The sequence below is a fragment of the Phasianus colchicus genome, chromosome 3 (assembly GCF_987193195.1).
Source record: "Phasianus colchicus chromosome 3, bPhaCol1.hap1.1, whole genome shotgun sequence".
Classification (NCBI taxonomy): domain Eukaryota; kingdom Metazoa; phylum Chordata; class Aves; order Galliformes; family Phasianidae; genus Phasianus; species Phasianus colchicus.
This window is the reverse complement of record NC_143438.1, coordinates 64,389,584-64,461,672: the sequence shown is the minus strand read 5'-3', so window position 1 is coordinate 64,461,672 and position 72,089 is coordinate 64,389,584. Positions and strand designations below refer to the sequence as shown.

Sequence of the window (72,089 nt, the reverse complement as noted above, 5' to 3'; positions counted from 1 at the left end):
GTGCTCTAGCTTTTGAACTCTTCATGCTCACTGCATCTATCAGAAGAATCACCTGAGATCTCACAGAGGGCCATCAGGCAAATTGTTAAAAAACACTGACAGGAAAGAGCCAGCTGGAGTCCTAAGGTTCTGTCACAGCTCTTTAGTATTCTGCCATATTAATACAATTCCTAGGTTTTATTTGAGAGTCATTCTCCTTACAGACATTCCACTTACAGGTTTCGTACAAACTGTTCTTTTATAGGATTTTGTAATATCTGATTATAAGAGATATTAATAAACAATGAGAGGAAATATACACTGGTGAAAATTGTAGGTTACACAACTAGAATGACAAAACTGGAAGAAATACAATCATTATCACTCCAGGAGCAGCATAAAATGAGCTACATTGCACAGCCCCAGTACTTTATGCTGTTAGTCCAACACAAATATTACACAATTAAACAGCAATAAAAACATATATATTTTGGCTAATACAGCTTCTGAAAAAAAGATTCTTATATTGTCTGACTTGCTGTGATGACAGCTGCAGTACTGTATCTCATGAATTTACACATAGTTCTCTAGGACACATTGTTTAAAGGAAGAATAGTGGGTGGTGAAATTATCTTTGGTGAGTCATGTTGGTTTTCACGTGATCTTCAAGATATTTACTTATTTGTACCTCACTACGTAGACTGACAACAAGAAGGTTCATTATATAGTGAAACCATAGTTCAGGCCCTTTGTAGAGTTTTTTCTTCTCATTTCAACATTTTCAACTCATATGAATGTAATATGCTCCCTCTGCTAAAAGCTCCCACAGTTGGACTGATATTAGCATGAGACCATGAGACCACAGATGGAACAAAGTCAGCACAAACCTTTCAAATCAAAGCCATTTAATAATGAAGTCATTTGTTTAGAAGCAGCATATGTAGAAAATAAGATGTTATCCTGAGCTACACAGACTTTAATTACACTTGTTTCAAATGTGTTCATTTGAAATGTGATAGCTCTTTTTTTTGTCATCACTATAATTCCCCAAAACATTGAATCTTGTGTTTCTAATAATTGACTGAATTCAGATTTCAGTTCTTTACAGAGATAAACTCTTCCCTTTCTAAATGCAATTCCTTCTGTCTATATGAAATTCACCATATTATTTTCATTGTGTTTTCACAGGAATATAGACAGTGGAGGGAAGTTTATACATGGCAGATTGTAGCTGGATGTTACTCTAGCACCAATGGCAACACAATCAAATTCTTCTCTCTGTTTTAAAGAGTGTTCCTCAGTAGGGTAAAAATACAAAAACTTAAGCTTGACCCATATTTTGCTTTTCGAAATAAGCATTGATTGAATTAGTGGCAGAGTGAATTAATTAATCATCCCCTTAAGTCAATCTCCATGAGCAGCAATGCTGTGATTCGTAACCAGTAATGAACACAATCTGGAAGTTATTCCTGTCTGCCATTCACGTTTTCTGAACACTAAATATAATGGGGCTCTTTCTCCCACTGAGGCCAATGGGACAAAGCCCCTTCCAGGCTGATTGCCAGCCCCTGAGACTTTGTTAAGTCAATGAGTATCCTTACCAGAAACAGGTGATGACTCCACATTCTGCAGTAGGGTAGTGAGAAGATGAGGAAGCAGAGAGGCAGAAAAACTATCTAGATCCATTTTTTTTTCTCTCCTACGGGTATGGAAACTGGAACCCTCAACAAAAGGAAAGGAGCAGAGTTCAGTGGTATAAAACTGATGTGAGAATGGAAACCAGCTGGTCAACCTAGCATGTCTCTAACTAAAACAAAATCCTTAAATGAGAATGCTAAAATTCTCCAAAATGCATTTTAACAGGAACTAGCTTTAGGGGATGGAAGAAAGCCAACTGCTCAGGAAAGAGGTGAGATGTCTTAAATATGAAATAAGGCAGCAGTGCCTGTGATACATCATGGACACTGAAGGAAGAAGAAATCAAGCCTTAGCCTTTGAACCTTTTAAGGAGGTGTTTATATCAGTGTAGCTCTGGTTTCATTTGTACCCTTATTTTTTCTTAACTTGCTCAGTCAGAATTGCTATCAGAAAAGATCCATTAGATCATTAAGCTGTCTCCCTACCAAGGCAGGAATGATCTCACCAATGTATCACTTATTTCTAGTTCAGTGCTGTCTTGTGCTTCTTATGGCTAACTTATCTTGTACCCTCACTGCATTTAGAAAAAAATGATGTGTATTGGAACTACTCCACTGCACTCTTCTTCTATAAACTTTGGCTTCTAAGACCATTTTCTTTTAAAACAGGGATAAAATAAATCTTCTGGCCCCTGATTAGAGGGCTGAATGTTTTTCAAAATGAAAAGTTGAAATAACAGTGCTAATGATAGAGTGATACTGAATGTGGGAGAAAGGTTATTTTGGTATGTAGAAGGGGCTGTAGAATTATAAGTTACGGGGATTAAAAATGATTTTACCAAAAATGGATTATCATTGCCAGCAGATAATCTGAACTAGAGAATTCTTTTAACTTTCACTTCAGTTAAACCTAATAGGCATGTTTCTATCAACTTTATTCTGCCTTCCACCTTTTATGCAATTCCTTTTCCTCTCACTTTCTCTGATTTCTGCCTTCTCTTTGCTTCTAGGCTCTATGCCTGCTTTGATCTTGTCCTGCTTTGTTGAGCAAATCCTGCAGCTGTATCTTAACTTCTTGTTCCTCCTTATTCTTACTGATCTACCAGATTCATTTTTTATGAAATATCTTTAAGCAAGTGTATCTACATGCAAACAATTCCTAAATTGATGATTTAGTTCTTCCACAATCAACTGATGTTGAGTTCTTCCACAAATTCTAATCTCTAGATCCAGTTATATTTTTGTATTTCCTTTGTGTTTAACATCATCTTCTGATTCAGGCAGCAAGTGATAGAAATCTCAGGAAATAAATAAATAAATACAGTAGGATAGCACTTCCTACTTTTTAGGATGTAAAGATTTTAGATGCACAGTTCGGATGTATGCATGTTTTAACTTTCAAAACGTAAGGAGAAGCTACTTCTTGAAGGAAGTGGCAGACGTATTTTTAATCACCTGAGCGTGTGCAATCTGAGAACAAATTCAAGAAAGTATGTTCCTTTCAATAACTGAACTGATTTCTCATCTCAAAAAGACACTTCTATTAAGCTGAAGGAGAATGAAACTATTCAGGAAAATGTGGACTCGTAGGCTATTTGGTATAGATCTGTCTATTTATTTTCAGTGGACCTTGTCAAGTATGAGGCTGGCCAGATGCTAAGATGTGTAATCTCTTTTCATTTATGTATGCTATTTATCCAGCTGTATTTAAGCAATTATTTTCTTTATGAACATGCAGCTTGTCTAAGTGTTTGAGTTGCTAATATTGCCATTACGCTTTTGACTACACTTGCAGTCATCTTACCTCCTAAGTCAAAGTGAAATGACAGATGCAGATTTGACTTTTTAGTGGAACAAATTTACCATCCAATGGCTAAGTCTAGAATTAACAGAGGGACGGAACATACGGCAGACAAGTTTGGAGCCCATTTCTTGCAGCACATCTCAGCCTCCATGGCACAGAGAACGACTGTTTCTTTCTTCAATACCTCCTTTAACAAAACTGGTTCCTCAGGGTTTAGACTCTGATTTCTTGTAGCTGTGGCTTCTCTTGTTGCAGGTACAGTACAGTTTTAAAAAGATAGAAGAGCTCGGTACCAGAAGCAAAAGAGAATCATGATTTTTATGCTGGACCTTAAGACATAAGAAGCACAAATGCTGTTTTGTGAGGCTCCTGTTCTACCACATTTTCAACTAAAGAGTTGTGTAGTAGATTCAAAGTGTTAGAGGGATATTGTGGAAAAGCTACCACGTAGATACACAGTAGAAGAATTGTAGGCATGCTCTGGATCTCCTCATATTTTAGAATGCTTCTTTAAAGTTGTGATTTTATCCGTTTGTGTTCACCCTTCTGATCAGCTCTCCACACCTAGCCATGGTGTGGGATGGCAGGAAAGAGAGCAATATGCAGTGATTCTTCCGGAATATACATGGCTGGGCAGAGCTGAACCACCTCCCATCACAGTCACTGGCAGACTTTGCTGTCTGGGCTGGTGCCAAATCAGATCAATGGAGTTGTGCCTCACTGAAAGCTCATTAATTTAAGGGATAGGATGGAACAAGAAATAACGTCTCTGGTTATAATAACAACTGCATGAAGAAGATAAAGCTTATATAAGTCACAAGGAATGAAAATTCATCTTTAAACTGCAGAAAAACTAAGGCTATCTTGTTGTACTAGTGGCTTTAGCAACAACAGTTACAACATTTAAACTTAGATTTTATGGCAGGTTTTTATATGATGACAGTTTTTTTCTCCCCTCTGAGCTCTCTTCATAGGCTTGCAGCTACCCTGGTTTCATAGGTGCCAGCAGTTGCAGTGGAAAGAATATTAGTTCCTTCACTGTATAGGTTATACTTAGGTACACATAAACTGAAAAAAATGGAGTTTTTTTTCAGACCTTGCATCCATGTGGCATCACTTACAGAAACAGTTCTTCAAATGTAGCTTGCAAGAGTACTCACTGGTGATCCATGAAGAGGCAGTCAGCTAAAATTGCATTGAGTGCTTTCTTAATGCTCCTTCAAGCAAATCACAGAATCACACAGAATCACAGGGGATGGAAGGGACCTCAAGAGATATCGAGTCCAACCCCCCTGCTAAAGCAGGTACTCCACAATAGGTTTCAGAGGTGGACATCCAGACAAGGCTTGAATATCTCCATGAAAGGAGACACCACAACCTCTCTGGGCAACCTGCAGAAATGTTACAAATTTCTGAATGCAGTAGTAAAAAAAAATCTCTCTGGCATCTCCTGAAAGCTAGCAGCTGTCCCTCCTTAACTATGTGGAAAGCATGGGGTGCACAGCAATAAGAAATTTTAATTTTTGTATTCTTTTTTTAAAACATGACAAGGAGTCAATACAAAAACAAATCACAGTAATGCACAATTATTCCAACCCTGGTTTGTGCACAGTCAGCATGCTGAGATATTCCAAGCCAAGAGAATTTTTTCCTTGCATTTAAAGAAAGATTTATTCATAAGGGTGAAGAGGGCAAATTCCCAACATTTCAGCCCTCAGCTGGCTTTTGTCAAAGGTTTCTAATGCACACACATGGTGAGGCTTGGCTAAGGCACAGGGGAAAAAAGTTACGATGTAAATTCTATGAATTGATATATGCTCTCTGTAGTAATGTTAAGATTTGCCAAACTTTTCATGGATAAGGAATGTGAAAGCTTAGGAATATGTGCTGATCTGCATATACTTTTACACGCACAGATAAATAGCACAGTCTGTGTTTTGCCACCATAACTTTACCACTGTATTATCTTACTCTGCCCTTAATTCCATTGAATTCAGCCAGTAACCCTTTCAACTACACAACTGAAGTAAAAGTGACAAAATCTAGTCTTTGGTAGAGAACTCACTTCACTCCTTCCCCCACCTATCTAGAATAAGACCCATGCTTCTCTGATGACGCATTTCTTCATTTTAAATTTCAAAACACCCAAGAGAACTTACATTTTAGTTTAACATGCTTAGGTTTATTTCCACTTCTGTTTTTGAAGCTGTCTATATGAACAAGTAAGGTAAAAACGGGTTTCAGAGGAAGCTTCTGCTTTCCTCTTTAGCCTCTAGCTAAGTGTCCAAAAACCACACAGGGAGACTGCATTTGTTTTCCTTCGGTCCTCTTGCACAAATCTTGCATACCTGACTGCTCAGCAGTAGTTTCTCATTACTTGCCTACCTGTCTTTTAAACAAAGCTGTTCTGCTCATGTCAACTACATTATCTGGAAGTTTACTGAAAGTGCTAGAGAGGGACTTAATCTTCTAGTTAAGAAAGAAACTGACTCTAAGACAACTGCTTCCTGTATCAATTGACTAACAAATAAACAATATACAAAAGAACTAATTATCTACTCATGCAGCGTTAGTTGCTACCATTTTAGCCTCCATTCTTCTTCCCTGGCAGCAGAAGCAACTAGCAGAGTCTTCTGAACCATCTATTATTTTCATGGGAAGAAGGCTCCAGCCCTTCATGCTTGGGATGGCAAAATTCAGTTTTATTTTCACCTTTGAAAAGAGATGAACAGGATGTGCTTATGCAGTAACAGCATCATTCTCAGGAAGACAGAATTGTTTACTACTTTGTTACACTTAGAAATTTAAATTTCATATAAACAGACCTTCAAGTAATGAAGTGACTTTTGGGGTTCTTTCCTTTTTTACCTAGATGCTTTTCCACATGGTGCATGGACAGTTATTTTAAAATTGTCTCTCTTTGTAAAGATGAATAATGTTTTCATTAACAAATTCGCAAAGGATCTTGAAAATACATGGAAATAACACTTGGAACTACTGGTTAACACATACTGATTTTAAAAAAAAGAATATTTACACAATAAAAGTAAAACATGTAATAGTTTTATATACCAATGTTTTCTGATTGAGAACGGCTAAAAAAAATTGCTTTAAAATTGACAGGATTACCATAAGAAGAGCTGATGTGGAGGAAAATGTTTTACAATAATGATAAGAAATAAGATTAGAAAAGAATATTAGGAACAAATAAAATAAATGCATACATTTATGATTGGAAAGTAATTTCTGATAACACCAATCAGAAGTAAGAAGTTTTCAGTATACAAGCAGTATTATTTATTTTTAGAAAATAAGTGCTCTCTGTGGAATCAATTATTCAACTAGATCAATTATTTCACTTATTTCTCTTGGCTCCATTTGTTTGGTAAATTCAGATGTTTTCAACAGAAATCTGTACATTTGAAGCAAACTTCATTGTACAAAAACTTGAATAAACAGCAGGTGCTAAAGGATAAATTTCCAAAGACTCAAAGTTAAAATTGTGTTTTCCATTTGCCTAGTTTGATTCAGCTGGCACTTTGCTCCTTCTGATGAATTCTTCTCTTATTGTAATCACTCTCTCACTCTTACATGCTCATATGCCTTTTGGAGAACTGGACAGAGATTGCAGCCTCAAAGTTCCTTTTCTCTGACTGAGATGAAGTAATACTTCTTAGAAAGGTTTGGAAAAGCAGAAGTCCTCAGCTGAGTAAAGTAGAAATTCCAGCAAACGAAAGAAAATTTTCATTGATTTTTAAAGGGTTGCTGTTTGATTTCATAGCTATAGGTCTGTATACTAGAAAACACACCTAAATAGCAGTGTTTTCCAGGAAAGTGGAAACGACTATATGGTTATATATTACCACTATATGGTAGAGGCTTTGAAGTTATTAACATACTATGAAAACAATGGTACCAAATGGAAGAAAAAAAAAATAATCTCTTGAAAGCAGCAAGAATCAAAGAATCACAAAATGGTTGTGGTCAAAAAGGACCTCTAGAAGTCATTTGCTTCAAACCCCTTTTTCAAACAGAGCCAACAGATATCAAAAGATATTTCATTGGCATCAGCATCCATGGAACATCAGTAATAAGTTCTAACAGTGATAGAAAATAGAGATAATATCTGAGGGCAAATAGGCAACTTTGTTGGAAAAGAGGGGAATTACCTCCATCAAAAGCTATTCTAACCACCATAAAACTCTCAGAAGGGCCTGAAGAAGAGTGTCTAAGATAAAAAGAAAATACCTTTTAAGGAGGAATAAAAACCTGAAAAGAACCAACAAAAGTGAAAATCTATGTATAAATCAAGGTTACAGATTGCAGCTAAAACAAGTTTTGACAAGGCAAGGCAATAATAACTGGATACAAATAGAAGGAAAGAAAGTCAAAAATGTTATCTTTAATTTTTCCTGAAGCATTCCTCTGAAAATTGCCAGAGAAACAATGGGTAGTTGAAGATAAGTGAATAAAATTCAGCATAAGATTATTTCTATGAAAGAATACACAAATTACACGCAAGGGTAAATAAATAATGCAAATGATAGAAACTTTAATAGAACATCAGTAAGGAACATCTATGTTTGTATTAGAAGCATGTCAGTCCATTGGTCTTAAGAAGACAGTTTTTGGAAAAAGGGAAGCAAAATAGATATGGAATTTTACTCTGTTTTCAAAGCACAGAGGACCTTTAATGCTGTGCATCATCCAGACAGGTTATGTCACATTTGGATATCTTAACAAGTGCCTTCATCTTGAGCTGAGTTTACAAAGGTATCTCTTAGGATTACAGCAATGGGAAAGATTTGTCCTGCCTATGGGTCTTGAGTTGTAATGCAGCTTGAAAGGTGTTACATTCAGGACTTTTTCTGGAGCTTTATCATACCACTGTCAAGGCTATATTGCTGTGAAAGTTTCATGATATAGTTATGGAAGCAAGTGAATCACAGAATCACAGAATTGTAGGGGTTGGAAGGGACCTCCAGAGATCGAGTCCAACCTCCCTGCCAAAGCAGGTTCCCTACACCAGGTCACACAAATAGGTGTCCAGGCAGGTCTTGTATATCTCCAGAGAAGGAGACTCCACAACGTCCCTGGGCAGCCTGTTCCAGTGCTCCATCACCCTCACCATAAAGAAGTTCTTGCGCACATTTGTGTGGAACTTCCTATGCTGCAGTTTCTGTCCGTTTCCCCTTGTCCTGTCTCCACACACTGCTGAAAACAGTCTGGCCTCACCACTCTGCCCCCCACACCTTAGATATTTATAGACCTGGATCAGGTCCCCTCTCAGTCTTCTTTTCTCAAGACTAAACAGACCCAGTTTACTTATCCTTTCCTCATAGGAGAGGTGCTCCAGACCCTTCACCATCTTTGTGGCCCTCCGCTGGACTCTTTCCAAGAGATCCCTGTCTTTTTTGTACTGCGGAGCCCAGAACTGGACACAGTACTCCAGATGAGGCCTTACCAGGGCAGAGTAGAGGGGGAGGATCACCTCCCTCGACCTGCTGGCCACGCTCTTTTTAATGCACCCCAGAATGCCATTGGCCTTTTTGGTCACAAGGCACACTGCTGGCTCATGGCCAACCTGTCGTCCACCAGGACACCCAGGTCCCTCTCCGCGGTGCTCCTCTTCAGTAGGTCATCCCCCAACCTGTGCTGATGCATGCAATTATTCCTCCCCAGATGCAAGACTCTACGCTTGCTTTTATTAGACCTCATCTTGTTTCTTACTGCCCAGCTCTCCAGCCTGTCCAGGTCTTGCTGAATGGCAGCACAGCCTTCAGGTGTGTCAGCCAATCCTCCCAACTTCGTATCATCAGCAAACTTACTGAGGGTGGCCACTATCCCCTCATCAAGATCATTGATGAAGATGTTGAACAAGACTGGACCCAGCACTGACCCCTGAGGAACACCGCTGGTTACAGGTTTCCAACCAGGCTCTGCATCACCAACGACGACCCTCTGTGCTCTGCCAGTCAGCCAGTTCTCAACCCACCTCACTGTCCACTCATCTATCCCGCACTTCCTCAGCTTTGTTGTAAGGATGTCGTGGGAAACAGTATCAAACGCCTTGCTGAAATCAAGGTAATCCACCACTCTCTCAAGGTGAAATCCACTCCTCTCCCCCCGTCCACCCAGCCAGTGACAACATTGTAGAAGGCTACCATGCTGGTCAAGCAAAACCTCCCCCTTGTGAACCCATGCTGACTACTCCTGATAACCTCCTTTTCTTCCAGTTGTCTGGAGATGGCATCCAGCACAAGCTGTTCCATCACCTTTCCAGGGACAGAGGTGAGGCTGACTGGCCAGGTAATTACCTGGATATTCCTTCTTGCCCTTTTTGAAGACCAGAGTGATATTGGCTGATCTCCAGTCTTCAGGCACTTCCCTCATTCTCCAAGACGTCTCAAAAATGAGAGAGAGGTTCAGCAATCACCTCCGCCAGTTCCCTTAGCACCCGTGAATGCATCCCATCTGGTCCCATGGATTTATGAACATTGGTGTTGCCTAGGCGCTCTCGGATCACCTCTTCCCTGACTAAAGGGAAGTCTTCCATTCCCCAGATCCTCTCACTAACCTCCAGGGTCTGGGATTCCCGTGGGAGAGCTTTTTCACTGAAGACAGAAGCAAAGAAGGCATTCAGTATCTCCGCCTTCTCCGCATCCCCCATTACCAGAACACCCCCTCACTTAGTAGGGGAGCCACATTCTCCCTAGTCTTCCTTTTACTGTTAACATACTTTAAAAAGCCTTTTTTTATTATCCTTTATCACCTTTGCCAGATTCAATTCCAGGTGGGCTTTAGCCTTCCTCGTCGCATCCCTGCAGGACTTGACAACATTTCTATAGTCTTCCTAAGTGGTCAGACCCTTTTTCCACATTTCATGGACCTTCTTCTTTCCTTTGAGTTTGTGCACGAGCTCCTTGCTCATGCACACAGGTCTCCTGCCACCCTTTCCTGATTTCTTGCTCACAGGGGCGAACTGATCCTGAGCTTGGAAGAAGAGCTGTTTAAATGCCGACCAGCTCTCACAGGCCCCCTTACCTTCTAACATCCTAGCCCATGGGATAGCACCACGTAGGTCCTGGAAGAGATCAAAGTTGTCTCTCCTAAAGTCCAGGGTAGCAATCCTACTTTTTGCTTTTCTTCTTCCACTCAAGATGTTGAACTCCACCATCTCGTGGTCACAGATGAAACAGATACCAAAGATGTAGAGATTGCTATGTCATCGCAAGGTCCAGCTGCAAGGCCCATTTGGTCTTGTCCAGCAAGGAAGTACTCTGTGGTTTCCAAAGACATTTGCTTTTGAGCCACTCTTGGAGCATCCCATCCTTACAGCTCACTGAGCTAAATGCTGTACCTACATTTTGGTAAACAGCTCTCGTTGACTGCAAGGATGTTAGAGAATAGATAAGAGAGACACTCTGGTCATTGTAGAAAACAATGTGCTTACTTTTGCTTTTGATCATTTCTAAAATAATCAAATGGATATGTGAAAGAGGAATATTTTCCACTACCTGCCAGAGGAAAAATCCTTCAGGAGTTTGCTAATGCCAAATATTTTTCCATGTCTGATATATCAGTAAGATTCTGGCATCGCCCATAGGAAAATAGATGACATGTCTGTGCACAATCAACACGCCCTTAAGGAGACCATTTCTTTGTAGACTTCCATCTCAGTTATGTTTGGCACATATGATTTTTCTCACTGGAAAATGGAAAATTTCATTTGTATACAGCGTAAGAATCAGAATTCGCGCTTTCTATTGGGAAGGAGTGAAGAGGGTATCTGGAAGTGTATGCAACTATGGAAAGAACTGGAGATTTTGAGAAAAGGTAAAAACAAACAAACAAACAAAAAACAGTTCCTTGTGATAAAAACAGTAAACGTGAGATAATTTTATATGGCAAGATCATCAGTTAGATCCTATGAAGAAGTATGAAGAGTTTATCAACATATCTGATCCAAAAAACAAAGAAAAAATACAGAGACTCCTTGGAGAATGCTGCAGAAAAAAATATGCCAAACTTAAATCCAACCAAAAGCATCAAGCCAAGAGTTCTACAGTGACTGCATGACCACAAGGATATTAAAAGTTTAGAGTAGAAAGAACGGTACTTAAAAAACGTAAATACATTTACTCCTACTTGGATATTAACCCATCCCTCTCTACTCTGTTCAGCATATTTGTAAAATGATGCAATAGATCTCTAAATTCATCCACTATCGTGTCTAATAAAGACAAATTTCAATACATTCAGTTATATAGGAGACTCTGAATGCGATCTACATTGGGAAAATCTCCTGTCACTGCACAAGGTCCATATTGGTTGAAACTACTGTCACTCACTGTTGCCAAAGTCTATAGAATACTGCAAAACAGCACCCTAGGACCAAAAGTGTATGGACTGCAAAATGAGCAAGAAGTTAGAGAGTTTTGGACCTACAGAGGTACATTCATGTTTTTTTGGACAAAAAAAAAGTGCTGTGGAGCAAGTGTAGTGCTAGATTTTACAGGCAAAATCAAATAATTCTGTCTTGCCTCAGATGAAAAGAGGGTTCAAAATCATGGAGCTAGAGCTCAAGATGGAATCCTACTGAAAGCAAAAAATGATGTAAGCACTGCCAAACTGAGGAAATATATTCTCATTATTCATGATGGATAAATATTCATGTTATTTTGCATTACCTGTTTTCATGAGGTTACTGTAAAGATCTGCTTATATGTAAAGACTGCAACTAAGATATAAATCTGCCAGTCAAATAAAAGGGACTATGTTAAAGACACAGGGAAAAAAAAAAAAAAAATCAGTTGTGTTGCTAAAATGAAAGAAAATGAACTTAACATCAACAAAAAATTCAAAAAAAAAAATATAAAATGAACATCTGTGTGCTTTTATAAGGAAGCTGCCTCTCTCTCTTCAATGTTTGTATCAATTCATGTACCTAGGATGCCACATGAATTTCCTGTGTATATATGGAGTTGCCACTTTATAGATACATATTGTCTTGGCATGGCAAACATTTTCTCCAGAAAAAAATAAACAAAGCTGAATCCACTAATTTACACGAGTAGATCTTAGACTGACAATAACCGCTGCACAATAAATGACATAAAGTCAACTCAAGCTCAGGGCAATTACAACATGTGGAACTGCTACCTTCTGACTAAAGTGATGCCCATTCCTCCTGTTAAAGTAAAAGTTTAGAGCACCTGGTCTTGTATATGAACTGTGGACTCTGCAACTGATTTTAAATTCCCACATCTGAGATTGCACATCCCAGCTACAATCAGCTTCCATAATATGGGGGAGTCAAATACACATTTGCTCCTCCACATCCTGGTTCCAGTAGGTGGAAAATGAAGGTGTGAAATTGATGGAATCCACGATTAGAAAACTAGGAGTCCCAGACTTAAGACCTGTAGGATCTTCAGTAGGTAATTCTGTTTCAGTCTCAGATACAGACAAAAGGACAACTAGAGAAAATGAAAAGAATGAAATAGATAGATTTGCCTTATTATTGTCTTTCCAAAAGCTTCAGAACAATTCATAGTTCAAGAGAAAGATACAGACCTATCAGTCTCACCTCAGTGCCTGGAAAGGTTATGGAACGGATAATCTCAGGCGCATCATGGACCAATTAAAAGTCAACCAGGGGATCAGGCCCAGTCAGCATGGATTTATGAATGGTAGATCCTGTCTGACAAACCTGATTTCATTCTGTGACAAGGTAACCCACTCAGCGGATGAAAGTAAGGCTGTCAGTGTGGTCTACCTGGACTTCAGTAAAGCCTTTGACACTGTCCCCCACAAGATTCTTGTGGAGAAACTGGCTGCCCACGGTTTGGATGGGCTTGAGCTCCTCTGGGTGAAACATTGGCTGGATGGCTGGACCCAAAGAGTTGTGGTCATTGGAATTAAATCCAGTTGTCAGCTGGTCATGAGCAGTGTACACCAGGGCTCAGTCATGGGGCCATTTCTATTGAACATCTTTATTAATGATCCTGATGAGGGGATTGAGTGCACCCTCAGTTAGTATGCAGACGATACCAAGTTGGGAGGGAGTGTTGATCTGCCTGAGGGGAGAAGAGTAGTACAGAGGGACCTGGATAGACTGGATCAATGGGCCAAGGCAAACTGCATGAGTTTCAATAGAGCTAAGTGTTGGGTCCTGCATTTTGGTCACAACAACCCCAGGCAACCCTACAGGCTTGGGGAGGAGTGGCTGGAAAGCTGCCTGATGGAAAGGGACCTTGGTGTACTGATGGACAGTCGGCTGAATATGAGCCAGCAGTGTGCCCAATGGCATCCTGGCTTATATCAGGAATGGTGTGGTGAGCAGGACTAGGGAAGTCATCCTGCCCCTGTACTCGGCACTGGTGAGGCCTCACCTCGAGTACTGTGTTCAGTTTTGGGCACCTCAGTACAGAAAGGACATTGAGGTGCTGGATCAGGTCCAAAGAAGGGCAGCAAGGCTTGTGAAGGGCTTGGAGAATATGCCCTATGAAGAGAGACTGAAGGAACTGGGGCTGCTTAGTCTGGGAAAAAGGAAGCTGAGGGGAGACCTTATTGCACTCTTCCAATATATGAAATGTGCTTACAGAGAGAGAGCTGTTGGTCTCTTCTCACTGGTGACAGGTGACAGGATGAGGGGAAATGGCCTCAAGTTGCACCAGAGTAAGTTTAGGTTGGATATCAGAAAAACACTTCTTTACAGAAAGGGTTGTTAAGCACTGGAATAGGCCCTGCAGGGAGGTGGTTGAGTCACCATCCCTGTATGTGTTTAAAATCTTCTTGGATGTAGTGCTCAGGAACACGATTTAGCGAAGGGTTGTTAGTTGGGGTAGTATGGTTAGGTTGTGGTTGGACTCAACAATATTTAAGGTCTTTTCCAACCTGAGTGATTCCATGATTCTATGATTCTAAGATGAAAGAGAAGCAAGATAGGAGGAGAGGACAAGAGATCAAATCAAGTCTATCCAAAAGTAAGCAGCTCTGCAAAAGCACCATTTTTTTTTTTTTTTTTTTTTTTTTTTGTAGTTCAAATAGGACTGGGGTCAGATGAGGAAGAGATGAGCAACAACAGTGAATATTGTTGGCAATCTACTTACATTTGACATAATCCCATTACAATTGACTAGAGAGTTAAAGCAAAAGCTGTGTGTACGAGTAAAGCAAAATCAGGATTTCATTTATTGTATCCCCTGGGCAGGCAGATGTTCAGCCACTCCTAGGTAATCAGGGCTCATCACACCTAGTAGTTTCTTGGGAAGACAAATGTCATCACTCTGAACATTCTCCCACTTCTCCCTCTTTACTCCAGCTTTTATTGCTGAGCATGATACCATACAGTATGGAATATCCGTTTCACCAGTTTGGGCCAACAGCTCTGGTTCTGTCCCTCTCAGCTCCTCATGCACCCCCAGCTCTTTGCTGGCAGGGCAATTACCAGAAATAGAAAAGTCCTTGAGTCTGTGCGAGCACCGTTCTGCAACAACTAAATCATCAGTATGCTATCCTCATCATAAATCCAAAATACTTTGCCATGCCATCTATTATGAAGAAAATTAACTGTATCCAAACCAAAACTTGGACGCTGTCTTTGAACTGGGTTCTGATTTGTCACCTTAGCCAGAAGCACATAAGAAATCACCCCCTGACCACTCTAGTGGATAGTTCAGACTTTCAGTGCTGCCTATTAAATGTCAACATTTTGGAGACTAAAAGACAGATTTAAAGTATGTGTCAGAGCTCAAGCGTATGTGTGCATACACACATATAGATGTACTCAAACTGAATTTAAACACAGTTCAGATGCATCTTTTACTAGCTCCCTGAAAACTTACCTTCTCCAGGGAGGAAATCAACAAAAGAAACAACAAAAGATGTCTCCAAAGAACATTAAGTGTAAATACTGATCATTTTACTTATTTATTTAAATGAATAGATGTTACAAAATAGAACAAAATGATGTACATTTCTTTATAGTTCCATAGCATCAAAAATTGAAACAGGGATACAAATTTATATCTCAGATATAACATGTATATAGCATCTTATGACAGTATGAAAAAAATATTATATTGATACATTCACTCTAAGATGTGTAACAAAACAAGCTTTCTTCTCTGAAAAACCAGATGCAATCCCACCCACTCAATAATAATAATAAAAAAATCTAAACAAGAAATGATGACAATATATAATTAGAGGGAGAAAAGGACATTTTACTGTATAAATACTTAACATGTTTTTGGCTTGGGTTCACATAGAGAGCATAGAAATGTCATCATTTTCAAATCCTCAGCATTTCCAGTCCTCAGAAAAATCTTCCGTCCTTATTGCAGATAGAAGTAGAAAAGCAACTGTAAATGGTTTGTTTGTTAAATGAACCCTGCCTTTAAGCACCATTTTGATTTCTTAAGAGCACCCTATATGAAACAAGATGTTTAACTCCTCAGAGTCATTAAATTCCAATATTACCATTCACTCTTAAGGAACAGGTTTTTTACTGTCATCTCAGATGATTCCTGACTTACATGATGACATACTGAAGCTATGATGAGTTTGCAGCATGATAAACAGCTGAGTCTTTCGAAGGATTGCTGCTGTGTGCTAAACATATAACCATAATAAGAGATATTCCCTCTCTTCTCCTGCTGGCCAAATATCCCAAGAATAATTATATGGATTGTCATTACAAGGGATTTTAAAAGAATTTTCTGCCTGATGGTCAAATGATAAGATTACAAACAATTAAAGTATAGTAAAATCTATTTCACTCCGAATTTTCTCTCTTGGCAGCAGAAGATAATAGTTAACCGCTGCAAAATCTCAGTCTGGTATTCTCACACTTCACAATCAGGTGAGCGCAGCAGAATGGGGTAACTATTAAATTTTATGCCTAATTTTAAAATGTATTCCCTTGTAATATGAACAAAAGCTCCTTCTCTAACAAAAAATAAGTATATCTGAGAGAAACTCAGTAACTGAATGTCACACAGCAAGAAAATCTTGGAATTACAATTAGTAATGATTCTTTTCTTTTGTCTTGAATTAAATAGATGGGCTGTTCTTATGTTTTCTTGCTTCTTGCTTTATTTTCCAGTGAAACAAAGCAGTTTCAGAAGTCTGTGGTTATTTCAGATCACTACTGACAGAGATTTAATGTTCCCCTTATTAATCCAAATGAGAAAGTTTGTGTTCGTTGTGCCCATCAAACCAACTGTGGTCTAACAGAAAGAACACAAGAATTCTCTATTTTGCATCATTCTAAAAAGCACATTAGAATACTGTGTGTTCAAATTCTATGAGATCATTTCATTCTTGAAGAAAAAATCAAGTGGGTTTTTTTTTTTTCTTGAAAATTTATCAACAAAGGAAAAATGTCAACTATAATTTGGAACTTTTAAGGATCACTAGAATTTAGTATCTGAGTAAGGCTGCTTCCCACCCTCTACATTTTCTGAACTGTGTCTGAAGTAGTGCAGCTAAAAATTTGTCAGACATTTGAATAGCTCTATCTTACCTCAAACTCTTAGAACATTGTATGGTAGGGAAGCAAAAGCCAATGCAATTTTGATTCCCCACTGTATTTACAAATGACATAAAGATGAGGACTGGAGGATTTATATGATGGACCTCTTTTTTCAAAGCAAATGGACAAAGTCACACATCTTTAGAATCAAGGTCATAAACTTAAACAGGAAACCAACAATCAAACAAAATGTATATGATTGTTTTTTTAAAAAGACTAAATCTTTTTGGAGTAAGACTAAATCAAATATATATTAGCATTCTAAACCACAAGAGGGCATTCATGCTTGTAACTGGATCCCTGAAGGTAATATATAAATACATACATTTACCTATCTATCCCTCTATCTACACATTTGGTATAAATATATTTATGATTTCTGTTAGATCCTAATTGTGGTATAGAGCACTTTTTCTCTGGGGAAGTTTCCTCTTTCATATTGCTGCGGTTTATCCCAGTGTTTGTAAGGGATAGCTCTTGTAGTCTCATTTTGCTATTTGCAGATGGAATTGGATTTTCTCACTCTTGCAAAAGTTATATCAAGCATCCCATAGTCTTCACTGAGACCTGATCCAGCTCATCTCAAATTCAGAGGGGAACAAACTGATCTGAGAGAAGAGGAACACACAGCTTCTCAAGACTAAGTGTGCAAGGTCAGGCTTGAATTTTCTGAAGTCATTAATTACCCCAGAGAGAGCAGTTGGGATCACTCAAATCTGCTCAGCATCATTCTGAAATCATGGCTGTCAAGGTCTTACTCTCTCCATATTTTTTCCCTCAGGCACCTCATTGTGATGAGAAGAGGATGCTGTTTGTTTTGGTTTTGAACAGGAATACATTTCCCTCTCTGATGCTTATAAAATCCTCATTAGAACCTGAAACAACCATAGAAAGGAATTTTGAAAGCAAATCCATCCCAGTGGTTAATTATATGCTCAGTGGGAAAAGATTTCAAAAACACTGGAGTGTGTATGGTAATATTAGAAGTAAATCTGCTCTTTCACAAAAATAATGTATTACTTCAGCACCAGAATATATAGGTTAGCACCAAAAGGTATCAATTGCTCCCCATCATCTCAGATGTTTAAATGAGGCAAAAAACATCACAAGGAATATCATCATATAAAAAGCTGCACTCAGTAGTTCATGATATCCACTACCCCATTTTTACTCTTCTACCTCTCACAGTATTTTGAGAACAAATATTTTAACCTTATTCTAGTTTGTGTATACTTTCATAATTTTGTATTTAGAACAGAATAAAAGTCTGAGCTAATTTCTCCAACAGCCAGACTGTTTTTAAAGGCACACTACTCTGCTTGGAAGAAGTGCAAATATGCTGTGAGAATAGCAAATGGGGTTAGTTTGCCTCAGTGTAACCTTGAACTCATCTAGAGCTTTCCTCAATTCATATCATAGCAGATGCATTGCTGAAGATATCTGAAGTCATAGCACATTTCAGTACTTTTTTTTCCGACTCCACTTTGTGCCAGGTAATCAGTCAGGCAACCCTGATGCTGGCAATCAAACTAGATCTTTCCTGACATTGTCATTATCCAACACAAGACAAAGATATGATAGAAGTTGGGGAGGTTCAGCTAGGCAGTACAGAAAGGCTTTCTGTAAACTACTTAGGAAATAAAGTGGAAGGACAAATTTTGCATCATAATCAAACGCCTGATTCATCTCCATTCAAAATATTCAGCTAATGCTTGAGTGCTAGTGGCTGGTTTTATCAGGAGCTGCTTGTATGAAATAGCTTATACCCAGGTCATTTTTTGCTGCTGACAATTACAGTGTGAGTAGTTAATTCCTAGCACCATTATGGGATGTTGTGGAAAACCTGCATACCTGTTTGTTAAAAGCAAAGTTTTCTATATCCACAAAAAACAAAATATTTCACAAAATTAAGGTATTTGTAGCAACTTAAAAAGTAACAGATACAATAACATATATACCCGTTATAATAATTTCAGCTGAATTACAGAATTATAAATTAATTTACAATGTCTAGTCCTGTTTGGAAAGTGTACCATATAACATACAAGTTGCAAGTTCCAAAGTGCATAGTCATTTGTCGATAGACCTTCTGCTAAAGGTTCCATGGAGTAACCTGAACTTTTGCTTATGATCTGCTTCCTGTCTTGTATTTTTTACATGAAAATGTCCAAGTGCACTGTTTTAGCTGTCTTTACTTCTTGAGAAGAATTCTCATTTGGAACAAAAATGTATCTGCCCCATGCATCTTTGTCAAATACTGTGCTAGCTGAGGGCTGGTGACCCACCTAGTAGTTTTGTCTCATAAAGTTCTTTCTGTATGTACATAAGTATAAGTAAGTATGCATAAGGACACATGTACATGGTTATATTTCACTTCTAAAACAGAATTTTACTCAAAATATTTGACTGATCTCGCACTTCTGAACCCAGGATCCCTTGAAACCAGAAGGAAAACCATATATATTGTAATTGTGTGGATAAAGGTAGAATATTACATGTTTTGTTCCTTCAAAACATGGACACCTTTTAAGACAGTGTACTTCTCTAGTTATTTTCTGGTCACATGGAGGAGCATCATTAACCAGAAATATCTGAACCATCACAGATCAGTTGCTAATATTCTCTGAAGAATCAGACTAAGGACAAATGAAGAGGGGCTGATATATTTAGCAAGCTGTACAGTTCAGTCCCTCCACATGTGTCTTGATGCAGAAAAAGAATAGCTAATTTAGCCAACTTTTTTATATAGCACCACCATGGTACTTCATTGGATGACAGACTGTCTCAGACAAACACCCTCACAAGGATTGTAATATAAAGACAAAATTTCTTTCTTTCTATAATCTGGTTTTGAAGAAAAATAATTGTGCAATATCCTAGCTCGAAATGTACTCTCTGATTATATACTATGCATTCAGTTCAGATTTTGATAGAAAAGACATGAATAATTTGTCTTTTAATAATTCATACAGATTCTTTCAGGAAATACTGAAATATATTTGAAAGGACATTGTCAATTCCTTTAGAAATTTGGAATCTACGCTGCTAATCTGTATGAAGAAATAAAGTGTCAAAGTTACCTGATGAATTTTTAATATTTTACTTGGAAATCCTCTTACCTACTTTTAGGTCTGACCTGTTCTTGAAAATTTCAAGTGGATGAGATTCAGTCAGGGGAACAGCAGATATACTGGTAAATAATAGTTTGAAAGATGTCATATGTATATCATGTACTGATATGCACTGCTTTGTAGCAATTAATTTCTTTACTTCCAGAACAGGAAAAACTATACTGTGACAAAGCACATTTATATCTCCATGACTGTGCTCAGAAACACAGTAATACGAAGTTTGGCTGTGTTGATTACACCAGTATATATACAAAATCATGTAGCTTTCTATCTACATCAGGTTTTAGGCACATGATTGACAGCCACTGCATCTTGGCACACATGGTTTCTTATTCTCATTTTTCTGTCTGCACACAGGCATCATTGATGATAGCAGCAGCCGTGTGCTGAATTCTTGAAAGACCATAAATGAATTCCTGTTGTGCATGAGGTAGGTAATATCCTGCAGTTTCTCTTGCAGATACATTTTCCTCTGCACAGTTCCACTGATGCTGCAGATGAAAGCACAGGTATAAATGGGGGGAACCATTGGCAGTGTGAGGAAGAATTATTGCTTTACATGTCTCCATTTTTAAAGCACAGTATTAAACAATGATCCTTCTCTTTCAAAACGTCTAAGGACAGCATATTTTAGGTATAAGTTGACAGTATCTTTTCATGTGCTTTTAATAGAACCTTATGTTCAGGAAGCTACACTTGCTAAAATGAAAATGAGTTTGCTCTTCTTTACAGAATATTAATCTAAAAGGGCTAATGTCAGTCATAAATCCCAAAGAGTTAACAACTAATTACACTATACTTTGGAAACTAATTATACAAAAGCATACAAAAAGAAAACATTGGAGTATTATTACAATATCTCTCTATATAAAATATGTGCAAAATTCAATATACAAGCTTCTTGTTACTCATCCAAGATTTTTAAAAATAGTGTAAACATTAACTTATTTAAACCAATATAAGTAGTTTGATGTTACTCCTGGGAAACAAAGATTGTCGGTACAAGAACCTCCATAGCTTGGAGGGCAAGCAGAACATGGGACTCCTACTTTGTATGGTGCCTCTCCAATCCAGTTCCCCCTGAAAAATAAAATTCAAAAATGAAAACAGAGTACTTAGCATTTTGAGAATGGAGGAAAAAATATTCATTAATGGTATCTTCTGAGTGATTAAGTGAATGTTTTTAGTGATATCCCATAAATTTACCATTACTGAAAACATGTATTAATATATTTCTGGAGGTTACTGGCAAACATCAATCTACTGATTTAAAAAAGACAACAGGAGTATGACAATATTGTCCCAGACCAGTGGTCCATCTCATATCCTTTATATGTCTGCAGTGAATACATGACAAACAAGTGACTTTTGAATCTCCAGGACTGGGATATTCCAGCTATTCAACCTGAAGACTTTGAGGGAAATAAACAACATAAGCACAGATGGCAACGTTTTCCTTGAGAATATTTTGTCTGGCAGTTATCTTAAAAGCTTATTGTTCACAGGTGGAAAGATGAACTGAGTGAATCAGTATCAGGTTTCACTGCCCTGGATCCGCATTGATCTGAGGTTGAATTCACAGTTGGAGACAAAGAGAAGATGAAAAGTATTAACTACCGCAGCGTAATAGAAATAACTTTATGTGGGCATTTTTAGTGGGAAGTTAAGGGCTCCCATTTGGTGAGTAGAAATGTACTGTTCGTGAGAGAGCCATAGGGAAGAAAGTGTAAAAATGGTAACAGAAAAATCTAGGTATGTCTGAAAAAGCTATCCAGACTTTTAGGTGCTTATATAAATCTCTAGACTTATAGAGATATGTGCAATGATTGTGACGTCAGCAGAAAGTTAGAATTAGGTTTCTGTTTAACTGTTACATCTCACTCAACAGAGATCTTTCCTAGTTTGCATGGGATGTGTTATAGCACTGAGTAATGAAATTATTTATAAAACATTTTCTCATTCTCCACCTCCCAGCCAAAAGCACTGGATCAAAAGCCCTGGTCTGGTTTGTACGTTGGAAGAAAGCAGGAATCTCTCAAATAATTTGCTCATTCCTACTTCTGTTCCAAATGGGTACAGCAGACTGAGTGCTCAGGAAATACATTTAGTTTGATAACAGATATGGAAATCCAGAAAGAGGTTTTCTGAAAACTGGTTTCTAATTCATTTTCTGTACAATGCACACCTGATTTTTATGAGTTCATATTAGTTAACTAGGTGCAGGGCCTTTGTAAACTGTGTAATTATCCTCGTAAACCTTTTTCCTTCTAATTTCAGAAGCATATATATTTTTTAGCATTATGACTGTGTATTAGAGAAAATTATTGGAATTCCAAATCCTAAATCTTTGCCAGATTCCAATTCTAGTAACTTAGGAGGCTGTAATTCAGCCTCTTCTGCTTTAGAGGAGCTTCTGATGTATTCAGAGGGACACAGCCTTAACTGACTGACAGAGACTTCTGCAGGTGTTCCCAAGGACATTAAGTCCACTGTCCTTAAACTAATATTTATTAATTCTTAAGAATATAACCTTAAATTAGACAAATTTATTCAGTATCCTTTGTTTTCAACTGTGCAAAAAGTAGGTATGAAAATCCTGATCCTACTACATAAGAAACAAAGATCTACTAAAAATCTCTGCCAGAGAAAAAGCTTGAAACTCCAGGCTTTTGTTTGCCTTTTGAGAAATATATTGGGATTTTTAGGCTGAGAAGATATAAATAGTAGTTGGCTTTCTTTTATAAACTCTGATTTCATTTTTTCCAGGTTATGGAGCTAAATGTCAGGTTCAGTTTTTTTCTGCCTGATACCCCTCACATTTACTAGTAGATATTAAAGATAAAAGTATGAAGAAATATTAATTTCCAAAATAAAAAGGTGTTGGGTTGTTGTTTTTTTTTGTCATTTTTTTTTACTAAATCTTAGCTTCTTTCAAGTTGAGAAATCTTTAAAATCTTAAAAGAAATATTTTACACATGTAACAGCTACAATGGCAACATACTTATGCATAAACTTTACCACGAATGGACCTGTGTCTGAACCAAAATTTTGTAGAAAATGTGCTCAATTAATTATACTTGGTTTTCTATATGGAACTATGGCTCTACCTAATATTATACAGTCAGAGAAACCAGCCATTTACAGTTTTTGAAGAACTGGTCCAAACCAGAGCTCAAGTCAAAGCTCTCCCAGATTCACAATTTATTGGTTCATTTTGCACCTAGACATGAATTTAAGTTGTTTCCTGGGGGAACACCGGGTGAAAAAATATTTTTATATTTCAGTTTTACATAGGTCACTGCACAGGTGTCTGATATAAGGTGTCTATGATGCATACTCTAATGGACTCAAATTTGGAAGGCAAGATGATATCTGCAGACTGAACTTTGGTAAAATGACTACACTGAGCTTAGGTAAAAGGATTTTATAAGAAATCTATGCTAGGACTGCCCTTAAGCAGCACGGTGATAAGAAAAGGTAATCTGTGGGCAACTGTGTCGGTTCAGTCTTACCTACAGTGTAGTAGCTTACCTGAGGAAGTCTAGTTCACCATGAGTATACATAACAGACTGAAGAAATAAGGAGCTAAAACTAAAGCAGATCCAACACATAGGAGGAGGATAAAAAAATAACAATAGAAAATATCTTTTTCTTTTGTTCCAAACACATCAAGGGATTTCTTTTTTCTTCTGTATACTAAAGTCAAGCATGTGCAATATATTCAGATATGATGCTAGCATGAATAAGCTGCATGCAGAAAAAGCACAAATAAAGGTCAAGATGCAGAAAAGGGTGTAAGCATAAGAGAGGATCCAAACATGCAAGCAGTATAAAAATAAACAACATTAAAAGAAAGTAACTCACTTTGGGGCATAGTTGCATACCAAGTAAACAGCTCGTCGCCAAACAGATCCCCAGACGTTCATATTGTGGCATGTGTGGATTGCACAGCCTATACGATTGGAAGTGGCCCAAACCATCTGAATAAATATTCATTATTGGTGAAGTCCAAATTAAAAAGAAATATATTTATATATACACATTTGTATGAAAAATAGCTATAAATAAATCACAGAAAAGCCCAATTTTGGACAGTAGATTTAGAATAGAAGAATGCAATGTATATAACCTGTGTGTAATGGGTGCACATGGGTCCATAGCATCGCATGGGGCACCTAGGGTTGCAGTCCTGAGGATAAGGAAAAGCATAATCCTTCACTTCATCGTACCATGGCTTTACCAACTGGAGAATAGATCGATACCTATGTTTGTTTAAAGACAGAAGGGAATATATCATTTCAGATATTTTGGAATTTTCTGCTCGTAATTGCTGTGATGCAAGTCACCTAAAAATACATTTCTCAGTACATCACTATGGGCATAGCGTTAAGGTTGGATATTGGGAAAAACTTCTCCAAAAGAGTGGTAAGGCACTGGAATGAGATGGGCTGAGTCACCAACCCTGGAGGTGTTTAAGAAACATGTAGATGTGATACTAAGGGGCGTGGTTTAGTGGGCAATGTTGGTGGTAGGTGGATGGTTGGACTAGATGATCTTAGAGCTCTTTTCCAACCTTAATGATTCTATGATTTTATCATTCTATTATAAGAAACTACTCAGGCCAAACAAAAACCTTTGTAAACAATAGATGGATATCAGTTATTGCTAGAACAATAAATGTTTCTTGCATCAACCTAAGACTTGAATCTCAAAGGCTGTACAAAGACTGACAAAATAACTCTTCTGGAGGATATCCTCCTACCTTCCAGTTCTCACAGACAGGTTCTGGCCCAAGAATCTCAGTAAGTAGGAAGGTCCATGGTCCCAAATGCACGTAGCAGCCCAAGCTTCTGCAGATTTGGCAAGAGTTTCATCCCAAACCTGATGAAGTAAAGCACCATTAACGGGTGGGGGAGGGAAGGGGGGAAGAAAAAGAAGAAGAAGAAAAAAAAAAAGCAATCATTACAAGAATGTGAGAATATCTTAAGTCACAGATATACATAAGAGATTTAAGATTTATTTCCAAGGCAAAGACCTCTCAAATACAGACAATCATAGACGAGCAATCAGCACATACAGGCAACAGCACCTTCCCCAAATCCGGGCAGAATCCCTGCCCACATCATCAAAGGACAGCCTATATTCTTCTCCCTTCTTTGTATCTGGAAAAGCCCTTGAACAGGCATTTTCCTACCATTTTCCCTTCTATGTTAATGAGATCCATGTGTGGAGAGGAATGAAACACTGGATGGGGCTCAAATGGAAGGCTGAAGCAAAGGAAAAAAGTTCACCACAGGTATTACATACCTCGCAGGACCCCGATATTTTTGAAATAAGATGTCAGGAGTAGCCAGAGAGTGTGTGTGTGGCAGGTTTTCCTATCTGAGATCACAAAAGGGATTCCACAAAAACAAAGAAATGAATAGTTTCCAGGTGTAGAATCAGTTTCACCACCATCTTCTACATAGGAGCTGACACTGCTAACTGGGTTAAAAAGATCAGAGGTTTGTAAGAGCTGATTCAGTTTCTCAAGTTCTACTCCAATGAGAAGAACATGATGAGTGAACTTTAACACTCTCTCTTCTATACACTGATGCTTTCTCACTCACATGCTTAGCTGTAACTTAATGCACTGCTGGAGCTACTGATGAAGAGAATAATTACACAATTACACAAATAGTTACACAAATCCTAGGCTCTGTGTGTTTAAGTGATATCCAAGTAGGCCTTAGATCCTAAAATTAGATATGAACTTTGAAAACGGCATATGAACTGTTTTGGTGTGTGACAGTTTTAGTGAATTGCATATAGAAAGAAAGGAACAAAATGTAGCAAAACTTCTTAACCCATTGCATCTTTTTAAACACAAAGCTAAACTTGTAAATCTTAAGCAGCTACAAAATAAAGACTATGCTCTGTAAGGTATGAAATAAGAAGAAAAGTCAGCAATGAACTTATCAAAGGATCAGGTGTCCCACAATACAAATATTTTCTGTACTATGAGCTAATACAGATTTCCAAAACAATGAACTCATAGTTTTAAGTTCCCAAGACTCCAGAGTGAAAGGACTAATCACGGACTAGGACATGGACTAAGACAGAAATTCATGCTCCTGACTGCTCATAATTTGTGAAATTTCTCCAAGCAAACAGTAATAAACCTTTCCCAACATAGAGTGGTTGAGGTATTTCCTGGATTAAAGCTGAAGAAGCACAACAGATATAAATATAAACCCTTAATGCAAATGATCTTCCATTCAAGTTGAATCACTTTAGTGAAAGTAAGATAGATAGTGTTTAAAGCAGAGAAGGTTAACTATACACCTGTTCATCAAAGGTGCCAGAATGAAGTCAAAGCAAGAACAGACAAAATAGAGGAGAATCAGGAAGAAGCATACTGACAAGGAACAGTCTTAAGCCAGACAGTCCTTTGACTTCACCTCTGAAAAATGAAGGGAGTTTCTTGGAGGAGTTAGAGATAAGCCTATAACTCAAGAAAAGAAAGCTAAGCTGGAGCGCTAGCATACATGAGGAGGGACCTGGAGTTGCTTTGGCACTGTCAAAAACCTAAAAAATGCTCCAGGATCCAAGAAGAAGAAAACTGTGTACAGACATTTGTTCTGATTTCTATCCCTGTTATTAAGCCAATTATCTGAATGCATCCAGTACACTAATAACCCTTTAGAATCTCTGCAGTTTATCAGTGGTATCAAAAAGAGGGCTGAAAGAGGAGGCAACAGCAGGACCATCGTAAAACTGTGCATGGGAAGCATGCCTGAGAGGCCAGGGCCACAGACAGTGCTTGGAGCCTGCCAGGCCTGGGGGGATGGAGAAGCACATGAACCCAGTGTGTGGGTCCAAACACAGCTGCCTGGTGTGCATCCATAAGGGGCAGCTCAGCCAGTATTGTGACACCCCATAAACACCCTCCTTTGCTGGGATTAATCATGCTTCTGGCATGAGTGCTCTCTGCCAGGAGGCTGAACATGAGGTTTGCGTACTTGCTCCTAAGTGACCTGGCTGCAGTCCCACAATAATTCAAATGTGTACTGTATTTGCACAAATAGCATCGAGCTCCTGATTTTCACTCAGCATATTTTTGCATACTAAATTGCCTTGCAAAGTAGTATGTTACTTGTTACAAAGAACTGTGAAGACTGGATTGAGTTTTCACCATTAATGCCCTTTCTAAACTGAGCATGTTTCCTTCCTGGACAGTGAGAACATTGCTAGTCCACATTCTTTAGCTTCGTTTTCTGTTTCTCAGGAATCATTAGCAGCATTAGATTGGGAAAGTTGTAGGGGATTGCTTCAAACTCAGTTAAAAAGTGTGAGGTTGGCAGGTAAACATTACTAGGTATATACTTCACTCTGCTTGCCATTATCTACTCACTCTTGACCACTCTCTGGACATATGAAATTTTTGGCAAAGGAGAGAGAGAGAGAGAGAGAGAACAAGAGGAACTTCCTCTGAACAAGAGGAAGAGCAAGCATCTGCAGTATCTTTTAATTCCTTTCACTACTTCATTAACAGGTTGGTGAAATACCTCTGTACAGAGTCCTCTCCTGCCAGGTAATCATTTGTATTTCACGAGAGAGGGAAGTGCACTTCACCATGATCTTTTTTTTTCTAGAAGTAAAGTGATGGTCTCAGTCCATCTAGGATTAATTCTTATTCCTCTTCACAAGAGAAGGAAAACAATTAATTTTAGGCTGAAGCAGAAAAAATGATTATCTCAGAATGACCTTAAATGTTCTAAACTGCAAGACGCTGTACTGTCTCTGCAGTTGCCTTTCCAAATACGTTTGATTCTGAGTCAAAACTTGTTTTAATTTTTATCTCAGATCAGTTCCCTGTTTTGGCTATGTAGGAGATCATAGCAAACTGATTTGAGGCTTTATGAACCCATGAGGCTTCAGCGCTGTACACACAAACAAAGAGAAAAAAAAAAAAAAAGATTAACAGAACTAGAAAAATATCATAAAAGCAGAAAATGAAGTAACATGAGGGTAGTTTCTATATGAAGAGAAATTGAAAAGTTCAAAGAAATTAACAAAGAAGATTAAAATTGTGATTAAAAAAACTGTGAACTGTGTAATGATGGTCAATCTAGCCATTTTATTAAACACGGCAGAGAAACTTGCCTAACAGGAAAGGCAAATTGCAAATGAAAAAAAGATTTGCATACACAGTGAGTCAAGATCTGAGGAGGTGACTCATCCTCATAAACTAATCATGCAAATACAGAGGGCCAGACTTTGCTCATTTGCTCCCCCAGGGATAGCAAACTTTTGTATGCCAGGTCCTTAGTGCTTGAGGAAGCAGTTACCTTCCTGTAATCCAACATATGGATCCCTCCCAAACTATCCAGACCACTAATCTTGTTCATCATGAAAATCCTCTCCACCTTCAACTGGGTTTAACTGAGCTATGAGGAGTTAAAAGCATCTTACCACACTTCCACTGGCAACTTGAAGTCAACATCCTTTGACCAAACTATTTTTCTTTCCTCAGCCAAAGATTATTTTCCTAGAAAGCTGTCCGACTGTGCTCTTTACACAACTCCCTGCTAAACAACTCTTAAAAATTACATTTCACTTGAAATTTTTCAAGCAGACTGAATATAGGTGAGAGGCCAATGCTAGGATATGGGACATTTCAATACCCAAGAACACTTTCCAAGACTCTGTGAATTTGTTGTGGGGTTTCTGTGTACTCAAACAGCACATGCTTGTTGAGCATCAGGAATAAAATCTAACCTTTAACAGTGGGAATTTTGCCAGCAAGGCCAGAATTTCATCTAAGATTGTTGATTTCTGCCCACTCTAAAAACAAACAGTAAAATAAATTCTTGTAGAATTTCTTCTAAGACCACAAAGGTAGCTTCTTTCCTTAGAGGAAACCTTGTAATGTCATGGTCATACCTACCTGCCTTTCTGTAGCTGTTTGCTGTTTTTGTCATTCTTGCATACTATATACTTATTGGGGGATAGAGATGCTCTTTTGTTCTTTGTTGGAATGTTTTTTAATACCATAAGGTTCCAATCACCACTGCCCTCTTAGGTAATAAAATTATGATGAAGCTGAAGAAACATTATGTTGAAGAAAAAAGAAAAGAAACTACAGTATTACAAAGATCTTTCCACAACATTTATAGAAGAATACCTGGCTATGCTTTTATTTGAGGAATGGTGTACATTACCATTACATAACTGAACTGAACTTAATGTCTACAGTTCAAATGAAGAAGCTTTCTCTTTTGACCCTATTTGCAACACGTGTTAGGGGGGCATGGGAACTAAAATGGAGAGCAGCAGGGTACTTCAGGCAGCAACTTCACTCTGTTATTTGTAAATAGAACACAATAACTATGTACATGTAAAACAGGTTAAATAGAACTCTATTAATATCATTTGTTCTTATTGCAAACTTTCTAACAGACTGTTGAATTACTGTAAATATACTGTTGCACTGGAAACTTTCATTCTACAGTAATTTTTCAAGAATAAACATCAATCTTCTTGATTGATTGATTACTACAGTTTTACTTGAAAAGTAAAAAGATTCATAGTTGTAAGTACAGTAGAGCAAATTTGTTAGCAAACATAAGAACATTTGTGAAGGATGGCTATGTGAATTCATGGTTAAATTATACTAACTAAAAGAGAGTAGGGACGCAAAGTAGCATTATCATTGTCTGGAGCTCACTTTCAGTGACAGTAAAATGAAGTCTCAGAATTTTTATGGTATTAAGGGAGTATGGAATTTTGGACCTGTATGTTTATTCAAATGAGGGAAGGGGGGGATGGTGCTGTTACCTCCACTGTAGATATGACTACCTATGGGCAAAAAGATTCATGTCAGACATTCCTAAGGACTTTATTTTTTTCCTGGAGCACCACTTGGTTCTGCTGTATAGATGGTTTGAGTCCTTGTAGTGTGGCTTCACATATTTGTATTGTGCAATTCTATGCAGGTTAACAAATTAAAACTTTATCTTGTATAAGGTCTGATTCAGGACCTCTACATATCTCTAGAGCTAATGACTGGGTCGTGTACTTTCTTTAAGCAACCTTAGTATGATGGTCCAAACACAAGCATTCCATAGTTTTGCAATAGAAAAAGAAAACAAAACATTGCTACTCTATAAATATCAAAATATGTGCCTGTTCCTATTGTAACTCTTCAACATTATCAAAAATAAAAAGAAATAATCATGATTTTCAGTCTCCATGTACCTATCAGAGCAAAACATGCTCTGATTTTCTTTTTTCTCAGAAAGCAGTGGCTTCTTCCAAGCCACTAACCAAGATCTGTCAGCCCTTTACTTCAGATACTTGCCCTAAGAATGATGTTACATTCCGTAATAACTCATTACTTCAAAAGTACAAATACAGTACATGCAGATAAAATGTTTATTTCAGTGTTCTTACAGGTAGACAAAGAAGATCTGATTCATGCAGTAATATTTCCCAAGTAAAACAGATAATTACACTGATAATACCTTTAGAGCTGTAAAGGTAAATTTAAAAGTAAATTTCCAGTTCCCCCACTGGAGATGCCACACCTGAGAAAATATGACTGATACAGTCATATCATATCCATTTGCAAGTTCTTGAAGTTAAAAATTAGAAAGAAGAGAGATTTAGAATTCATTATTCCTAGTTAATACAGAGAGTGAGAAAAAAATCTACCTATCCTTTGGTAGTCTGTTTATTCACTATGCAAATATTATTGGGATGGGGATGTCCAGTCAGCAAAAGATGACTTACATGAGAAAGATGAAATAGTTTTAATTTAACTTTTTCTGATATCTTAAATTCCAGAACTAAGCATTCATGTTTTCTTTCCAAGACAAAAGGATACCTCCTCTGTAGTTTATGGTGCAAATTTCCACTGACATCAGGAGAAATATCTTACTATGGTAATACTTTTACAAGTCTTGTTGTATGTAAGACACCATTACCAAAATAAATGTTAATAAAATCTCTTCTTCTGTGTAAATATTTTGAAATTGTTACTTATGGCGGTGGGTCACAAGAATTTGTGATCTAGAAAGAAATTGAGAAGAATATTCACTGATACACTGTACTATTTTTCTCATTTCTTTTGGATATCTGCATAAACTATTTTTGAAGAACTCTTTGCAACTTTCATTGTCACAAATAAAACATGGGGAAAAAAAGAGAAGTAGGAACATTATGGTTTGCCAGCAGAGACACTGCATGGCTGGAAGAGATGGGTTAGCTGGGGAATTCATAAAGATAAATTTTTAACCTGGGGTTCTGTTCATGATCATTTTAACACATCCAAGCAGAACAGAACTGTGTTTCCATTTCTTTGCTGTCATCATAATCCTTAAAATACCCTGACTCAGATTTATTGCTGGTAGTAAAGAAGCTCCTCTCACTTGCTCTAAATGTTAAATAACAGCAGCAACCCTCAGTACTTTACTGTGGACTTTGTTTTGTTGGTATTTTGTGTTGGCTTTTTTCATATAACATATCAACTAGTACAACAGTCTACATATTTCTCAGTGGCAAAGAAAGTTCTTTATGCAAAGCATACATACCCCAGTAACTCACAGTCCTAAGAATCCCCCAGAGCACCCATCAGGCATGTCCTACTGCCAAGTCAACTGTGATGTGTCAAGTCTGCTGCCACCAGCTGCCCAGTTAGAGTGACAAGCTCCAAATACAAGATCTAGTGCAAATCCAGACTGAATAGGTCAATTTTTTAAACATTCTCCTATTTAAAAGTTTTTGTACTTGACAGACAAGAATGCAGATGAAAAGTTGGGATATGCAATCTCAATACAACTGCATGGCAATATCAGTTTATATTTTGCAATACTAATAATAGACAGTATGATGTTTTTTGTCAGTTTTGTCATCTTATTTGTCACTATTATGTGCTTACTGCGGACTCATATTAGTTCTTCAGATTGCTATTTGGTACCAATAGCAGAAATAAATCCATAGCAGATCCTACACACCTTGAAAAGTTGGCCAGCAGGACATTCTTCTAGAAGCAATCAGTCAAAAAAATAACCTTTCAGAATAAAAAAAAATCACTTTTCAGAGTTCTGATTTTATTCTTCATTATCCCTATGCCTTTTGTTCTTTTTTTCCTGCTGAAGATCAGCAGCACTTACTTCCAGAATGGGAAAAAGTAGGAAAAAAGAAAACCTCAATTAAAATGATTTCTTCCTATGAAAAAAAAAAAAAAAAAAAAAAAAAAAACGAAAAAAAAACGAAAAAAAAAAAAAACGAAAAAAAATAATACAAAAAAAAACGTTGGGAAACTGAAGGATGAAATCTGACATAACCAGTCCATCTGTGCAGCTGCACTTCACAGCTGCTGTTGCAAATCCCAGAGAGGATTAGCAGATGTAGGCTTCTACCCCTCCAGATACACAGATCTTGTCCTCATGGGCCATTCAGCCATGCACCCTTACACTGACTGTACTGCTCACACATGCAGTACCAATTTCCCAGAAATCCCACAACGGCATACATGGCATGCAGAATTCCCTAGCTTCTTCCCTTCTCTTCCCTTTTTGTATAGCTGAACCTGCTGCTTTTTAAGGTCCAGAGACTTTCTGTAGGACCTCTTACCACATTCAGTACCCTTAATCTGGCATAAAGCTTAATAAGAAAACCACCAGCCCCTCTGCCTGCTTGCATTTTCAGCAAAGTGGCTGAAAGAGCCCTGTCTTTTTGCCTTTGCTTTTTCAATACATACTGTGTGATGAAAACATGAGCTCATTGGAATTTATAGACAGATTTGGCAAACTTTATGTATTTATTTGGGCTCTGAGATCATTTGGACTCTAGGCACTCTCTCTAAGAATATGAATACTTTTTGCTGTCAGCTGCCACCTGTTAGGTATTTTACTGTGCATGCTGTAATTGGTGCCTACTTCATGTGCAAATTTGTTCCCAAACAGATTAGGTACTAATTAGAAAGTTTACACAGAAAAATCCCAAAGTCTATCCTCTAGAGGAAAAAAGTCTCAATGAAAACTGCAGTTCTGTACTTTCTTCTTTTGCAAATACATACAGGGTTAATACATTAAGCTGCTTGTCCAATACTCCACTGCATCTCAAAGTAAAATTATGCAATGTTTCACAGTCAATTTGCTCTCATATAAACAAACCTCCAAACATCTGATTCACACTTCTGAAGGGCTCAGTATTAGAAAGTCTGACTTACAGTACTGAGGGCATCACTAGACAGAGGTCCAAGAAAACTCGCTGCCAGAAATTCTTTTCATATGAAAATCCAAGTCTGTATTTTACATGGAAGTTTGTATTTCTGGGTGTCTATTTGGTCTAAATTCAAACTCCTATTATTTGAGGCTCAACCATTTCTAATAGCCAATTTGTTTCTCCTAAATGTTGCCCACATTTCTTTTCATGTTTGGCACAAAGCCTTTAAACAATAAGAAACAAAGAAAATTGGTAGGTTGTCAAATTTAATAACATTAAGCTTCCCTGATATGCTATTATTTGTTTAGCTTTTGGAAAAGTTAAATATCATAACTACATATCTTAAAATATTTAGTGCTTTCCTAACCTACTGCAAGGCACATTTTAGTTGGCAAGAGCTTATCTCAGAATTGGTAACAAAAAGGGCTAAACTGTCCAGTTCCATGTCACCCTGACAATTTTTCATAAGTCTGAAGAGAAAGGTGTCTGACTTTTACAATCAATATAGATCACCTTCTCTCAAAATGTAAATACAAAATGTGTTATATAGTGTGTCTTTTCTTTTCTCTATGAAACGTATCTACATTTTCTACTTTTTGTTACAAAGGTATTAGTCATGAATGGATGTTTTCATTAAAACAAAAATGTTCCTTAATTTCTTTAGAAGTTTTCAAAGTTAATACTTATTTTTTAAGTAGCTGTAACTGAAAGATATGGCAGTGTGACACAGAGGAAAACAGATAGCTTCTTCTTTCTGCAGGATAAAGAAAAAAGAACAATAGTTCTTTATTCTAATAAGAATGCTCTTATTGGAATCTTTATTTAAACAGACTAATAGATAATGTCGTACAGACAGAAATGGAAGAACAGTCCTGTCTTGCTTGAGTTAAAACAGACCTCAGGGCACCTGTAAATTCATTTGCAGATGCAGATACCTTTGGTGAAGGCCATTCTCTCTGCCCAAAAGCAAGTGGTTATCCCTGATTTTCCATCTTTTGCTGACTTTATGATACACATTTCCATAGGCCTGGATAGCATAGGCTCTTCCTCAAATCTTCTTTTCAGATACAGAAGGAGGATTAAACTGTTGAGAGGTTTAAGGCTACTATCTTCTCCATTCATGTACGAAACAAAGCACTGTGTATTTTGGATCAAGATTTTTGTGAAAAATGCCCCGTCTCTCTTTTTAGCCAAAAAGTTCAAGAGGTGCTACATTTAATAATAAAGGAATGTCTAATTCTGAGGGCACTGGGCAGGCTGCTTTTCTGTCATTACTAGGCTGTTTTTTGTTTGCTTAAACTCCTAGAAGGCTTTCTGCTAATACTAAATTTAAATAATGTAAATATTCTGTTTTAAGGTACCATCAGGAGATCTGTGTTTTAAAATACACATAAAACTTTGGAAAGGAAATCTCATAGCAAAACTAATTTAACACAGCCATTTCTTATTACAATATTTATCAACAGTATCATTTTTGGGGAAGTTCTTCAGATATTTCAAGAATTGCTTTCCAGGAAAAATCCATTCTGTTTATCTCTTAAAGCAGGTCATCTGTTCATTCACACTGAATACAACTTGTGGCTTTTGTAAGTCATGCAGCTAGCATCAGTTTTGGTTTACTTACCTTATAGGAAACCTAGTTTAGTTACTGAGACTAAACTGTGGCTCCTAGACTTCTGTGGTTCGAAGTCTGCTAGAAAAATGAGCAGCATCCTGTATCTCACTGATAGGCACTGAGTAGAGCAGTGTTGCATTGTTGACAGCAGTACTGTAAGAAACAGGTAAGTGGAGAAACTCACCTGACAGACAAAAATAAGCTTGGTAACTCTATTTTACCAAAATTAGTAGAAATCCAACTCCAATTACTCTTGCATTCTTTCAGCTCATTTTCAGTTACCATGCTTAACTGCCGTGAGAAAAATCAGGGAATGGTGTAAAATGATTGTGTCCTTTCAAAGTTGTCAAACAAACAGAAACTCCTTACTGTAATCATGAGGATCACCTCAAATTTTTTGCTTTCTTTTAATTTTCTGGAAAGGATCATATTCGTTGCATTTGTGATCTTCAGACACTCCTGTTCATTGGCTATGATTCCAAATAGAAGGAACATACTCAGCTGTTTAAACATAAGCACAAGGAGAAGGAGGGAGAAACTGAAGCCAATGAGTGTATTTTCCTATTGCACCCCAATTATATTCATCTCATATGTGAATCCCCAGCATAGAGCAAGCTAAAAGCTATGGAAAACTGCGATAGGTGAATTATACTGGGAAGCTCCAAGCTCCTACATGTTTCTCCTCCCAGAGAATTGAAGTAAACTGTACTTAGATTTACTTTGTGCATGATGATGGCACATTAAGATCTTTGTACCTTGACGCATTGTTTCAACCTTCATTGCATACATAGAACTAAGGGAACAGTTACTTGAAGGGTTAATTCTTCACTGCCTTATGTCATTTATATCTTTAAACATGCATACTTAAATACATGTCTAACCTGCTTTGACACTGATATAATAAGAGAGCTGCAATTGGAGTGCAACAATAATTTGTGCCAATATGCAGAAGAATTGTAAGACATGAACATGGAATATACATACAATTTAATTAATGCCAAGAAAACTGGCAGTAAATATTTGAAGAATAATGTTTGCAATTAAGCAAGGAAAAAAATTATACTGGACATGTAAAAGATTAATTGTCTGAATTTTGGAGGGAAGTACTTAGGTTAGACATTTGGAAATCATTTCTATTCTTAAGGTAAAATATTTGCCAAGAGATGTGACTGAGACAGCATCACTATATGTGTTCAGGAGTAGACAAGATGAAAACCATATGTATTTTATGCAGAAGGAAGCCCTGCAAAGGGGTGGGGATAAACTATATGAATTAAGAGATTCTATCCAACTCAACAGACATAAATCTTGAAGGAACTAGTCCTGCAGTCCTCATAGACATGAATGGTTTCAGTGGGACAGTGTAGATGAGCCAGGGCAAACAACTCTAGAACAAAATGTCCTTCAAGATTTAGAACGGTTTGTAAGAATTGACAATGGAAAAAATAAGCAAACAAGTTGAGAAGTTTATTTATCAGAAATGTATTTGAATTTAAAATGAAAACAAATGAACTCACTTTTTCCATGTCCATCTGAAAGGTGTTCAGGTATTAAATAAAACTTTGGAAAATGTGAAGTGGTTAGAAAACACTTCTACTGTTTGTCTTACCTATTACCTATAGCAAATTGATGGAACATTTTCCAAAGATCACTTTGGCAGCAAGAAAATTTTGTGAAAACTTTCACATTTAGGAGAGAAATAGTTATGAAGCTATTTCTAATGATGACCATTAAGTGGACTATTTTCTTGCTTCTGAGAACTGACTTCTGATTATTGCCTGCAAATCTTTGTGGACAGGAAGTAATGTCTCCAAATTCATCATTCAACAAAGAGAATCACTCCTGGGCATTAATGAGTAATCGGATTTCCCCTGTGACTTTGTCTTAGACCACAGGACTGTAGGAGTTTCTTTTGGAACACAACTGTCATAGGTTGGAAGGGACCTTGAAGATCATCTAGATCCAAGCTGTAGGCAGTTGCCAAATTACTTTTAGTTTAAAAAAACTTCTCATTACCTTTGTCCATTTTATCACATTATTTCATATGAGATTTACTAGAAGATGAATGAACTCATTCGCTCATTCTCCATTCCCTTCTAACTCCTCTGCCACCAGCTCATGAGAAACTGTCTTATGTTGCCATGAAACAACTGATTTGTTTCTGGCTAGTCTGGGAATCTGTTACTACTTTAAGTACTACAAAATGACACATTCACTAAGGGGCATGTTTTTCCCAAATATAAAAAAGTATGTATGCAGTCAGTGAACAAATAAGATCTGAAACCCTACCAGACCATCTTCTAGACAGAAGCAGGCTCAAGTTTACCTAGAATATTTCTCTACTCCTTAAAATTCTTCAGACAGCATTCCACAAACATCTATCTTCATGTTCTGAGTGTATAATCTGGCCCCATCTATTGTAGTTCTGGCATGCTACTGCTGGTGTATTAATGACTGTGTTGATCAGTACTGGGCTTGGGACTCATTCTTGCAGAATCTCAAATGAAAGGCTTTTTAAGTCAGCAATCAACTACTTGCAGCTTGTCTTTCAGTAAGATTTTCAGTTCAACTTAAATTAACCTTACCTAGACTAGATTTTCCCATCTTAAGAAGAGTTTTATCAGATTCATTGCTTCTGCATGGTGCATGTGAAAGTGTAAGAAGCATGCATATATACAAGCATCTGTTCACAGAAGGTTTTGTGTGCATACAGGGACTTGGATTACATCAAAAGAGCACATTGGCTTTAAAAAAAAACTGGCCTCAAGTGGAAATGAGCACAAATATTTCTTTACTGTATGTACTGAGAGTCTACAAATAGTAGCAATGCATATTAAATGATATGTTTTATAAAACTCAAATTTCATCTGACAACATACTGTAAATCTTCACCGGCCTACTAAGCACCAGAAATGTTCCAGGAAGGCAACACAGGTCTCTATACCACAGAGTTAGCATTCAGAGAAAGTGATCGCTTGTCCACAGTCTTCCCCTGGATTTGCAGATTGACATACCATTCACACAAAAGAACTGAAGACAATTCCTTGCTTTTCTGAACCATGAATTTTATGGAATGTTTCTTCTTCCTCCAGAAAAATGTAAAACTGAGTGGATGACTATCCTCTGACATATGCCAGATCTAAAGTCTTGTGCTGGCCTTCTTTCTGCATGTGTGGCATCAGCCTTAAGAGCACAAGAAAAGATTGCAGAATGACATTCTTAGGATGAGGAGAAATGAAGAATATAGAAAAGACCAGTACTAAAAATCAGAGGTGATTATTTAACATTATAAGTTTGGAAGTTCACGTTTCCTTTTTTGTTTTCTTTCTCTTCCCCAGTCACTTAGTCTAGACTTGTACTTGCTGAAAAACTTCAAACTGAAGACACAGCACTACTAGCATCAGAAATAAAAGGACTTACTTAAAAATCTGACTCAGTGAGTGGTAATATCCCAAGAGAAATGTTACTCAAAGTCTTACTGACCCATAGTGCCTAAACCATAGAATCATAGAACGGTTTGGGTTGAAAAGGACCTCAAAGATCATCTAGTTTCAACTCACCTGCAGTGGGCAGAGCCGCCAACCACTTGACCAGGATGCCCAAAGCCACATTCAGTCTTGAACATCCAGCCTTAAAACATGCCTGTTTCTTTCACAAGGGACCAGCAATTGAAGAATGCCTCTCATAATTACTTTTGTCTCTCCAGCTGGCTACTTACATCAGTAACTGCGTACAGGAGCATGCTGGAGCAGCATTCACATCCACCTCTCCCACACACAGGTGAAACGCTCCCTCACTTCTGTTACTGCCATGTTCATCCAAACTTGTCTTGCCTAATGGGTGCTTAAAGCCATTTTTTGTCGCATCTCATCAAATGTCTTGTAGCACACAAATGTTCAAGACAATATGGGCACACAGAATAATGCCCAAGGACTTCAAACTATCCATATCTATGCTGCTAAATCCTATGCTCTTATCAATGAAGAAAAGAAGAAAACAGATATATATAAAAGTGAGAACGCAAATCATTCATCAGAAAAAAAGAGTTCCTAACAATTAAGAAAACTGAAGAAACCAAAATATGCTATGACTTTGATCAAAGAAAAGTACAGAAAAAACTTCTGTATATGTGCTTCTGAACTGCAGAGTCCATCTCAACTTCAGAAAACTTAAAAGAATTTTCCAGAGTCTACTTCACTTACAGGTACTTCCAGCCCTCTAAAAACACGACATCGTTTTTCATCACTGTTAGTTGAATGGGAAAGGCCCCTTTCATCACTGTCACTTCACTTTTCTATAGTGTTCAGGACAAGAACACACACACTGTGACAATTTTTCAGCACAGCACATGTTGTCTGGGTAATGAAAATATGCTTGTTATTTATAGAAATTAGTACTGAGTGACACAGCCTCTTTTATATTAAACAGCACTAACCTTATGTTCTCATAAGACAAAAACAGAAACTGTGCCACACACTGAAATTGGAGACCAAAGAATGAACTGAGCATGTTCTAATAGGCTTTGCTGAGATGGCTCCCCAGACTTGGTAGTCTTATAATGCCATGTCATCTCCAAGACCTAACCACCAAAACTTTTTTGCAGCCACAAAAGCCAACAAGTTAAATAGAAGCAGCTGTCATTACAAACCAGATGGCAGAGACACCTATGTGTGATATTGCTCAGTGGGTTTTTCAATCTGTAAAGTTACAAGATGCAGACAAATATTGATTAAATTCTGAAAGAGAATTTAGCCAAGATTAGCTGCCATCTGGAGATCCACATTGGAATTGCATTCTAGATCATTACCTAAGTAAATTGATGGTGTGCTCTGAAGGATGCTGCATGAAGTAACAAACTACTACTGTGAAACCAAAGGTGAAAGAAAGCCTTAGAATTTTCCCCTATGACCATCAACAGGGCTGGTGGTGCCAGGAACACAAGAACATCCCATGGATGGTTGGTACTGGCAAAAGCAATAGTAAGAAGGGCAAGGAAAAGAATAACACTTAAGTAGTTAGGAACATGACCTTAGCCTTGATTCTGTATCTAACTTTGCACAGTACCATAGCAGAACAAAGGTGCAACAGAAGACCCAATCAAAATAGGTGAAACCTTGGCAATTTTCCGCATTTGTGTGTATTAACTATAGATTTAAACAAGGAAGCTTTTTTTCTGTTTAAATTTCTTTTTCACTGTGCAGGCTAAGAACACTGCACCTATAAAACTCTTGGGAGTATAACAGGGTGCTGTCTTCACTTAAGCAAACTGCAGGAGCACATTTCTAAAAGGCACAAGCCAAGGAAGGGCATGGTAGACTGCCATTCCCTCAGACATTACAACAAAGTTTATTTATGCAGAATCAAAGGAAATGTCAACGGAGGACTCAGCAATAAAAATGATGACTGAGCTTGACTTCTGACCTCTCTATTTTTTCTGTCTCTAACCTTTTTACTTAACAAACTTCAAACTCAGACTATGATATGGTTACAGAACTACACCCTGCAGTGTTTTGAGTGCACTCAGCATTTTAAGGTGCCATTTGGATTATATGAACAGATTATATGAACAAATTCAGATTTAGGTAACATCTGTGATAGACATATGTTCAAACTGTTAATCATTGGTTGCTAAAAAGAAGTTGTTATTATTACTATTCTGTCATTATGTCATGCTGATAGTGTTATATCTTCTCAAACCTGTTAACCATCTGTTGTCATCTGAGGTGCTCTAAGGCTTTAGGCAGATATGGTGCTGACACAACTTGTCTATGGTTTCAAGACAGTGTGAAGACCTGAGAAGGCAAAATACCTTTTGCTTGGCGAACCTATGTTTAACATTAGAACTCCAGAGTATGCACACTGAATGCTGGAACATGAAATGGCAAACATGCTGCTTCAGTTATTACTGTCATGTATGAAATCACAGTGGATGAGTAACTTACAGCATACCTGAAGGAACAGATAATTCAAATAATGTATTATTTGCCAATAAAGGGAAAAGGTGCCTGTCACAAACATAACATTTCAAACACATTAAATTCTACATGGTAGAAATACATCTAAAATAAGCAATATACCTGATGGAAAAATATTGAGTTCACGCAAATAACATGCAGTAGGTAAAATACATGAGCATGATAAACATAGTGCATTAGATGAATTGCTTTGCAAGAGTAGCTTCACCATATTGTGTCTGAAAGTACTGTTTGAGATAGAAACTAGAAGTGTTCATTGGCTACCTTTTTGCATACACCAGGGCAATGAATTCCAGTGTGCCCTACCAGAGTAATGGAACAGCTAGCGATTAGCGATTACCACTTATAACACATGTGATGTCACGTCACGATAATGTTGGACCATGTATATGTTATGATCATATACCACTCTTGAGGACAACAAGCAGTTAATTCACAACTTCATTACTTGAGGTCTCAGAAGCTTCATGAGAACTACTTATGGAAATGAAAATTCAGCAGGGCTAGGAAGAGGTTCAGAATTCAGTACGTAGCTTTTGCTAAATGCTAAAGTTAGTTCAACTTCAAAAGATGCAAGGAAAGAACAATTTAGTAAGCAGTAAGAGTTAAAAATCATTAGTCTGCCTAATTAAATCTTCATAACTCATTTAATAAAATGAAATCAGTGTCTTAGAGTTTGTGTTATTCTGAAGTAAACAAAGTTCACTTACCATGTATTCCATGTTGGAAGCAGGTGGGAAGACTTTGCCTCTGACTTGATTATGATAATCAAGAATGGCAATCATGTCATTCTGTGAAATGTAGCGCTTCCGCCTGGCTTTGGGAATTTTTGCTGAGTCCAGATGAGCTGCCAAAGCCGTCTCAATGTCAGTGAAATTATTGTTTGACAGGAGTAGGTCAGTGGAGTTGGGTAACACTAATGCACTTGTTTCACAGAGAATGGAAAATAAGAAAGCACAACTGATTGCAGCTATTACTGTCATCTTGGGGCCAAAGCAGAAAGATAGGCCACAGAGGTACTCTGCTTTAAGTCAGGGCAGTAGAAAACAGATCTGTAGAAGAGAAGATGTCAAAGATGTGATTCTGTACATCTGGACAGTGGGACAAAATGAATTGGCAGGCTGTGGTCAGAACGATTCTGTCTGTCAGCTTAGCTATAAAAACAATCCAGTAAGAATATGGGCTGCTGAGCAATTTTCACTAACATATTATCATTAAATGATAATGCCCTTTTACCACAAACAGCAAATTAAACATCATCATACTCTGAATAACATGATCAGAGCTAGTCATATTCCTGAAATTGTGACAGTCCATAAACCACACTATAAATCCTTAATGGGGAGACTACAAGAAAGCTTAACAAATGTTATGCACTGAAAATAAAACATCCATCCCAGGTTGTGCCTGTATTGTATGCATGGATTGTTCTGACAGTGTCATACAGATAAACTAGGAGGCAAAAGAACACACAAAAAGCATAGAAACAGCATTTACATCTTAACTACAGCAAAGTGTAGTGAGCATTAATAAAACTGCATGCAAAGCAAGCTTATTGAGCTGAATGGCTTACCTTTGGATTATACCACAATGAATACAGTCTATTGTTCTCCCAGTATATATAACACTCTCCTATGTAATGATATGGACCTTTGTGAAGGAGTGTCTCTTATTACAAACTCCCAAAGAACAAAACTCTGCTGGTTGTGAAGCTTTCTGGCCACAGGAACTGCTAACAGCTTTTATATGTTACAGTGCATGCTCCACAACAGGCAGCTCCTCTGAAGGTCTGCACTGAGCCAGAGGCAGAGGGGAGGAGTTCTCCGGAGCATGCACACAGCGATTGGGTGGCATCTCCCTAGTGTAGGTGGTTTGGATATCCAGTCACACCCCCGTTTCTATAGCACCAAGAGGCAACTTGCAAGACTCCCTTTTCTTCCGGTACTTCCTACCGTTTTAAAAAATAATAATGTGTTCCTCTCGGTTTTTCCTCATTTTATGAACATCATTCTGGCTTGGCTGATGCTGTTTTCTACTGCTCTGTGAGCACACGCAGAGCAGCCTGCAGCCCAGGGTGCGCTGTTGTCCCATTCCCAGGGAAGGGAACCAGTGCCACACCGATGCCTGTCCTGCCCTGTCCCTCCATTGCTGAGCACACACATGCACTCGTGGCAGCACAAAGTACTCGGGAGATTGTGCCTTGTTATCTGACCGTCTGCCTGTGGGAAACTACAGCAGAAACAGCAGGACTGAAAGCTTCCTACATTGCCTGGGAGACATGTGTTTCACATTATCTAGCATATAGCTGGAATTATTTAAGCACAGAATGGTATAGCCACTCACACAGCAGAGCTCAGGGTGTAACGCTGAGGCCACAACGGAAGCTAGCAGAATAAAGCAGTGGTTTTTGTACTGGGGACAGGGAATGGAAGCACCATGATGTCACCAGACCGGCCACCAGAGCCAGGAGATCCAGGCAACTTCTAAAACGACACAGGTAAAAATATAATCATACTGTTAATGCAGTGTTATACAGGAGCTAGGAGAGAAAAAGAAAACCGGTTCGGTATTACACAAAAATTATCATGTGCCCAAAAATTTCAGTAGCTCTCTCAGAGAAGCAATATGGGAATTCCGTATGAAGGAAGTGGAGTCCAGTAGTTGGAGCATAGGGCTGGGAGCCAACACTCACGCTCTCCTTTTGGCTCTGCTGCTCGCTCGCTGTGTGGCCTAACCCAAGCCATTTAATCTCTGTGTGCAATCTGTACAATGGTATAACAGCCTTTTACAGACATGTTGTAACTCTCAAATAACTAGTGTTTGGTAATGTACTTTGCGATGAAAGGTGTTAAATCAGTAAAAAGTATCATCATTAGTTATATTACTGTATCTATACTTAGGCTGTCCAAAACTGCTGCTTACTCTGTAGCTCTGCAAGTATGATTTACATGATTGTACAAGAAGTTTTAACACATCGTCTGTCTTTGCAAGAGTAGATGTCGGACAACTAATTTCATGCAATTTTCTTTCTTCTGAAATGAAGTGCATATTTGCTTATGCTAGTGTCAAGAACTCTCATCCCATTGTTTGAGAACAATGAGAACAATTCTCGTCTCCTTTGAATTGCCACAGGTCCTTTGATTTCATCGAGCTGCAATTATCAAAGGGAAGACTCCAAATTAGTGCCTCAGAAAGCTTAGAGGGTAAATTTTACTAATTAGTCCCATTTTTGATTGCTATCATTATTTCCTCATACTCACCCTGTGGCAGAATTTAAAGGTTCTTATGACACAAGGCTGTACAGTGTTAGCCACAGAACAATTAGGATGTGCCAGCAAATGTTGTAAAACAGCCCTAACGTTCACAGCTGTAAAACTGAGCTGTACTTCCCTAAAAGCAGGCCAACATATGAGATCTCTTTTATTTCCATTGCTTGTGGTTATTGCCTAATTATTTGTTTCCATGTCTAACAGATCATCAGTACGACTACATATCAAAATGTAGAAATAAATGTTACGAGCAGTACTAACAAGCACAGTAGCAAAAAAACATGGTGCAAATATAAAAGGCCTTAGGATGTGAGAATGCATTAACCCGAGCTTGTCATAGTAACAAGATCTCAAATAAGAAACAGTGACAAAGAGAGCAAGAGTAATGAGGACAGTCATACATGATAACTAAGACAACCACACATGTGTACATTCAGGTTTCCTGTGAAGAAAATGAGTCAATGAACTGTCATGCAGCAAAAATTAGCATAAACCAATGAAACCTTACTAAGTCAAGTCTTCAAGAAGGTCCACACCAAGGAGAGGAATGGATAAAGTAAGGTTTTAAGCTGTCTGCAAGCTTGTAAGAAGAAAAATGAGATGAGTATGGAACCATCTGCAACATACATGAAAAGACTTATTTTGAGACTCTTAAGTCCTCTCAGAAAAACTGGAAAGAACAATCAAACAAGTGATACAAGATTATTATAGTCCAAACACAATTACTGACCATGAAACATGTCAAAATATCTTTCAACCTAATTAAGAACAGAATGTGCCAACAGAAGCATCCACATCAGGGTTACTGAGCAGTCTGAATAACAGAGAAATGTTCTTGTATTTAATGAGGAAAGTTACATAGAGAATGAGAAAGAATTTAGAAGAAAGTTAAAAAAAAACAAAGTCAATTTTTCTTCTAAAATTTTCTTTCTGTTCTAGGAAATGGACTAGATTTTAACTTTTGACTAGGAAATATCTACTTTTTCACTGATTCTTGTCCATATGTATTAAAAGAAAAATACAATACAAAATATTAGCATAAGATCTGGATTTCACCTGGGATATAGTCTATCCCAGGTGAAGCATGAGTCAAAGGGAATAGAATTTAAGGTTATGAAACACACCATCTTTATCCTGATTCCTCAACAAAATAATGACTCCCAAATGATGGCTCTTCTGCAGTTCTACCTTGATCTGAACTCTGAATCAACCTGAGAAAGAAGGTAAGTTTCATACTGTTTAAAAAAAAAAAGAAAAAAAAAGAAGTATGGCAGAGAAATCAATTGTCTGTGATATCAGAAGACAACTGGGCATATACTAGTTTTCAGTTTAAGATTATAACAACTAGCTATATGCATCCAAAGAACTACCTGAGCTCCTAAATGATAACCAAGGGTCTGTGAAGCCTAGAAACATTTGGCTCACAAAGGCTGATTTTCTGTTGCCCAAACACAGTCTTCCAGTTCCATTTCAGATGCCCTGGTTAGCTGTGTCTTCCTGAAATACAGATGAAGACATTCATATTGTACCAGACATCTACCCTGGCAGGTTGCTTGAGTAACTCTGTCAATATTACTGACTGCATTGACCACATTTTTCTTGACTACAGGCTGGTAACACCTTACACTTTAACTCCCAGTGCACTACATGATGTTATGATGTAGAATACTGATAACCAAAAATCATAAAATCATGACAACTACACTGTAAACTTAAACACTCAGATCATCTATAAGCACTAAAAATGCCTTTATTTTGAACTGAATGTCATCCATCATATCAACAATTATTAGGTCCAAATTCTATCTAGAAAAAGAGGCTTTAGAGGAAGAATATAGAAAAACAGCAGTATGGACAATTGTATTAAACATTTTTCCTGAATTTTAAAAAGTTTAAAATATATCTTCTGTCAAGCACAAGTATTAATATATTTAATATATTGTGGAGGCTATGCAGGCTTGCAGGGGAGTTGGAGATTCATGATCCTTGATGTCCCTTCCAACCCTGTCCATTCTGTAATTCTATGGCACAAAAGAGTGAAAAAAAAATGATAAGTGGAAAGATCATGAAACAATTTACGCAGCTCAGCTTTGTCTGTTACTTAGGGCAATACATCAACAGTCTAGAAAATAATTAGTAGAAAATGAGGAACAGTTGCATATAATTGGAGGAAATGTTAATTACATGTATCAAAAACTTTGCTTTGCCAAGAAATTACTGCTGAGTAGAATTTATGGTGAAGTGCTATGCCAGGCATAATATAACATTTCTTGGAAATGAGGTAATTAGCACAGTGATGCACTGATAAAATCAGTATTCTCACTAGCACATCAGCAGAAAGCACTCGCTACAGAGACAAGAAGCAAAGGGGTTAATAATTTGCTAGGCTATGTGTACTTGTCATATTGGGCATACATTTTCCAGAAATTCTTCTGGTTATTGTGTCACATTTCACTACTCTGGGCATTGCTATGCAGTTCTAGAAATCTTATCATAGCCAGCATAATGAAAACAAATGAATGCATCAGTGCTTAAGTTATTTCGGTAGATAAATTATAAAACAAAACCTCTCACGCCATCAGTTCAGTGATTGCAGTGCTTGCCTTGTAGACTCATTGTGATTAGACAAAAGCTTTTTTTGTGTGTGCTCTCACATCTCCTTGATAATATAGTCCTTTATATGGTCAGTTAAGCATTGTTATAATTGAAAATGCAGTTGAAAATTCCAGTGTATACCAGTACTAAAAAAGGAAAAATTTCACATACCAAATGCAGAGGCTCATGTTCCACTTCTGGACTCAAGCATCCTTTTTAGAACTCTGAAGAACAGAGAAGCCAAAAAAATGAAATTTTGGATAGGTGTTTAACATCTGTCAACTGCTAACCAAGTTCTAACTGTAGAACTGTGTAATTATCAACTATTCATATTTCCTTTTTAAATAAAAAGATGTATAGTAACTTGGCACCAGTTTTGCATTACAGCTGTGTACATTCTGCAGTATTTTTTTCTGACATTTCGAGCATTCGTCTCTCTCCATATGAGATTTCTATGAGTAAAAGAACCTTCTAAGTGATGTTTGACCTGAATACCCCCAAATGAACTTTGCTTAAGGAAATTAAATTTAAACCTGAAAGAGTTTCTAAATATTTACTTTGAAGGCAATATGGTCTAATGACCAGGTCACTGTACTGGAAGAAGAAAATATAACATCAATTTCTGGATCAGTTACTGACCTTCTTTGTGACTCCTGGCAATGTAATTTACTTCTTGTAGCTTCAAGCAGGAGTCTAAATCTGTTACTCTGAATGCCCTTCTTTTTTTCTATCTCATTTATTTTTACTAAACAGAAAATGTTTTAATTTAATAATGTTGCATTTTGTGAATTGTGAGATTTTTAATTGTTTTGACAGAGATCTGCTTAGATCAGTGTATTTCTCACCTACACAACTTTTCTATGTTGCTAACTTGTTCAGTATTACAGGGAAAACATTCTAACATGAGCTTCCCACAGACTACCATCTAAGGAAATGAAGAAAGGAACAGTTTCTCAAAAAATGAGATGAAGCGATGAGTTATTAGCTAATTTCAAATATTTCAATGCAGTATATATTCCCCAGAAATGCAGTAAATTCCCCAGAAAGCAGCAGAAAATTTGAGCATGAATTTCATCTCTTTATATAGATGAGCAAATTAACTTTAAAAAAAAACAATTTAAAAAGGATAATCAGAAAAGAGGATTTTGTTTTTTTGGATTTTGTGATAGGTTGATTTTGTGTTTTCTTTTGTTGTGTTTTGGTGTTGTTGTTGCTTTATTTCTTTGGTTTTGCTTTTTGTATTTTGATAGAGTTGAACCACAGATATGAGAAGTACTTATGAGACAATAAAAGTGTAATTGTCTTTTGAAAGATACCAATTTCCTATGAAAATACAAAGATAGGATGAAACTTGAAATATTTACAACAGATTTGAGAGAATTATGTTAAACATGTAATTTTGAGGTTTTATAGAATCCCTAATTCACGACTGAATTGTAATAAAGATCAGAGGCCCAAAATGGAAAGTAACATTACTAGGAGAATGTGACTTTAACTTAAAATGATGGTTTGCAAGATAGTTTCTATGCTCTTTCTTTAATCTTCTGGAAATTTTCTAAGATTTTTAGGGACTTCTGTGAAGTTTCCTGAGAACATTGGAGTGACTCACGTTGCTGGGAAAGGGTAGCTACTCCAGATTTTCTTCTGTTAACTCTAGCAGTCTCTAAATACCACTCAGCTATATCTGGTAATATCTTTTAGTATCTTTTATTTTCAACTGCTTCCTGATTCAACAACATCAAGGAGCCATTCAGCTACTGCTGACTGTAACTGTCCTCCAGTGCATCTCCTACAACAGTGGTTTCTGCAGACAGCTGAGCAGAAGGAGATTGCATACTGAAAAACTGTGTGGCACTGGTAAGAACCACAGGGCATAGTCCCCAGCACCATTTAGGCCAGTTACCTCTGGCACAGCAGAGGACTTTACCCAGGCAAGAGTATTAAAGATAAGATGTGGACATCCTTGACCGAGACAGCAGATTGGCATTGTGAGACACGGTCCGTATGTATGAAAAAGCATTTCCCCCAGGTGGACAATCCAACAACAGGACAGATTGGCGTGGGAGTTTAGGTAATCTTTGTCCTTAAAGACTTTCAAAATCCAGCTAGGCAATACTCTGAGCGAACCGGTCTGAACTTAGAGCTTACGCTGCTTTCAGCATAAGGTTGGACTAGATGAACTCTCTGAGATTCTTTCGTAAAAAATTTTACGCAGACTTGGAAAAAAAAAATCACAACAAAGAAATATATTTTTTTAGCATGTGGTAAAGAAAGTATAGATTGGGAAATCACTCTCAAATGATAGCTTCTTAGTAGTTCATCAAGATGCAGAAGCACAAGTCAAGAACTTGGTTTTTGGGTTCAGTAACTGCAAACTGAGAAGATCCAGATCCTTTTTTCTTCATCTTCCATGTCCATAGAGCTGCTATCACCACCCTAATACAATAGCATCTTTGAATTTCTGAGCTGCTTTTAAATGTACTCTTTCAGCAATGAAACAAGCTCACTCTCAGAAGAGAAGGGAGAACAGGGTCCCAAACTGCTTTTCTCTAAGAAAAACATTCGTTGTTATTGAGCTGTTAATGACACTCACCATTAGTGTTTGTTTTGTTAAGAGAAGGTCAGAGACATTGACTTTGTCTGACTTTGAACTTCATCTCAACCCTATGATATATAACACTAGAACTCAGGGGGAAAGATTTATCTATCTATAGAATGCTTCCCCCCATTTCAGGAAAAACTTGTTAACTCTCTTTGTACTTGTTTGAATCTACTCTGATGTCTAACATGATTTCATGTTTTGGCTCCCAGAAAATTTGGACTTTTGAAGGTTCCCAGAAGTGTTTCAAGTGTTATACTAGAGACTGATGAAAATTATTTCTTCATATTGTGGTACAGTTTGTTTTGTAAGTAGTCAAATGACGTTAAAAGCCGTTTATTTGAATCATTCTGAATTTAAAATACCAGTAGCGTTTGCTAGTTGCAATGAGAAAATAGCCAGCTACAATTATGAGCTATGAGTTTGCCATATAAAGGCTTTCACAGCAGAGAAGAAAAAGCAGCTCTGCAGGTTTCATCTGATCCCAGTGACTATAATTTAGCCTGGTGTGCATGCAACAAAGACGATGAAAAATGTGAACACTTAACATTTCACAGAATAATCTATTGATACAGTTGTAAAGAACAGAGTCAAGTAAATTGAGTGTTTTTCCTTTGCTCTGAAAGTGAATCTGATTCATTTCCAAGGAAGAACTGGTAATAAAATGTTTTAATTTTTTGTCCATTTATAAGGAGATATAGTCCCTGTTACATTCATTCTTACATAAGGATAAAATAAGAAATTACAGGCCTTTCAGAAGAAAATTCCCTCTAGGTTTGAAGGGCAGTCATCTACAGTTTGTGCTCTATGTACTTTTCCAATTTCCTTTCATTTGGTTCCCTACAGTTCAAGTCATTCTGAAGTTAAATATATATATATAGTTCATTAAGGCAACTGTTTTACATCAGAAGAAACAAAAAGTCCCATATTCTTCTTCTTTTCTGTATGGTCATATCTTGTCTGCTGTTAAGAAATGCTGTTTAAGAAAGTTGAAACCTAGTGGCATGAAAAGAAGGAGAAGTCCATTAGCATCACACCTACTTTTGATATTGATTACATCTGGAATTTTTGTGCCTCACAGGAATTCATTCTTAAGTATTGATATTTTTGTTGCAGAAACCCCAATTGCTTTGGATCCTGGTTAAATCAACAATTTTCATTTCTTTCATATTTTCTATATAAGGTGAAACATGCAGCCAATGAACCAAATGTGGTTCACAGTGTTTTCTAAAGCAATAGAGAAAAGTCCTTACTTTCAACAGAAAAGTGGAAAGTACCATATGGAAAACAAGCAACATGTAATACTGCTTTCAAACTAAGAGTTCTTTCATATTAAAGATCTTTTATATCTGATAGAAGAAATGACACTGGCTCAGCTTGATTCAGCTTGGAAAAGTGGAATAACCTAGTTTCACTTTACACAAGGCATGTGAGGCTCACTAGCTCTTAGAAAGTTTACAACAACTAAAGTTTACAACATCCGTTCATTAGGACAGAAGGAAAATGGTAATTCTGAGAAATCAGTAAATCACTGGCTAGGAAGGCCAGTGAGAAAGGAGAAACCATACCATATGATGCTGACATGATGGGAAAAAGGCAGATCTTATTGCTGAACAGAAATGGTGGCAGTGGCTTTTTTAAGGCTGATTTGGAACTGGACAAAGGTGTACTTTCTATTGTTCATTTGTTATGACTTACTTTGTAGAATTTGTACCTAGAGGCCAAAAGGTTTGAAGAGGTATGCATTTCAATTATTTATCTCACTCTTTGCATTAAAAATAGTCACTGGAAAGGTAACTCTTACAGATTTATTTTGAGATCTCCCTGTCATCAGTAGTATTCCTCTAAACACATCTGCATTCAATTTAGAAAAAAACTGGCAAAGACTAAAGGAGATACCTTCAACTCATGTCAATCTTCTATGTCCTGTTAGATTATTTACACTCTTATGAATACAGGCAATACAATGGCCTCTTTGACCTCAAGCTAAGATCTCTAACAAAGATCTCTGGTAATACAACTAGACAAAATATTTTAAAATAGGGGAATGGTGGTGTTGAGTTTGTTTTTACAGTGGGTTTGCCAAGTGATGCAAATGCAAATTGGAATTCCACATTCTGTATTAACAAGAGACAGAGCACAATATTATTCTTTGATGCCCTTCTGAATGGTTTTTTCATGTTGTGCATACAGCAATGCTGATCTTTTGGTAAGAAAATGACATTCCTTTCTTGATCAAAGTTAAAGTTCATAAAATATAACCAATTCAGATGTTGAATTTATTTGATTTAGTAAAAATAAAGCCATTGTTTTATCAAAATTTGAGATTGTGTTAATGAGAATGATTTCACAAAATTACTCTAAGCCCTCACTTAAATGGATAAGCTCAACTGCACTAAAGGTAAGGCACAACTCATATGAAATCAGTTAAGTTCTACTGATTACAACAGGGTTTCATTTGGCATCTGTGTTTGCATGGCTACTGTGTGTGTTCTTTTAATTAATTCTCTAATACCTGTTTTATACTGGTTAATGACCCTAATCTGGGATGATTATTAAGCTATGTGGAGAATAGCTTCTTTCAGCACTGAAAGCCTCCTAGCTTTATTTCTTCTCCTGTTGGGATTTTTGTCCCCTGAAATCAGGCTGTGAAGCCCTAGGCTTCCAATAGCCAAAACAGCATGTGTTAAAGAAAACAGTGATGTAAAGAAACATGGAAGGGCACATCCGTCAGGGTTTTGCTGCGCTAGACTTAATTTTCTTTACAGAGCTGAGTAGAATGCCACGTTTTGAATTTTTGATGAAAATAGTACTGATAGCACTGTGATGTTTTAGTTGTTGCTGAGCAGTGCTTAGAAGGAGTCAAGGACTTTTCAGCTTCTGACATTGCCTGGCCAGTGAGGAACCTGGGCTGCACAAATAATTGGGAGGGGACACAGACAGGACAGTTGAGCCAGCCTGACCAAAAAAATATCCCATACGATGTGGCATGATGCTCAGCAATAACAGCTGGGGTAAAGAATGAGGAAAGGGGAGACATTCATGTTGACTATATTTGTCTTCTCATAAAACAGCTGCAATGAGTCCTGTTTTCCTGTAACTGGCTGAACATCTGCTAGCCAATGGAAAGTAGTGAATGAACATCTTGTTTTGCTTTGCTTGCTTGTGTGGCTTTTGCTTTACTTGGTCTTTATCTCAATCTGTGAGTTCTCTAGCTTTTACCTTTCCAATTCTCTTAGTCATTCCACCTGGAGTGTGAGTGAGCAGCTGTGAAGTGTGAACTACCTGCTTGGGTTAAACCAAAACAATACCTGGGATCCTAAGTCTGAAAGTGTAGACATATAATGGCATACTAAGTAACCAAAGTAGTTTAATCCATACATGGCAATGGATTTAATTTGTACATGGTGCTATGTTTGAATTTCCTTGATTACATCAGTCAAAAGAACTCCTATACATTTCTTATGTCTTACAGAACATCTTTTCTGTTCTGAGAAAAAATAGAGTATTTCTAGATCCATAATCTTTTCTTTTTTTAGAAAAAAAAAAAAAAAGATAATTGCTAATGCAGAGTTTAAAGCATCAGTGATGCTGTGAACCTCCTGAGAGATACTATTTGCTCATCTTGTTCTTGTGAAAAAAAAAGAAAGCCATTCATGTTTCCCAAATGTTGTAACACAGCTCTATCTAGCACACAGCTAGATAGTATTTTAACTCATTTTGTGCCATTATAAAACATACGTCATTGGCAAATGTAGAAGTACTCTCATGTGCTTATACTTCAGGCGACGTTTAAGACCAGGAAGCACAAAAATTAGATTGATTAGATTTATCTCAGATTGTAAAGAACTACAATCTACTTCAACAGATGTCTTCAGGAAAGAGAACTTTAGATCAGAAAATTTGACCTTAAAAATGTTTTACATCTTGGAACAACGACTTTACCAGTTCTTCAACATGTGCAAAAATGATGGATCACAGTCTGCATCAATATACTAGCTCTTAAGACAGAAACTTTATTCAAGCAAAGTTCATACTATACGTCAACTGAGAGGAACTTTCAGTAATAAAGCAGATATTTCTAACAGAATTGTGTTGACTTACCATAAAAGTGCAAAACAGTTCTGGGCAACAGGAGTGGTGGAAAGTTTCCAGAGGAAAAGGGATAATATATCTTTTTCAGTCTTAAAAGAGTCATCTCAATATCTGTGTTCCAAATATTTTAACCCTTCAGACTTTTTTTTTTTTTTTTGCAGTTTTGTTTGCAATTTCAATTAACTGACAATAAACATTGTCTAAATCAATTATTTCACACTGAAAATCAATGAGTCTAAATCTCTTAAGTCCTAAGATATTATTATGCAGGTCCCTCTGAATGTAAGGCCTCCTATTTATTTCCGTGGAAAATACAACTGATACAAAGTGCTCAAAAACACAATGTGTTAGAGCAAATTCTCAGGTACAAAACACTACTTTTCCACAGATTCATCATTAGCTATGCATTTTTGCCAGCACTGAACAACTTGCATACCACACTTATAAATATCTGCATGGCCATCCAGAACATGGCTTGCCTTTTACATCTCTATTGCTACTGCTGAAACACACCAGCCACCACGTCACTGTGCTCACATCCACTATTTGATCTCCATAAACATTCACCAATCATTGATGAATGTCAATGGGTGCAATTTTTTTTTGCATGAAGGAATTCAGTGACACGCATCTGCTTTAAACACATTTCATGTCAGAAAACATTCTATCTGACTGCCCCTCTGCTGCCATCTGTAACACAGCAACAAAATGTAACAGAATGTTGCTGGGATGCTTCAACCTCTACTGCCATGTCACCAACATCTGCCTTTGACACCACAGGCCAAAAAAAAGGAGGCATTACTTTTGGAGCAATTGTATAAATCTTGTATAAATCATAGCAGAAGGATCTGTCAGAAAGCCAGATACTAGTCGGTAGTTATTTCAAGGCCCAAACTCCAGATATAAATAGGAAGATGAGCACTTTATTTTCCTTAGACCACTTGCCTCAAATACAAAACCTGATGATCCACCGCTGTTATTGTGAACTGATTTTGAGCTTTTTGTGCCAAAGCCAGCTGTGTCCATGCCAACATAAAATACTTTCAGCAGAACACAATAGAAAGAAAAGAATAAAAGGAAAAAAAAAAGATTAAAAACTAGAACATTTCCTATCAATCAGTGGCAGAAATATAAGAAGGCAGAATAGCAGCATCCAAGTTAAAATATAGCCAAAATATTCAGGAAAATACCCCTACTCTTCTGCAGAGCTCAGCATGATCTTTAATAACTGTACTCAGTTTCAACTTCTATAAGAAAATCATCCTCCAAAATGATGCTAGGTCAGTAATTCATTATGGGCTTATGTGAATAAATACAGTTAGCTAAATTGCCAATTCATGTAACTACATAATCTACTTTGAACTGTTATTTTAATGCCTGTGCACTTTCTCCAGCAGTGAAAAATCATTACGCCAGAAGTTATAAAATGACCATACAGGTTCCTATAGTAAAATTCTAGGCCACAAGTTGTTGATAAACCTGTTTCAGGGTCAAAGTCTTATCTCACAAAAAAATACTAACAACACTGTTCGGTTGCACTGTGTCAGCTCAAAGATGGTACATTTAAGGAAGTCTGAGGATGGATAAAATCACTGTTGATGGGAATGATTAAGCTCTGACTCTTGTGTTTATAATCACTGTACTGTGCCATCAGAGAATTGTGGTGTTGGAAGAATAGTGACATAGAAAATGAGACTTTACGGGCATCTTTCTTTCAGCCTCGTCCATTCCAAAACTACTTTAAACAATGTTCGTATTTTAAAAAGAAATTTCCAAATTTTCAGCAGAATTTTGCAAGATTATAGAGATAAGTATGTGGCCATGTAAGAGCAGAATAGGATGGACTTGCAGCTATGGAAACCTGTAAAAAGAAAGCAAAACAAGATTTTGCATTACCTTTCTTTATAGCTTTAGTGGTCTCCATTATCAAAATAATCTTTATGTGCAAACACAAACTGCTTCAGCATATACTATAACATAGAATCATAGAGTCATAGAATCACAAAGTTGGAAAGGACCTACAAGATCATCTAGTCCAACCGTCCTCCTATAACCATTACTACCCACTAAGCTACTAAACCATATCTTGTAACTCCTGATCCTCTCTTGAACACTGCCAGGGATGGCGACTCCACCACCTCCCTGGGCAGGCCATTTCAGTGTCTGACCACTCTCCGTGAGAAGTTTTTCCTTACGTCTTATTTAAAACTCCCCAGCGCAACTTGTGGCTATTTCCTTGGGTCCTGTTTGTTGCCTGGGAGAAGAGGCTAACCCCTCCTCATCATAACCCCTTTCAGGAAATTGTAGAGTGCAATGAGGTCTCCCCTGAGCCTCCTCTTCTCTAAACTAAACAATCCCATCTCCCTCAGCCACTCCTCATAAGACTTGTGCTCCAGACCCCTCACCAGTTTTGTTGCCCTTCTCTGGACACGTTCCAGGACCTCGATTTCTTTCTTGTAGTGAGGGGCCCAAAACTGAACACAGTACTTGAGGTGCGACCTAGCCTTCAAGACATGATAAAGGTCCAATTTTCATAGAACTGTCCTTAACCAACATAAATATTAAGAAAAGAGTGGAAATGGTTTTCCAACCAACATACAAATAGTATCTTCCTGGTATAGGTTTTAAATCCAGTTAGGATCTGATCATGCCATCTGCCTCCACAGTAGAGCTGCTCATGAGTAAATTAGCCACTCTAAAAGAATTCCCAGATAAAATACTGGTGTTGTCCCCCTACCATACTTACAAGACACTATTCTGAAATTGGTTACTATCTCGGTGCCATTGGTAGTAGCAAAATTTTGCTCCAAAAACAGAGAAGTTTTTGTGTTGGTGATGTAGTCTTGGATACACTGAAGACAAAGGATTTCTGTTGTTAAGTGAGACCATAGTTTAATTCCAGATATTTTTAGTAAACCTGGATATGGTGCAAGGCGAAGAAGACAGAAGACTGTTCATTGCCTTGCTCATTCTCCAATTAGTTCAATTTCTTTCAAACCTTTTAAAGAACCTTATCAGGCCTGATGAAACAAAAGTAACAGTCATTGCAAATCTCAGATTCCTGAAGCAAAAGATTTGTTACTTAAATCTCTCTGATCACTCTATATTTGCAGTACTGTTTAATGCAGTGCAGTAAGTGCTGATGCACAGAATGGTGTACTTGTTCATAAAGTAAATGTACGCAACTGTCCAGAAATCCTTGCCAGCTTTAGATATTGCCAAGAGAGATGCACTTCAGCAGATCATCATTTATATTAGCGGCTGGACAAATGAAAGCAGGATGACGCATGAAATGGCTTAAGGAAAAGCACCAACCTTTTAACTGGAAATATCACTTGTCATTTCATCCTAAAATGTTTTTAAATAAGTAATTTTAAAAAATAAAAAGCATTAACAAGCTGGGAAAGGGATAAATATCCTTTATTGCACAGCAAATTTTGCTCTCAAAATTCTTTCTTCTGTTCTTTCATGTTTCCATCTCTCTTTGAAGTGGATGAAATTTGAGCCCGTAATGAAGGTTTACCTTATTGGAGTTCAGGGCCGTCACACACACACCTAGATTAACATCTCTAAGAAATACATACTTCTGCTGTTGTTTTGACACTTAACTGAAACTCTGCTACTTCAAAAGCTAAAAAATACTTGAGAAGATAGTTCACATGCACTCTGTAATGAGCTTAACACATGCATTTACTGTGATCTGAAAAAAACAGTTGTTGCATACTAATACCAGCACTCAGGGCCATATTAAGATGTACATTACAGTAGCATAAGTAGAATTTTAAAAAATTGTATACATTATCGTCATGAAGGAACAGCTGGAAGGAGATTTAGTACCTATGTTTAGACGCAATTCACAAAGAGAAACTGAGTGGCTAATGTTAAGTGTAGAGAAGATTTCCAAAGTTCAGTATTACTGAGATATAAATGACATTTACTTTTATCATATACTGCTTAAGTTCATTATTTTAAATGATCTTCTGAAAAACAGGCTATTATTATGGAACAAGCATTTCCTACCAACATCTTTGCACGTTTTACTGATGTGTATTTTTATTTGTTTATTTACTATAGCAAACTGTTTAAGAAATTGCAACATCCCAATGAAGTAATGTCAGTTTTGAGAAAAGAAAACTATTGGATGCTACTGCCACTCAAAGCTTACATCTCAAGTAAATTCTGTCACTGTTCTGCTACTGACTTGTACACATGGCTGGTAATAAAAACTGGAGCTGTGAATTAGCACCATTTCACAGTCACTATCTGGTAAAAGATATATCCTTAAACTAAAATTTTATTTATCAAACAGTTTGCAAATCTTTTGAGTGAACTTTTGTCCTGTTTCAAAGCAATTTTTCTGTAGTTCTGTTTTCAAATATGGTTTCCAAAGAATTTTTCCTTTTACACTGATTTTCAGTGAAGACATTCTAACATTATCACTTCGTGAAACTGTGAGGAAAATGTGGACTTTCTGAGATCTTTTGAACAACACTTAAGACAAGGTTCACAGATCCCCAACTTATGTTGCTAATGTTCATTTCTTAATATTTCTCTTCAGAAGAAAATCTAAATTCTTGAGACCTAAAGATTTAAGTCCATTACAATTAAGGAAAAAAAAAAAAATATGTAGGAACATTGAAAATCAGTCATATTCGTAATGAATCACATGTGTGCATGGTGTAGAAAAATGCTGACGTTTTATAGCATAGTAGATGATATTATGGTAAAAACAATAGCATTCACAATTTTTAAAGTATTGCTTTGCTGTAAAAGACAGTATAGATCCTGTGTTTATTAAATAAGACTTCTGAAGTAAACATACCACTTTTTAAAGCAAGAAATATTCTTTTTAAATGGTACTCTAGATTCCCAGCTTCGATTCTTCAGTTAATTCTTCAGTTTTTTTTACAGTATTGTCACTGGTAATGAGACTTGTTATGGAAAATTATGTGGTCAGAGACACTTTTGTACCACTGCAGTTTTGTTGTAGGAAAGGAAGGAATAAATGTTATATTTTCTTTAAAAAATGCCACGGCTATTTTTTATTATAATGACACAAAATAGAATTCATGAGATCTCAAATTTGAGAAGAAAAAGTTAGAACTTACGTACAACTCTATCTTTCATATTTTTCCAATTTTGGAGAAAATAAAATGTAGCAAAATATTATTTTTGTCAATAAACCAAGTAGAAATGATTCAAAATGCAAACACAGGAACCAGACCTGTGATTAAGGCGCCATTTTTAAACTCAAAGAAAGGCAGTATTTCAATTGAAACTCCATTACTTTTTTGCTATTTGTCATCTGCGCTGGATGCAGTGTTTTCCTGGGGACTGGTCCAAAAATACGAAGCAAAACACCCCCTGAGACTAACATTATCATCACTGTTTTTTAAAAACCACAGTAAATTCTGTCAGGACAACATGACACATTTATTTGACCTTGAAAATAATGCTCTAAATATTTTTTTCCCATAAGGAGGGGAAGAATGAGAAAGAATAGAACATGTCAACATGGGGTAGTAGTATGACCTAATTTTAATGTTTAATTTATATATCTATATTATGAACTTATTAAAAGATTCACATAATGTAGGGTCATCTGATATGCCTTATTCTGGCTTCCCTTGCTAGTCAGTGGAGTAAAAACAGTGTTTCATAAGAGAAATAGAGTATACATCACCACTGATTTTGAAGGGAACCTTTGTAAAATCCACCCATTTACCCAGTCTCTTAAGTCTCCCAGTGTATTCAATAAAAAAAGATAGGTTTTTCAACTGTAGTCATGTTCTCATTCTCCTGATTGTAGGTAGCAGTGAGTCTTGGTAGTCTCCAGCCTTCCCTTGCTTTTGTGTCTCTTTCCACAACAACCTGAGTGAAGTGATCTGGAAGTGTCCTGCAGCACACTGTGCACAAGTCCCCAGTCTGGCAAGGTCAAGAGCTAGGACCTGGTGTGAACTGTGGCATATACTCTCACTCCTTGTCACAGTGCTGAATGAAGATAATCTGGGATTATGAATAGAGCTGAATCCTGCATTGGCAAATTTGTTCAAAAACAATTCTTAATGAAGTCGTATTTGAGAGCTTATTTTAGCCAGTGCCAGGCAAGGTCAGATATTTGCATACTCAAAAAAATTCAGCTTTGGACACTGTTTCTTTTGTATTTCATAACTGTACCAAAAGTACCTTACAATTTCTTTATACAAAAACTCAGCCATAAGTGTTCTCACATTACACACTAAATATTGCCATTAGTTAATATCTCTTTGACTCCTAATGTTAAATAAAATGGAATTATTGATCTGAGATGACATACAACATGTGCGGTATCAAGCTAGGGAAAGAAGTGTGAATGAGTAAAAGAATTTGGTATTATTTTATTTTTGTTCTCTGAGTCATGTTGTAAAAAGATTATTTTGATATGAAAGGCATACTGTTCTTTAATAAAATTTTTGCCCTCGCTGTGCATAGACAGGCTCATTAGTTAAACCCTGAGCTTTAGAAGTATGAAAAGCCTACTGTACTACAACCTAAGTTATGATAAAATCTATGATACAGAGCTGAAAAGGCAAATTCTACCCTTTCTTTCAATCTTGAGCACTTTGGAGAGTTGTATCCACAGACTACTTGGATGTTTTGGCCATTTGGTGGCAATTCTATGGAATTATAGACTATGGAGTGAAAAGCAGGAAACAAAATGGGTCCAAATATTTTACCATCTAAATCACCGATGTTCTTCAAAAATCCCAAAAATTTTAAAAATAAATGGAAAAAAAAAATTGGTTCCATTGCAAATAGCACAGACTGGAAAGATTATTTTATGCAAGGTTCTCATCTCTTGCCAAACAAGAAAGACAACTGAAAATGTTTGGTTATATTTCTGGGTCTTCAAAGACAGAGTTTGTGTTGTCATCTCTATTTACATGAACTAGACTTGTGGATAAAGAAGATAAAGGAATCACATATCTATTCCAAGATTGTCTTAAGGGCTGACTGGTTTCCAGATGTCTAGCTAAGGGATCATGCAACATTTTCTCTTCACTTATAATTTTCCCCTCTCTCTTCTACTTTTTAAAAAGTAAGGAAAGAGGAATTTGTAATATTTTGCATTTTATTTGGAAGTTTGGTAATAAAATCAGTTCTAGGGTAACCCAGGTTTATATAAGTTTTGTTTGCTTTCATACTGAAAGGGCACAGGCATTTTCATCATACACTACACTAGCCACTCCAGAAACATTAAAATATTTCTTCAGAGTCTAGAGTAGCCATTGTTTCACAGTGTGCCTTACTGAGGGATTTGGCAGCTGCTACAGAATTAACCCAGGACTTGCCACCAGGCCTGATCTCTAACTCAACCTCTACAAAAACTCCAAGCAGACTTCTAAGAAATGTATGAATTTGTAAAATAAAGCTAAAATATTTTCTGCTTTGCTTCAATGTGGACTATGTCTTTCTTCTTCCATTCTAAGTCCTCATGCCACTATTTCTCACATCATGTGCTTAACAGCACAGACAGAGCATGTATGCCATGTGGCATAGTCTTCCTAAATGAAATAAAATTTGCAGAGCATGGTTATACCTTCGTTTATTTTCCAGCACACTAATGATGACCAAATCTAAAATTGCCTTTTACTGAGGCTCTGTTTGAGAGGATTTAACTGCTCTCTAATATTCTGCATTGGGTGTCAGCCTAAATAATTCTGCCAAATCACATATCACATTTAATTCGGAGACTATCCCAAATGTGAGCATCGTGTTTCCAGACTTGTATTTCTGCATGCTTGTTTGCAATCCCACAATGGTAAGGCTGGACCTAGTTGGGAACTGTGAACTGGTCTCTCCCTCTCTTGAGCATAGTCCGAGCTGGGACATATTTTCTTCCTGCAGTTTTACACACAGCAACAGATAGCCTATCTCCCCTTTAAAATCTCAGACACATCCTACATTCACTAACACTTCTGTTCTCTGTGAGAGAAACTTTTCTCAGGTACATTACATCTCCCACCTCTGATTCAGCACTGCAAAGCATGTGTCCTATGCTGATCTTCCATCTTGTACATTCTCATTCTTCAATTTGAGCACGCAAAGAGAGCTTTTAGCAAAGAAGAAGGCCTGTCTTTGAAGTGCAGCCTTATCTGTGAGAACAATATGGGAGAGATTAGAAGCTGATATAAAATCTGACCCAGAAAAGTGCTGTGTGCTTTTAGCTTCCAGAGGCACCATTGGATCATGTTCTTTGAATGGCAGTGCAGGAGTCAAAATAAGAAGAAAATTAATATTTATCTCTTTTAGACACCTTTTAAATTCCCTAGCACCTTTCAAAGACAGGCAAATTGCAAAAAAATAGGTGTTTTTTAAAAGTCAGTAGTTATCTATTTGTACAGGCTGTAGTAAACAAACCCAGTACAACTCATTGAAGTACATCACGAAGCTAACTTTATAAGGTGTCTTTCGTTCATCATGCTTTTCTCTCTACAAATTTTCTGTGCTGCTTCAAAATGGGAACACATATTGGATATTTTCTCTGTAACATTTGGCTGTCTGTCAAAGTGAGAGCAATGTTAGGTGTAAATCACAAGAGTACTTGTTCCAATTTAAATATTATTTTTGTACGCTCTCTTAGACTATTCCCTCATATATCAGCTGTTCCCATGCAGACCAGCACAAGAACATCTGTTTAAAAACAATCTGTTTATTTTATTACATCTCACAAAGTAGTGCTTATGAAAGCACATAACACTGGGAAAGGGGGAGAGCTTCTTTTTTCTTTGAATTCACATATATGACTTCTTATGTTAATGAAATAAAGCCTACACAATCAGCACACACTGCCATTTTGTTCAAGTCTTGTTTCAAAGCTAAGCAAAGGAATGAGGATCTAAGGCCATTTCTCAGCATTACCAGGCCCAGAAACAGTAGGCTGCTAAGTAAACACTCCATTAATACTTTTATATTTCACAATTATTTTTGTATAAAAAAGAATGTAGGTTTTATTTCTTTGTTACTTTTGATTTGTTTATGTGTGTGTATGTGTTTTTGGGGGAAGGATCTTGTTGATATTTTTAATTAGTGGCATATTTTACTTGTGTAACTAAATAAAAGATAATAAAATGTGATTTAGGATACAAGTAAAAAAATGGGTTCCATGTTCTACTTATTGCTGATATATTCACAGGGTATGAACTGATAAATTGTGTGACAAGTCAGATCTGAAATGTGACAGATTCCACTTGGTATTTAATTATTGCCGCTCTATATAAAATATTGTAAATGTGCATGAATCTTCCTATGTGACAGTTTCAAAATGTTGTGTTCAATAAGTCATACACTACCTAGTCATTAACTAGGTAAATCTCTTCGTCTTGCAAGAGGAACTAAACTGTAGGTCATTAATACCTATATACCAGATGTAGTGTCCTTCACACGTGAGGCTGCTCTCAGTTATGCAGAAAGCAACATGCATCTCTTGTTGCTAAGTATCTGAGCTCTACAAAATAACAGCTTGTGTTGTTTTCTGTGGCCAGACTTTAGATCCTTGATTTCTTGGTCAAAATAAACATTGCATCAAATCAAGTATCACCCATTGCATGGATCTGTAAAGTGTTTCCAAAAGGCTCAGGCTGAGTCAATACAGCAGGGAATGTTAGACAGCTTTGCTGTTTCTCCTGTGTCTACAACGATAAAAATAGATTACAGAAATATGCTTGCTGTAACAGAGCTTAATTTTCTTTTTAGGAAATGCTTTGGAAGAAAATAATTTTCTTAACAATGTAAGAGCAAGCATCACAGAATCACAGGATAATAGAGTGGCTGAGTTTGGAAGGGACCTCTGAAGGCCATCTTGTCCAACCCCTGCTCAAGCAGAAACACTCAGAGCAAGGTGCCAGTTCAGATCTGGACCGTGTTCAGACATTCTTGAAGATCTCCAAGGAGAGAGACTCCACATCCTCTCTGAACAACCTATGTTTGTGCTCAGTTGCCCACACAATACTGAAATGCCTCCTCATGTTTAGACAAAACCTTCTGTGTTTCAAATTGTGTCCATTACCTGTTGTCCTGTCGCTAAGCTCCACTGAAGAAGTGCCCCAGTCTCCTTGTCTTCTGTGTACGTTCGTCATCTGTTTCACTCACATTCTTATTTCTTCAAAGTGTAGCTGGTAATACCATGTCCAAGGTAGATTACATAGCTATGCTTTCACATCACAGGATCTCAAGCTATAGTATATACTTACCAGAAAAGAAGTATAAACTGCTCCAAAGCTTCCAGCGTATGCTGCAGCAACAGCAGGTCTCAGATGTGCTAAGCTGCTTATATGCTGGCGTATATGCTGGTGACTCTGTACATAGATTCAGGGGTTTGTTCCAAAGAGGAGAAAGAAAAAGGAGTTGCGAGTGGGAATAAGGGCATGGCACTGAATTCTCACATACAGGTCATTTAGATGTCTTATTTTATGGTCTTATCCTATGTTTTCCACATTGGAAAAAAATAACAAGTGGATGTGCATGGACTCAGAAATACTAGATAACTTGTTAATAATCTAAAAAACATGAATGCCAGATCAGTCCAAAGTAAACTATTTTTATTGAAAATGTAGTTTCAGAATTCATCTTCTGGTAATTTATAAAAATGCACCTTTGTGGAAAAAAATATTTTTCCAGAAGGAAACCTCCCTAAATAAACTAGTGTTGTATGAGACAGTTTCTGACATTCTGGTCCACACTTTATGCAATAGTTTTTGGGATGGATAACCACATGTATTCTTTTGGATAACACCTGCAAATTCAGTACAAATCATGACAAGTGTTTTTATTGGTACTGCACAGAATCCTGGTGGGGCATTGGATGCTGCAGGTTCAAGTAAACCCTTGATTAGTTTAGATAGGACAGTTTCTCTAAAATAGTGCTACATATCCTTATATACATAGTCAAATTGCATCATTATTTTTCCTCTTTTTTGTGTGTGTGTTCATGTGTGAAAAACTTCAGTATGATAGCATAGGGACCATTTACTTTCCAGTTGATCAGTATCTTCTAGTGGATCATGATTACTTAAGAAAATTGAATGTTTTGACTATTCAGTCATTGCCTTTGAAAGACAAATTCACTAGGAAAAAGCTGTTCATCCTGTCTTTTAGTCCTGGAAAGCCAAATGAGTAGCTGCATGGGTTATATTTGTCCTATAGGCTTTATATTACATCTGCCTGATTTGACATTTTGGAGGAACTTCTAAGTCCAGTGATACTAATGCCAGGAGTTACAAGGACATAGGCATGAGAATATCCAGAAGAACTGCCAAAATGACATAAACTTCCATATTTAGGCCAAAGAACCAGAGTTTGAATATTCAAAAAGACAGGAAGGAAAATTCGGGAGCTTTAGGTGGGTGAACTTGGAACAGGTCTGTAACAAACATATAATCATCTCCATATGTTTGAGAAAGAGAGTGAGGGATTTGTAGTAATGGACTTCAGGGCAAGAAATACGTGTCAGAAAAATTAGTATGTACAGATACAGGAGACAGGAAAGGTGCTTAGTTGAAGGGAAAAAATGAAAGAGAAAAAAAAGCTGGAGGAAGGAAAAGGAAATTTCTTAGGGTGTGTGGATGGAGCCTTTTCTGAGTGGAAGTTGTGGCAACTAAAAACTATTTGCAATGAGAGAGATATATGAAGAAATTTATGAAATATATACTAAATTTTATTAAAGGGACAGAATAAAATCAATATACTAGTATATAGGAATGGTAAAATTAATTTCACTGTTTCTAGAATAGGCAGTCTGAAGAAAGAAAATAGCAATACTAGCAGTTGAAATTATCTAACTTATAATGGAATTACTGAGTGTTGTCACTGTAGGAAAATTGATCTCATTAGTAGTATGAAGAAAAAGAATGAAATAAATGTTTTACATAAACATTCAATAACCTGAGAAATGAAATTAAGGATGGAACTGTAAAGTAGATATTATGAGAATAACAGCAATAGAGCAGTCATACATAGAAAATAGCTAAATTATCCAGAACAGACAGGGATAAGAGCAAGGATGAAAAGGATGAAACATCAATGGGATTTAAAAACAAACAAACAAACAAAAAAACAACAGAAATTAATTTTCCTGATCTCATGATCACAACTTGATGAAAATTTGCAAGCCAACACTAAATGTATAGACAGGAATTTATAAAATATTATTACAGAGAAATGATCTGTAGTAATGTTGGAGACTTTAGTTTCTCAGATACAGACTGGAAAACAAATGCTGTTACCAGTGAGCAGACTTTAAAACTGCTATACCTTACATATAACTACTGAAACAACTATGAAGCATGTTACAAATCTAGCCTGAAAACACTGTAGAATAATACAGTAAAAAGATAAGTGTTCATTAACTGTTTCTCATTGAAATAGATGAAGCAATAAACAAAAAAAATCCCTAAGATTCTCTCTTTGTATTCTGAACTGAACTTGAGACTTGTATATAGAGGAAAGCTTTAAGCAAGTGTTCATAAAATATCTTTTCTTGAAATATATGCTTATATTTGGAAAAAAAAATAAAGTAGAAAAATACAAAGAAGAACTTTGGATCTAGACGAATTAATAAACAAACAGATATGAGGAGTAAGAGAGCTGCCAGGAATGAAAAAAAGGACTGATCAGACAAGAAACCATCTCTTTGAGATCAAGAAGTCTAGGCCTTTGGCTATTCAAGTTGAGCTAGACTTTTAAAGGTTATTAAAATACATAGGAAAAAAAGACACTTTCGGAGTGCAAATAAAAACAGAATTTAAAGAAAATAAAAATTAAAAAAAAATTAAGTACCAAGGTTGCAATTAAAGGTAATCCAGGTATGGCTTCCACAATAAACACTAAGCTTTCATAAAGAATAATAATTTCAATATTGAATGAGAAAGTTGAAGTGTATAAAAGAAGGCAAGATGCAAAAAGTTGCCAGAATGGAACTTGTCTTAGAACTTAAACATTTCATTGCAATCAAAATCATGTAACTGAACAATCACTCCTTCCAAAATTTTGAGATAATTAGAAGGTAGACTAAGAACTTCAAGAGAATGAGAGTACGAAAGCATAAAATAGAGACAAATACAAAATGTTTCACCTGTACGAAAGATGGGGAAAAAGGAAATTATTCAGGCTATTACAGATAAGTCAGACCTTGTTTTTTTCTAAAGAATTAAACAATTCATTTAGAGGAAAGCAAAAAGAAAGTAAACTAATGCACTGAAGTGTAAAATTTAAGTTGATCTCATGATAATTATGCTGTGATAAAGCATCTTGCTATCTTTGCTGATGTAAACAGTGTTTTTAATGAAACAAACATGACAGCTCCAATCATGCTTGCATGAAGCCCATGAAATAATATCCTACAGGAAATAAAGAGCATAAATAAAATTACTGAATAATAATGGCACTCTCACATTAGAACACATTGAATAAATGTTTCTTCTTAAATACAATCCCTTTTTGGTTTGGAATAGGGTTTTATAATGAGCCAGTAACTTTGAGAGATCACACTTGGCTCTTAAATTATAAAGATGCTTCTGGAAATCCAATCATTACTATTGTGATGTGTAATTTCACTTTTATTGTTGACAGTTCACTCCTAGTCTTGAGGATGGCTGTTGTCAAAGAAAGCCAAAATCTTCGGCAGATGTGGAAATCCTTGCATCATCTGTGTGTTTTTGCTATCAAGTTTCCTCATCAAACTTTGAACATAGTTGTGTATTCAGTAGCAATGGAAATACAGTGGAGAGATGATGGACTCTTTCCAAAACCAGATATGACTAATAAGGACTAACTGGAAAGCATGTCACAGAGACAATATTTTTTTGTTCACTTGGGAAACTATGTTTTTTGAGAGATATTTAAACAAAATAAGAGAGATAGTTATGAAGAACATTTATTAATTTCATAACAATTTTCCTTAACCAATGAATTTATATTGATTTTACAATAAGGCCTCTTCTCATCTGTTTCAAGTTTTGTGTAATATAATTTATAATTACTCTTAGAATCACCACTAGATCCATCTACCGTGTGAATTTCCCCCTTTACTAACTAGAAGTTACTGGATTAACCATTTGTTAATACAATTTACAGGATCCAAAATGTCACTGAGCTTACATATTTTAAAAAATAAATTACATAGTTGGCTATTAAAAACTGTTTTCAGGACACCATACATGAAATCTGCTAACTTCTGACCTCAGGCTGTTGAATTGAGTGAAAATGACAGACTAAACTTAATGCATGTGTCCCTTTCTAGCCAAATAAAGAGATAGAAAAGATATTTTCTGTAGACTTTGTAGCCTTTGTGAAGACCTCTAACAGGAATTTTATTTAGACTTCTATCTTTGTTATTCTTACCATGCATATGTAAACAAAAGAGATTAAAGGTAAGTTAAAATGAACTAATTGTCCCTATAAATAAGCATAGTGTTAAAGATATCCACAACCTGTTCTCCAAGTAGCAAGAAGTACACAAACCATACAATCATTAGCCAGAAATAATAGAGAAAGGACAAGAAGAAAATACAAGAATTCCCATAGCTGCTCCCTTCTTTGTGTCTTGTCTAACAAAAACTATGCAGACTTTTGCTGATTTTTCTGACAATTACTCATCTGAGAAGGTATCAAAGTATGGAATGTCATCAGGCTAGAGTTAAAAATTCCTATAATACATTTAGCTCAAAAACAAACTATAAACATGTATTTGAGTGGGTCTTAAAGATAAAGTGATGTTTGAAAACTCGGAGCTAAATTCTGCCAACTCTTAATGACTATTTTATATGATTATTTTGTGCAAAAATTCAATGGTACAAAATGACAATTCTCTTGTTATGTCATGCCTGAAACTCATGCTAACAACAATTGAATCTAAGACTGTTGTGTAACTAAATGGGTCTTATGCAGAGAAACTCAGTGTAATTGTACTGGAAATGACCCCTCTGTAGCCTCATCTGTATTTCCTTTAAGCTCCCATTCCTGCAAAAGAGCATTGCTGTTTAAATACTTTATTAACAGGAATGATAAATGCTTTTTTGTAAGAATTTTGCCAATAATTACTATAAAGCTGTTAATTAGAAATGTAATAATCAAATTATTTGTGGCCATAATCATAATAATTGTGTAACTTACAATTAAAAATGCTGCCTACTATTGCTGCATTAGAGTTTCCATCATTATTCTCTGCATGCTCCTGCCATTACAGCAGTACCAAGCAGCGTGCAGACCAAGATACTCATTTAAGTTTCATCTGTTTCTGTTTTCCCCAACCTCCCTGACTTCAAGTTAAGATTCCTATTAAAGCTTTTCTGGCTGGTTTTCTTAGGAGCTACCTTACATTTATATGATACTTGCTTTTCTTAGATGCTTCCAAGCTTGTTTTACAGATTTTGTTTTGTTTTGTTCTTTTTCCCTCTTGCTTCCTACCCTATTCAACATTTGCTGGCAGCTTTTGTAGTAAACTTGAGACAGACAGTCATACTCAGACAAAATAACAAATGACTTGGACTTTCAGCCCAAGGCCGTAGTAGAGGGAATTAGAGCTGGATTTTTTTCTAGAGTAGAGATGGAACAAATCTTTCTGTTTATATTTTTAAATGTCTGCTACACTGGGAGTGTAGGAAAAAATAAAAAGATCAGTAGGAACTGTAATGTTGTATAGTTTTTAGCCACATTTTACCTTACAAGTTCAAAAGATGTCTGTATCAGCATAACTTATTTTAAACTTTTTCATAAGAGATTTTCACTTCAAGATGAGGCCTTTAAAAACAAACAGTACAAACAAACAAACAAAGACATGATAACAATGAAGAAAACAAATATTTTAGAAGATCTGTTTTTATAAAACACTTTCTTAAAGTTTCTTAAAGAACATAGTATAGCAATAGGGAACGAGAGAGAGAGAGAGAGCTATAGTGGCTCTGGGCAGCCTAGTCTAGTGCTTGGCAACCCTGTCCATGACAGGGGGGTTGAAACAAAATGATCTTTCAACCCAGGCCATACTATGATTCTATAACTTTGTGTACTGCAATGTATAGGAGGAGCCACAAGTAACTGTAGTATGAACAACTTGAACATAGTGACTATAATGTGATGAGGCTGGATGTGCAAATCAAGAAAGTTACACACATCATGCTATGGCTAAATGTCATTCCATCCTCTCTTCCACTTTAGTTAGCATTATAGGGAATGCTTCTTGAATAGTCTAAAAATGTGTAATCGTCTCAGTGATCTGTCATCCACTGCTACAAGCAGGCAAGTGATTTAAAAAAAATAGTAAGCTACCTCAGAAGAATGCTTCAATATGGTCTCTTTCTTTAATACATTCCAGCTAAAATAATATATCTCCTCCAATATTTTGATGCAGGAAGCTAATTGTTTGTGTTTTGCTGTTGTTGATGTTTAAACATATGATATGGCTAATTGCATAGCAATTGATTTAAATTAGATAAAAATCTCAATAAACTGACTGGAGGAATGCATCATAAGATATCATGACATTCAGCTTCAAGTAATCATTCTTCAAATCAGCATTTCTTTTTTTTCTTGTTCAACGTTCCACAAGAACAGTGACAGTTCTTTTGAGAATACTTTTCAGGAGTGATGTTTTACTGTTGGAAGTCTCACAATTATAAACCTGGGTAGAAATATGATTAAACCAGTGGGAACTTCTGTTTTCCCATGTCTGCAGATGTCACTGAATTGCTTCAGCTGAAGGACTATATTAATCATGCAGAAAAGTAAATAAATAAAAAATAGAAAAATATGTTGACTTATACAAATTGAAAGTACTAATGAAATCGTATATCTTTCACTTCTGGTTTGTGGTCATGCATTAATCACATTAAGTTTGTCAAAATCATAAAACCACAGCCCATGGAAAAGGATGGGTAAATCATGGAGTTGCTTGCTCCTTCCAGAAAGTGTTTTTATTTTTTTATTTTGTAGAACTGAGCACTATAAAGCTCTGAACTCTAACATCTTTATTTTCGTTACATATCAGTCCTTATCTATGACTAATTACTATAACTAATAACTTTCCAGGTCTGACTACAATTTATGTTTTAGTCTGGAATGCCTTTCAATCTACTCTATGCTTGTAATTTAAGTAGCATGGCTTTTTCCCACAAAAAAAAAAAAAAAAAAAAAAAAAAGCTCATGACTGCACAAACTATACGTCTTAGTAATAATCATTAATAATGTGATAACTTTATATTCAATCTGATTACATCTAATTCTGCCTCAAAGAAGGCCTTAGCTTCATTTGGCTTATTTCAATTAGATCTTATGCAGACAAAGCACGTGATTTAGAAGTAGCACAAATCTGCCACTTTTGCCCAAAGGCAGCGTGGATCAGACCAGCCAGTTGTGGTAGCAGAAGGTTGGTCGCATGGACAGAAGGTGAGCCATGCCACTTGTGCTTTGGACTTCAGCTCAGTTCATTGCCTGCTGTAGTGTAGCCTATGGAATGCTGCTTGGACTAATGTACACAATACATTAAAAATTGCTTTGAGAGGCATATGTTCAATTCTAAAAGTCTAAAACACTGCTTTTCAATATGTATATTTCTTAGTAACTCCAGAAGATTACAGAATAACAAAAATTGTTCTCAGAACAAAATGACTTGGGATAACTCAGAATTCAGGACTTTATCCTCTTCAGCCTGCTATATTTAAACTTCTGTTTTTCAAAACTAGAAAAGAAGTGGAAGGATCAGGGATTATAGTAACTAGGAAGTAACAAGGAAGTTGTAAAAATAGTCAAGGTAAACTACTGAATCAAAAAGGATGTGCTATTAGTGATTAAAACAACAAATGTGTTTAGTTGAGAGATGTTGACTGCTTTAACATATGAATGAGAGTAGAGTAGATAATCATTAATAGTCTCTGCGTTTTTTTCCAGCTGAGAAAATTCTGGGAAATAAGTGGAGTATCTACTAATGTGGTGCTATGTAAAGCTGAGCCATTTGTTACTTTTCCATTTTCACGGTATGGAAGTTGCTTGATTGTTTGTCATTTTAACTTCAATGAATGTGAATGCTTCTATTCAGTACTGAAAATATAAGATTATTACATAATAATTATCAGATATTGGCATATTATTTTATTAAATACAAAATAAAGTTGAGGTAAGCAGCAATGTAAAATCCAGGAAATGGGCTGTTGGAGTGAAAGGTAATAACTTTTCCCAAAAATTTAATATAAACATTTTCAAGACATCATCACACAATATATAAAATAATGGGCTCCTCCATGCAAAATGTGCAATTGAGGTTTACTTCTTCTCCTGGTAGAGAAATAAGTAGATTACTATCATCCTGAATCAAGGGAATGTAAAAAAAATTGAGTTTAGTAAGGCTTGTGACATTATCTCCCAATTCAATCATATCTAGAAGATAAGGATGTATGGCATGGAAGAGCACGGTGTTACATGGGCTGAAAATTCACTGGATGGGTAGCTCAAAGTCCAACTGGCCAGCAACAAGCACAGTACTGCAATGGTTGTTAAGATCTTGTATACATAATTCAGCATATTCTTCAGCAGCTGGCATTATAGAACTTACAAGGAAAGGACAAGATCTGGGCCTTTTTGATCTGATGAATAGGAAGCTACAGGGTGAT

The 72,089-nt window shown here is 36.7% G+C and overlaps 1 protein-coding gene across 1 annotated transcript; it reads right to left on the bottom strand.

Annotated features, from left to right (window-relative positions):
- Positions 1-15,390: 15,390 nt before the first annotated feature.
- On the bottom strand, positions 15,391-42,649 carry PI15 (peptidase inhibitor 15). Its single transcript, XM_031604826.2, has 6 exons — positions 42,467-42,649; positions 41,604-41,945; positions 24,854-24,972; positions 24,221-24,353; positions 23,956-24,071; positions 15,391-21,171 (listed from the first exon to the last, which is right to left on the bottom strand). The coding sequence occupies exons 2-6, from the start codon at positions 41,874-41,876 to the stop codon at positions 21,036-21,038; spliced, it is 777 nt and encodes a 258-aa protein (XP_031460686.1). The 5' UTR covers positions 41,877-41,945; positions 42,467-42,649; the 3' UTR covers positions 15,391-21,035.
- Between the last annotated feature and the right edge of the window lie 29,440 nt (positions 42,650-72,089).

Excerpts from the sequence above, each read along its gene's own strand:
- PI15 (XM_031604826.2), bottom strand. The coding sequence starts at position 41,876 with ATGACAGTAATAGCTGCAATCAGTTGTGCTTTCTTATTTTCCATTCTC. Across the intron at positions 24,973-41,603 it reads CTTCCAACATGGAATACATG|GTTTGGGATGAAACTCTTGC; the intron begins GTAAGTGAACTT and ends TTACTTCATCAG. Across the intron at positions 24,072-24,220 it reads TGTGCACCCATTACACACAG|ATGGTTTGGGCCACTTCCAA; the intron begins GTTATATACATT and ends ATATTTATTCAG.